Below are 72089 nucleotides of genomic sequence, written 5' to 3' on the forward strand. Positions count from 1 at the left end.
CCATTTACTGATGAGAACATTTAGGTCAGAAATATTAAATATCTCCTTAAGACTAAACAGTTAATAAATTTCAAAGTCAAGATTTTACTTTAGGAGTCTAATGAGTTAAAAATGGCAAAGCTTTTACTCCATTATCTTCATGTTTCCCAATCCACCATTACTGTACAGTGCTTTCAGGATTCAGAGTAAATTTTAGAGAGGCATAGCAATTCCTTTCCAGGTGTTTTATCCTGTCGTCACGCACAGTCATTATTCATCCATTCTTCGATTCAACAAATATTTATTGAGTACCTAATATATACGAGTCATTTCTTAAGATGCTAGAGATATAATGACGAGCAAGACAAACTCCCTCTTCACATTGAGCTTCCATTTGGGAGGGGGGAGACAGATATAAACACAGAAATAAAAAATAGAATATGGTATCAGGTAACTAAAGAAAAATGTCTCAGGATTAAGGGATAAAAGGTGATGGAGGTTAGGGGTCAAATTGGGCTTTATAATTAAGAAGGGGTGATGGAGGTACCTATAAATATCAATACAGGTCAAATATCAAGCTTCCTCAGTTATAGAGAACTAAGATAAAAAGGATGTTCCAAACTGTACACTCATCAGTGCTTACTGGCTTTAAAACAGGAATTAATTGGTATTACTATGAAATAATCATTGAGAAAGACAGGAAAAGAGTAAGATTTCAGAGCAATAATAATAATAATAATAATAACCATGTCTTCTAAGACTTGTATTGACCTGTCAGTATTCTGCCTCCAGTATCATCTTAGATCATATTTAAGTGTAGGAACTCTGGCCTTCAAAGTTCAGAGAGCCTCACTTTCTGACTTTACAGCTGTCTTTCCCATTGATCCTGTCCTACAATATGATTCCCTTTAAAAGATTTAAAGACACTTTCTTTCTACTTCTGTTACAAACAACAGACCCCCAAAAAGTCAGACACATTTATATTTTCCTTTTTTCTTTCCATAACATTCTAAATATTAACACAGTGAACCATACATGAATTAAACATTATTTTCATCATGACTGGGTTTAAAAGGGATCAGCCAGAAAAAGAAAAACACAACCTTGACACCGTAGAGGAAATGAGATTGAAGACAATTCTTATTTTAATGTTGTTTACCAAGAAGGCAATATAGCAAAGTGATCAAAAGTCAAGTGAGTTCTAGAGTCAAAATACCTGTGTTCAAATCCCTGATCTGCTGGTGACTTGCTGTAGGATTTGAGCAGATTACGAGACCTTTTGGATTTGGGAATTTCTCATGTGAAATGGCATCAAGATTGTACATGCCTTGTATGTTCATTTTATTTTTTCTAAATAGTTTTTTTAAGATTATTTATTTGAGAGAGAGCGCAAACACAGAAGCAGAGGGCAGAGACAAAGAGAGAGGGAGAAGCAGACTCCGAGCTGCTGAGCAGGGAGCCCAACATGGGACTTGATCCCAGGACCCTGGAATCATCATCTGAGCTAAAAGCAGACCCTTAACCAACTGAGCCATGCAGGTGCTCTTGTATGTTCATTTTAAAGAATAAGATACAAACGTACTATTGGTACAGCACTAAGAATTTAATAACACCCTACAGATAGATATTAGTTAACATTTTCACCATTAATGAACAGATAGGTTTAAAGACAAGATATCATTCCCATTTCATCTGGAAAACTCCTTTGTAAATTTTAAAACTCACCTTTAACATCACCTTTCCTATGTTTCTGTGATTCTTCAGGAAAATTTAGGTGCCCTTTTCTTGTGCCCATAATACTCTGTTCCTAATTCTATGTTAGAATTGTGAAGGAAAAAAAAAGATATGGAAGCAACCCAAGTGTCCATCAACTAATGAATGCACAAAGAAGTGACACACACACACACACACACACACACACACACACACACACACTGGAATATTAGCCATAAAAAAGAACAAAATCTTGCCATTTGCAGCAACATGGGTGGAGCTAGAGTGTATTATGCTAAGTGAAATAAGTCAGAGAAAGACACATACCATATGATTTCACTCATATGTAGAATTAAGGAAACAAAACAAACGAGCAAAGGGAAAAAGAGAAATCAAGGAACAGACTTAACTGTAGAGAGCAAACTGATGGTTGCCAGAGGGGAGGGGACAGGGGATGGGTGAAACAGGTGACGAGGATTAAGGAGTGCACTTGTGATGAGCACCAGGTGATGTAGGGAAGGCTGAATCACTATATTGTACACCTGAAACTAATATAACATAATGTTAACTAAGAATTTTTTTAATGAAAAAAATTTAAAAATTAAAAATAAATAAATAGTTCTTGGAAGGGAAAAAGGATCATAAAGAGGTACAAGTAACTCTCTCTCCAGTGACTAAGTCATTGGTCTTAAGGGAAGTTTCCTGAATGCATACCCTAAGATAAAGATTAAGGTGCAACTGATTTATTTAGGAAGTGCTCCTGACAGAAACTGGGAGGGACAATAGGGGGACCAGAACAGACAAAGCCAAACAAAGGTGTGATGTCAGGTGAAGGCCCCCTCTCAGGCCGATCCTGCAGGGAGCTGTGGAGCATATTTCATAACTCCAATTTAGTCGTTCTGTAAGGTGAGGAAGGTGGGCTTTCATACTACCAGTCAGTCAGTCACTGGCTCAGGGGGTGGCATGTGGCGTCAACACGCAGGAACTTCCAGCTCTCTACAGGCAGTGCTTTGAAGATCTCCTATGAAAGCCATTAAAAACAAAAGCACGCAGAAGATGGGCCATAGGGGCACACAAATCGAGGGCTGGGCGAGGAATCTGGGTGTAGCACCCATCGTGTCTGACCCACAGTCCTTAATGAACTCCTACAATTATTATTTTTTTTGTCATATCGTCAGGGTTGATAGTGTTTATGAGCTGAATGCCTATAAGGGAACAGTAGCCACCATTTACAAATAAGCCATTCCTTTGCAAAGAGGCACGGCCGTACAGCCCCAAGGCATGGTTTGCCAATTATTGACAGACACGAGACGCTGCCATCCAGGACTTCCACAGTGTCTCCGTGACGGGCTACTGGAACGCCTACTATTTTAGCGACTTTATTCCCCGCTCCCCTACACTGCCGTAGTGCTTCCTGGTTCCTGGCTCGGTACCAAAGGAGGTTGGCCTCCGAAGTCCCTTTCTGTAGTAAATAGCATTCTAACGTATGGCAGTAACCAGAGTGCCTTCTGGTCCGAGCTGGGAACAGTGTTGCCACACCCTGCACGAGCCTCTGATGGCCGACTTCGCTGCTGCCGCTGCTGCCAGGGCAGCTGCTCCAGCCCACACTTCTTGCCAGCCAGCGCCACGGCCTTAGGGTGGCGCGGAGTGACTCCTCCTGCCGCACTCCAGCAGCTTTCCAACCTCGATGCCTGATTTTATGGTACCCCCTGTCTCTTCTGATCTGTAGTAGCTGACACCGGGTTGTAAATCTGGCTTCTTTCGACCCTAGTAACCACATACACCTAGATGGCCACTTGCCTCACCTTTTATTGGAAGACCCGCTGCCCAGGACTTCTGCCTAAATCACAATATCCGTTCCGCTCAGGGAAGCGAAATTGCCTTTGTCCTTTCTCATGGACATTTTAAAAGCTCTGTCTCCTTTTCTGATGCTCCTGCCATTCTGCATGCAGTTGCGTCATCAATATCTCAGCGTAACAAAATCTGCCACCCATGCCTTCTGTTTCACAGTTGGAATCTGTCTTATAAATAGAATATTTCTATTGTTAGAAAACATCCCAGAATTGAAAAAATTGTGTTTGAAATTCATGATTTTCATATAAAATATATCCATTTTTAAAAGAGTTTTGGCATATACTACTACACGGGATCCAGTGACAATTTTTCCATTATACATCATTCTCTCTTATAAAATTAGAGACCTTCCCTAATAGTATATGGGAAGAAAAGAACTGTTCCATGATGGAAATTTGTTGCATAATTTAAAAAACACTTAAAGGAAAAACCAAGACTGTCTAGTCAGAAACAGGTTTCCATAGATAGATAAGTAGTAGGTAGGTAGGTAGATAATTTATAGCATCAGTTATAATAATCTCTTTCTACTTTGTTGGCCGTTTATTCTACAGTATTTATTGAGCCCTTACTACCGAAGTGGGCTCTGGGAATAAAAGATGATAAAGAAATCAGAACTGCCTTTAAGGCATCATAATCTAGTGGGGAAGAGAGACAGAAGAAATAATTCTAATACAATACTGAAGTTACCATAAACAAAGCCAGGGCGAGAAGTAAAACCACCAAACTTCTGCAGTGACTGACTTTGTCTTGAATTTGCATCATGCTCTGTTCAATTAGTAAACTAATCATGGATCTTGACTCAGCTCAGCCCACCCAGCCTGAGTCAGATTCTTTCTGCTTGTGACTGCCTTAGAATTCCTCACATAATCCTGTATTTCTTTACTTATCTATCTCCTTGACTCAAGTGTGAGCTTTTTGAATGTGTGATTTTGTCAAATTGTCTTTATATCCAAAGTGTCCATTTTAATTTTTGGCATATATGGTTGCTCCTCAGTACATGTTTGTTAACTGAATTAATCAATAAACTGAACAATGAACAGAGAGGGAAAAATTTCTTTGAGACCTTTATATATATATTTATATTTAAACTACTAAGGATCACATACTGTCCAGCTAAAATTCTGCAACTCTAAGTGCAGTTGAGAGAATCACCTCATGTCATGGGCCCCAGTTGTGTTTCCTTGTGCTAAGCTCCTGACTTCACAAATTTGGCAAACCTGTCTACACCCACTATGTTAAATTAAAGGTCTTCGGGGTCAGAAAATAGATATACCTTCCAAAGCATTTTGTAAGATGTACTGGAAAGAACAGAATATTTCCTACATCAAGAACTTGGGCTTTTAAACACTGGTTGGATCCAATTTTGGTAATGTTTGGTTTTTAAAAAATCATCTGGAAGGTTGTTATTTGCTGTCCCCGCAGTGCTGTTATATGATTGCTGCCTCAGCTCTTTGCAAGCAATTATGGCAAGTTTAGAATTCAAGTAGCAGAGCGTGCAGGGGTGCAATTCTCCTGGTTCTCTACGCAGTTTGAGTTCATGCCTTAGTATTGTTGGATACATTGTTACGTGATGCTCCTGGGCTTCCTAAAGAGTGTTTAGGATTAGGAGTGTTCTGCTGTCGACTGTTAAGTATTCAAATATTTTTCCCTTTTTTGAAATAGAGGCTAAAAATTCTGGCTGCATGTTAGAATTAACTCTAATAACCTAAGTATTCCCATCACAGAGGTTAGCTATACAGATAATCATCCTATCCCGCTAAGTTCCATAAACTATATTTGCCCCAAATGCCTCTTCACAAGGTTCTAAAAAAGTGTTAGTTTGGAAGACAGATGCTTTCCTGAAACTTTGCTTAATGACTCTAAAGGGGTCACTTAGGTTGAGAACAGCCAGAGAGATAACTCTTCTTTCCTTTTCCTCCAATATAGTCAGAATGTGGGTTCCCGAAGTGTGGAGGTTCACTACTCTCAGCTGGAGACCTACCTGCCTTGACTTCATTCTTAAGAAGCCACTCCTGCTACACTCATATGGTACGATATAGCACATGGAGTAGAAATTCAGCTAGCTTGTCCTCTCCTCATTCTCCTTTCACTTCTTAAAAATGTTCTAAAAATGTTTTGATGACTGTAATTGACATACAATGTTACATTCGTTTCAGGCGTACATCACAGCATTCAGCAAGTCTGTGCATTACTCAGTGCTCGCCGCCTCCTTCCGCTTCTGCTTCCTTCATCTCTTCTCTCCTCTGTAGTCTTGAGCACCTCCATTGGAGCCTGCCACTCTTTCTGTTACTAGGCCCTTGCTTGCTGTGAAGAAGCTTGTTTGACTTCTTCAATTCACTTCAAAATGTTCAAAAGTAACAGTGGCCTAACATTCCTAAGAAGTTAAATTTGGTCATTCCCCTGGTGAAAGTGACCTGCTGTGAGAGTATTCTAAGCTGCTAGGATATCTCATGTAGAAGAGAATTCAAAGTTAGTAAAGTGAATAACAATAACAATAAGAAAAGACCCAAAAGTTGTACTGAAACTAAGAGTTATTTAGGAACAGTTAGCATTCACACAGGGGTTTGAAATACAATTAACACCCGTCTTTCAAGTATCCACTAAACATATGTTGCTAGGTGTATTTTATAATCTGTAAGACAGCCTGCTGCTTTTTGCAAGAAGAAATATAATCCTGTAAATGGAGATGAATTGCTCACTGATAATATTCTCTATTGTCTTTTTGAGTAGAAACCTAACATGTAACATGTTTCACTAAAAGGGACCGAAGAGATAATTTAGTCATGTCCTTATTTTGTAAAGAAGGAAATCGTCTTCCAAAAGATGATAGTATCTTTTCATGGTGACACAGCTGAACTGGGAGAAGTGGAACTGGGACTCAGGACTCCTGATTCCTACTGTGCTCTTCCCCTCTAAGAGTCAAATCAGTAAATTTGCAGGCTATTTGCTAAATGAGGGTTTCCTACCCTGGGATCCTTGGAAGAGACTTGTAGATCTTCTTGTAATTTCAGATAACTTTCAGTGTGAATGTGGGTTTTCCTCTGGGGGAAATGTAACTTTCAAAAGACTCAGAATAGCCCATACACCCTCCACCCCAAAAAACGAGGTATAAAAACTTTTAAACTAAATAAATACTTGTTTTCTCTTAATACAAAAATCATGGATGAATGTTTCAGTGCTATATCCTCCTTTTTTCTCTCACCTCTCCACGTGTATTGTCTAGCGTTCGTTCTAGTTCAGCCATCCATGGAGAAGGCAAAGGACCATGGAGTGAAAAAAAAATTATTTCCTACACCTTGAGCCTACATAATAGATCTGTTAAGACATTTTCTTTTACATACTCTGCCCATATATGTCGTTTCTGTATGCTCACCACGTATCCCACTCACTGCCCCCCCCCAACTCCTCCCTGAACAGTCAGAAGTCTAACTTACAAATGTACTGTGTCAAAGTAAGGCAGTTCTCCTAGGCAACTAAAGACCTCTTGGAAAAAAATAGTAAAAGGTGGTTTTTTTTTTGTTTGTTTGCTGTTTTTATTCATCCACCTAAATTCCTTTATTATATGTTGTTCATTTTTGTAGCATGGTTGCCTTTTTTCCCCACAGTTTTATTTTCTCAGCTAACACTATTCTGTCTTCAGCAGGCTCTGACTTCTCTTTCTTCTCCCACCTGTTAATTCCAGATATCCCAAAATCTTAAGTTCTCGACCTTCTTCATATACATAATACATTATACACATTCTCTCAGGGGGTTCATCCATTCTGAAATTTTATTTAAAAAATTTTTTATTTATTTATTTTGAGAGAGAAAAAGAGAGGGGGAGAGAGTGAGCATGAACCGGCGGGGGGGGGGGTGGTAGAGGCAGACCAAGAGGGAGAAGCAGATTCCCCGCCGAGCAGGGAACCTGATGCGGGACTGTTCCCTAGGCCCTGGGTTCATGACCTGAGCCAAAGGCAGATGTTTAACCAACTGAGCCACCCAGGCGCCCCCATTCTGAAAATTTAAATGAGTTCTCTCCACCAAGGAATTCCAAATCTGCCTTTCTAGCCCCTTTCCTAATGTGTTATATGTCCAACTGGTCAGATTTAAGCCCCACTTATTGTAAACTCCTGCATTAAATACGGACCATCTCCATTTATCCTCAAGGGATTGAATCTCTTGTTTACAAATTGAATCTTCCTTCTATATTCCATGGGTCTAACAGTAGCACCAACTTTTCCAGTCTCCAAATTCAGACATTTGAACTGTTTTTTGACCTCCCGTTTTGTTTCATTGACAGCGCCCAAGAACCTTTTTTTCCCCACTCTATATCATTTATTTTCATTGGTTTATTTAATAAACAAATGATTTTTGAGAATCCACTAGGTGCCAGATGATTTTCTGAATGCTATGGGGGGGACCAAGATGAATGAGACTCTGTTTTAGCCCCCTAATAAGTTGCTGTCTAACAAGGAGTATGAAGAACATTTACAAATAGCCACAATGCTAGGCCTTAAGAGCATTGGCAGTGGCTACCCCTGGCTTCAGAATGCCTCAGTTAAACCTTTCCATTATTGATGCTGCCCAAATCCATACCCTGAGATAGGATTTATTTCAGATTCTTCCATCCTACACACCTTACTTTATTTTTATCTTTATTTTCTTACTTTTCCACTCATGGGCCTTCCAGCTACATGACTTACTTGATTTTTTTTCTCTCTTTGGGGCCTATTGTGTAGAAGGATCTGACTCCATAATCCTTCTGTTGATCCAGTGGAGTTTTGGGGGGAACCCTGCCCTTTGGCAATCAGCATCAACCAGAGGATAGCCTGGACATGCACTTTCCTTCTTGAAAAGCTGTGTTTAATTAACTGGAGCTCCTTTTCTCCAACCCTCTTTGCCTTTGAAAAGCTGAGCTCATTTACTGCTTCAACTTTGGCTGTGTTTCTCTCCCTGGGGGAGGTCTGTCTTTTCTACTTAGACTAAGTATGACCTTCTTTCTAGGCCTCGTAAGACACCTAAGTCAGTTCTGAGTATCCTTCTCTTCCTGCCTGGAACACTTTGGTATGCTACAAGCTGTGATAAAGTAATCCCTACGTCCCAATTAATGAAAGTGACATGACTGCAATGAACAAAAAACTGGGCCGAGTGTTTGGTAGCCCAGTGCAAGAAGGAAAACTGTCAAAACCTTAGCACCCATGCCCAGTGATTCCTTGCTCTAGCAACATCCATATCTACTTCAGGAATTGTCATTGAATGCTTGGCTTGCCTGAAATTCCTATACTACTATCATGAATGTTTTAGACAGCATCCCATCCTACGTGCTAACTGCTGTGTCACGCAATTGAGTGGAGAAAGGACAACAAATCACTCATGCCTAGTTTTTGAGCTTTTGCCAATTCCAGTTCTCCGGCAAAAGGCTGCCAAAGCCAAAACCTATCCTTAAAACCAGGCATATTTGTTTATATTAATCCATGAAAGCATCATTTTCACACACTTTTTTTTAAAACAAGAAATATATTTTATTCAGCTCCTCTAATGTGAGAAAACAGTTGAAATGTGTTTTGTTTATTTTAGGCTAAGATTTTACAGATCATGTATAAATATACAACAAAAGAGAGGTAATAGCCATTCTTGGTTGGATCTTTTTTTAACCTGGAGGGTTATCAAATTGACTAATGAAACATAAGTGATAAATATATTTATCTACCTTTGAAAGCACTCCTTCTGGTCTGTGTGTTACTGTCTGATTTGCGATTTTATATTTTATATTCTGGGAAATCTTGCCTTTCGTTTCTCTGTTTAGAAAACAGAAATTCAACATTCCTTCAAATATTCCTTCCTGTAACTGACAGTTGTGGGGGTGTGGTGCGGAGTGTAGGTCACTGAGGAGAATTATAAGGGTATAGTGACATCTACAGGTAGCATGTATATTGTTAAATAGGATGTAGTGACGATCAGTTGAGGAGCAATGGACTGTTCTAACAAGCCTCTCTGCCTTACATTCATTTAAATACACCTTGTCTCTGGTAATCAGCAGAAAAGATTAGAGGAATCATACTGGAACGGCTGATTTAAGAGATCTTGCTAAAATTAAAATCCCTGTAATAAAGGAACTTCGCTTTACCTAGTTTTTTATACCTACATTATCTTCATTTTTGAAATGGGAATAGCAGTTTGATTGGCAGTTCATTTGGAAAATCTGTGTAAGGAATACATATATACTTGATAAAAGTAGTCACTGAAAATTCATGGAAACCCCAGAGAAAGAATATGCCAATTAGAAATTCAAAAATTCATTTTGGCACTCAGTGATTAAAAGCCAAAATACAGCCATTCTATTCCAGTAGTAACCAGTAGTAGCTTAAGTTAGCATTATGTCAGAAGTTATTCCTACATTTTCTTTTTTTAGTTAATTAATTAATTAATTTTTATTATATTATGTTAGTCACCATACAGTACATCCCTAGTTTTCGATGTAAAGTTCCATGATTCATTACTTGCATATAACACCCAGTGCACCATGCAATACGTGCCCTCCTTACTACCCATCACCAGTCTATCCCATTCCCCCACCCCCCTCCCCTCTGAAGCCCTCAGTTTGTTTCCCAGAGTCCATAGTCTCTCATGGTTCATTCCTTCATTTTCTTAATGACAGGAGTGGAAAGAACAGTAACAGTGTGTTGGGGGTTGGGGTTGAATAATAAACAATAATGAAATCAGGCTCACGGGCATCAATTATTTTCCTATCTGGGTAAAACAACAAATCAGGGAAATGGAAGTAAATTTTAAGTTCCTGCTGGGGTGAGATTGTTTTAACTTTTATATTTCTTATGGTGGCTAGATATACGTAGTGAATGACCAACTAAGAAAAAATTATAAAGATGTACATTTGCTTTACAAGACCCGTTACTCTAATGTCTATTAATTTAGTAGAAAAGAATGAGAAGTTAAAGCATAATTGGGATTTACCAGATTTATCAGTATCCAGTTTGTGCAAAGTGCTACACAGACCTTCTTAAAAAGTAGAAAAACCCAACTGCTTAATTAGTTCTTACTACTCCTTCCTGTCTTCTTTTCCCTATATCTTCCTACTTCCAATATTAACATCAAAGGAGGGATACCGTAAAAAAGATATCTTTTCCCCAAAAATTTCAAGAATTTTTCCATTTCTGTGCTGTTGTTTTGTAATCTAGAATATCTTTTCTTTCTCTGATATATAAATCCTACCCAGCCCAAGTGTCCCATTCTCTAAGTCTTTCATGGGTGAGTAAAAAACAGTTATTTCTTCCTTTTTGAATTCTCAGAACACTCTCTTATGTCACCTATCATCTTTTACCTTGATATTAAAAATATTTATGTATCTATTTTAGCTCTCCTTCAATATCTGAGGACAGGGAGAATTCTGGACAACTTTATTTATGTGCCTTGTATACTTTGGGTGCTCACTAAATATTTGTTGAATTAATGAAGTAAAAGATTCATCCCATGGAAGTTGAATAACAATTCAAGAATTAGAGGAGAAGATAATATTTCCAAACATGAATTCACGAGGTCCTTAGTTTGTCTTTGTGCTAAGGAGTCCATTTTATTCCTAAAGACCTCCTCTTTTGACATAAATTAAAAACTTAAATACAGTTTAGGATTTCACCTGTGTGCTTATCTGAGAAGGATGAATAAGGCTAAACACACAGAGACTGGAGAAAGAAGGAAGCAGTAGAACAGTCCAAATTCCCTCCTTTTGACATGGGAAAAATGTATGAATTTCTATCGATCACTGCCAAGATTACCAGGCTAGAGCAATTTTGCTAATAGCCCAGTCAAGGAGGCTGGCTACTAGGTGAGGCGCCTCATCAACAAGAGGCTCTAGGATGTTCTGCTGCGTGGAGACCTGTCCTGTCCGGGAACAACATAGTAGAGAGGCTTCTTGGAGACCCGTGAAGAATTTACGTGTGTGTCCAATGAAAAGATCAGTAATTTGGGCACTGTCACAGAGATTGCATCTTCAGGCTGTCAACATTAAAGAAACAAGGATAACCTCAGAGAGGTTAAGCTTTAAAGAGATATAGAGGAAAGAGGTGTCTCAGAGCCAGACCTTGCCCACACCTTCCAGCTCAAATCCCACAGTCAGGACTTCTACTCAAACCTGATCCAAGGATAAGGGAAAAAGATGAGATTTAAAACAATTTTGAAATTGATACTTTAGCTTGAACTAAATTTTAGTAACTAAATGTGGCCACAAGGCTATGGAATCTTCATAAGATCATATTGCTGTACTGGAAAGGGAAATACAACAGTGTAGGAGAGAAGACAGTAATTGAAAACACTACAGCCACTTTAGATACCAAACTCAAACTTTTCCATTAACCAAGTTACATTATTCAACAAAGGACTGTTGTCTGCTAGGGCTGCCATAACAAAATACCAAAGATTGGGTCGCTTAAATAACAGAAATTTATTTTCTCACAGTTTTAGAGGCTGGAAAGTCCAAGATTGAGGTTCTAGTAGGGTTCAGATAATGCTGAGAATCTCAGGAATTCCTGAGTCCTCATATACTGAAAAGAAAGGGAAAGGGGGTGGGGGAAGAAGGGATCTCTGGTGTTTCTCCCTCTTTTATAAGGACACCAATTCTGTCAGATGAGAGCGCCACCTTATGACCTCGTTTGACCTTAATTACCCTCTTAGGGGATTTATCTCCAGTACAGTCTCATGGGGATTAGGGCTTCGACACATGAATTTTCGGGGGGCACATTTCAGTCCATAGTTAGGACCTCTTGACATGTGGCACAACTGTTTAGAGACATAATAAGGTGGAGAAAAGCAGGCTAAAAATGCTCCGTGCCAAGTTCAGAGCATTGCATAATAATTGTGGAATTATCAGACTGGGAGTTTAAAATAAATATGATTAACATGCTAAGGTCTCTGATGAGAAAGTGAACAACGTGCAAGAAAAGATAGGCAATGTAAGCAGAAGGATGGAAAGTCTAAGAAAGAGTCAAAAGAAAATTCTAGAAATCAAAAACACCAACAGAAATGAAAAATGTCCTTCATGGATTTATTTGTAGACTGTACCCAGCCAAGGAAAGAGCAATAAGCTTGAAGTTATATCAATAGAAACTTCCCAAACTGAAATACAAAGAGAAAAAAAGAATGAAAAAGACTGAATAGAATATTCAAGAATTGTAAGACAATTATAAAAGGTGTAACATATATGTAATATCAGTATCAGAAGTAGAGGAAAGAGGAACAGAAGAAATATGTGAAGTTTTAATGGCTGATAATTTTCCAAAATTAAACACAGAGACTAAACCACAGGTCCATGAAGCTCAGAGCAGAAACAGGATAAATACCAGAAAAATCAACATCTAGGCATATCCGAACTGTAGAAAACTCAAAATAAATAAATAAATAAATAAATAGAGAGAGAGAGGGAAAATTCTAAAGAAAGCCAGTGGAAAAAATGCTTATCTGTAGAAGATTGAGGATAAGAATTAAATTGAACTTCTCTTCAGAAACCATGCAAACAAAAAGAGAATGAAGTGAAATATTTAGAGTATTGAAAAAACAAACCACTAACCTAGAATTCCATATCTAGCAAAAATCCTTCAAAAGTGAAGGAGAAATAAGACTTTCTCAGACAAACAAAAATTGAGGAAATTTCTCACCAGTTGACCTGCTTGCAAGAAATGTTGAAAGTTTTTCAGAGAGAAGGAAAATGATGGGGGTCAGAAACTTGGAACTATACAAAGAAAGAAGGAATGTTAGCGAAGGAATAAATAAAAGTAAAATAAAGTCTTATTTTTCTTATTTTTGATTGATCTAACAGATAATTTGTTCAAGATAATACTAGCAACAGTGTTTTCAGTGAGTATAAGTGACGTGAATGACAGCTATGTAATAAGAGATGGAAGAAGGAATTGGGAATACTCTGTTAATAAGGCACATGCATTGCCTGTGAAGCCATATAATATTATTTGAATGTGGACTTGGATGAGTTATAAATGTATATGTCAAACTTGAGGGCAACTACTAAAAAGTTTCAAATTTTTTTTAGGTATAACAGATAACGTTAAGATAGGAGAGAAAATGCAATCATGTAAAATGTTCAGTTAAAACCAGAGAAGGAAGAAAAAGAGTGGAAGACAAAAATGGAAGCAAACAAAAAAGGGCTATGAATAGAAAACAGTTACAAATATAGTAGATATTAATTTCCAAATATATCAATAATCATTTTCAATGCGAATGGTCTAAATACACTAACTAAAAGAGACTTTAAGGGGCACCTGGATGGCTTACATGGTTGAGCATCTGCCTTTGGGTCAGGTCATGATCTCCAGGTCCTGGGATCCAGCCCCACGTCAGGCTCTCAGTTCAGCAGGGAGTCTGCTTCTTCCTCTCCCTCTGCCTCTCCCCCTGCTTGTTGTCTCTCTGTCTTTCTCTCAAGTGAATAAATAAAATCTTTAAAAATATATTTGATCAATAAATAGATAAAGGAGACTCTAAGAGTGAATAAAAACAAGGCCAAACTAGATGTTGTATACAAGAACCCCACGTTAAACATAAAAACAGATGAATTTAAAGGGATGGAGAAAGATATACCTGGCAGGCACTCATCAAAAGAAAGCAGGAGTAGCTATAGTAATTTGAGGCAAAGTAGCCTTCATAGCAAGGAAAGTTACCATTGATGAAGAGGTGCATTACGTAGTGATAAAAGGGTTGATTTTCCAATAAAACATAACAATCTTTAATGTGTATGTACTTAATAACAGAGCATCAAAGTACGTGAGGTAGAAACTGATAAAATGCAGGGGAAAATAGATAAATCCACTACTATAATCGAAGGCTTCAACCCCTATCAGTAGTTGACAGATCCAACAGGTGGAAAATCAGTAAGGACATAGTTGAACTAAATAGTACCATCAATCAACTGGATCTAATTGACATTTATAGAACATTTGGTCCAACAATGGTAGAATATACATTCTTCTCAAGTGCACATGAAACATTCACCAAGGTAGACCACATTCTGGGCCATAAAACACACTTTAACAAGTATGAAAGAATAGACACCATAAAAGTATGTTCTCAGACCACAGTGGAATTAAAATAGAAATCAATAATAGATAACTGGGAAATTGCAAAATATTTAGAGATCAAACAATACAATTCTAAACACATAAAGAACTCAAGAAAAAAATTTAAAGTATTTGACTAAATGAAAATGAAAATAAAGCTTGTCAAAATTAATGAAATGTGACAAGCCCAGTGTTAGAGGGAAATTTATAGCATTGAATGCATGTATTAGAAAAGGAGAATGATCTAAAATCAATAAAGTATCTTTCACCTTGGGAAAACTAGAAAAATAAGGGCAAATTAAATGTAAGCAGAAAACAATTATAAAAATAAGAGCAAAAATCATTGAAATTGAAAAAAGGAAATCAATAGCAAAAAGTCAATGAAAACAAAAGCTGGCACTTCGAAGATATCAAAACATCTAGTCAGGCTAACCAAGAAAAAACGATAAGACACAAATTAATCATTTCAGACATGAAAAAAGAGCCACAGATATTAAAAGGATAATAAAAGGCTATTTTGAGTAACTTCAAACCCACAAAGTTGATAACTTAGATGAAATGGGCCAATTCTTTGAAAGACGCATCTACTAAAACTCACACAGGGAGAAATAATCTGAACGGGTCTATAACTATTAAGGAAATTGAAACCAGTAACTCTTAACCTTCTAAAGCAGAAAGCACCAGGCCCAGATGGTTTCATTAGTGATTTTTACTAAGAATCTAAGGAACAAATGACACCAGTTCTCTATAGTCTGTTCCAAAAAGTAGAAGTAAAATAGATACCTACTAACTCATTCTCTGAGGCCAGCATTACTCTCGTACCCAAATAGGCAGACATTACAAGAAAGGAAAACTACCATCCAGTATATCTCAGGACCATAGATATGAAAATTCTCAGCAAAATATTTGCAAATCAAATCCAACAATGTATGCAAAGGATTATATACCACAACCAAATGTGATTTATTTCAGGTATGCAAGGGCAGTTCAAGCTATGAAAATCAATTAATGTAACCCATTATATCGACAGGCTAAAGAAGAAAATAATCACATGATCATATCAATAGATACAGAAAAATCATCTGACAAGATCCAACACTATTCATAATAAACTCTCAGTAAACTAGGAATAGAGGGGAAGTTTCGTCAACTTGATTAAGAACATCTACAAAAACACTACAACTAATATCCTTCTTAATGGTGGGAAACTAGATGCTTTCATGGGGAACAAGGCAAGGATATCCCTTCTCACCACTCCCTATCCAAATTTTACTGGAACACCTATCTATTGCAGTAAAGATAAGACGAGAAAAGGCAAGACAAGAAGACTGATACAGATTGGGAAGAAGGGAATAAAACCGTTGTGTTCATCTGAACAACCCAATGAAGATGTTGGCAAAAGATCTGAGCAGATACCTCAGCAAAGAAGATACAAATGACAAGTAAACACAGGAAAGATGTTCCACATATATGTCATTAAGGAATTGCAAATGAAAACAAGGAGATATCGCCACTATTAGATTGGCCAGCTATTAGTTTGGACAAAATCTGAAACACCAAACGCTGGTGAGGATGTGGAGCGACAGGAGCTCTCATTCACTGCTGGTGGTGATGCAAAATTGTATGACCACTTTGGAAGACAAGTTGCAAGTTTCTTATAAAACTAAACATAGTCTTACCATACAATGTAGCATTTGTGCTCTTTGGTGTTTATTCAGATGAGTTGAACACTTACGTCCACACCAAAACCTGAACAAGGATGTTTATAGCAGATTTATTTATAATTGTCAAAATCTAGAAGCAATCAATATGTCTTTCAATAGGTGAATGGATAAACAAATTGTGATATAATCATACAATGGAATATTATTCAGAGATAGCAAGACATGGGGTACCAAGCCATGAAAAGGCACAGAGGAAATTTAAATGCATAGTGCTACATCAAAGAAGTCAATCTGAATAAGGCTACATTCTCTCTGATTCCAACTATATGATATTTTGGAATAGGCAAAACTATGGAAACAGTAAAAAAAAAAAATCAGTGGTTGCCAGGGATTGAGGGAAAGGGGAGGGATGAATAGGTGGAGCATAGGGGATTTTTTAGAGCAGTGAAATTATGCTGTCCAATACTGTAATTGTGACTATATGACATTTTCCATTTGGCAAGCCCCATGAAACTGTATAACACAGAACATTTCCTTAATGTAAACTATGAACTTTACTTAAGAAGAATGTTATCTCCCATCCAAGTACTAACTAGGGCATTTGAAAGGGCATATGCACACCAATGTTTATAGGAACAATGTCCACAATAGCCAAAATATGGAAGGAGCCCAGATGTCCATCAACAGATGAACGGATAAAGCAGATGTGGTATATATATACAATGAAATATTACTCAGCCATCAAAAAATGAAATCTTGCCATTTACAATGGTGTGGATGGAACTAGAGGGTATTATGTTAAACGAAATAAGTCAGTCAGAGAAAGACATATACCATATGATCTCACTCATATGTGGAACAGATGAACATAGGGGAAGGGAGGTAAAAATAAGATAAGAGGGAAACAGAAAGGGAGACAAACCATAAGAGACCCTTAACTCTAGGAAACAAACTGAGGGTTGCTGGAAGGGAGATGGGTGGGGGGTGGGGTAACTGGGTGATGGACATTAAGGAGGGCACTTGATGGAATGAGTGCTGGGTGTTGTATGCAACTGATGAGTCACTAAATTCTACCTCTGAAACTAATAATACAATATATGTTATTTAAATTGAATTTAAATTTTAAGAAAAGTATCTGTATTCATCAGTTGTAATAAATGTGGCACATCAATGCAAGATGTCAGTAATAAAGTAAACTTTTGCAGGGATGGGATATATGGAAACTCTCTGTACTTTCTGTTCAACTTAAAATAAATCCATACATCCATACAGGATAGCTTCCATGTTGGGGGTGGAGGGGTGCACACCTGAAGTAGTCACTGGAGCTGCAAACGAGGGTCAGTGATTTGGTAGCTGACTCCTCTCCTTCGTTGTAACCAGCAAAGAGGATCCATCTTTGACTTGTGGCGTGTTCCAGAATATGCCAGGGTGTTTCCTATCTTTCTACCTTTGCTCTCCTTTTCTCTCAAAAGGGCCTTCTTATAGTGGTTTCCAAGATTAAGTGCCACCTTCTCACTGAAACTTCTCAGAACAGTCTAAGATACCTCCATGGTTCCATTCGTTCTTCCACTTAATTGCAATGAAGCATTTATTATGTTGTGTTGTTATTATTTGTACCTCTATTTCCCCAGTACTCTATGAACTTCTTGGTGACAGGACTTGGATTTTTTAAAAAAATATGTTCATGTATTTTAACATTGTGTTAACTTAATACATGTTTGGATGAAAGTTTGTATGAACAAGAACAACAAGAAAACCTAACTGCATGTGCTCTGTGTTATGGATAAACAAGAACCTTTTTAAGGGTGATATTCTGAATATTCACCAGTGTGGCGTAACTTTTCTGTAACTTAGTACTGTCGTCTATAAACTGAGGATTTATGTAATTGGATAGTTCATTGAAAAGATTAGAATAGTTAACATATATGAATTCTCCATATATTCAAAGCATTTCTTGAATGAATTTTTCTAATAAAAATGCGCTGTGCAGTCATTGCATTATGTTCACACCAAATAGCTTATTAGCTATACCATCGACTCCTGAAGAGCAGGGATCATTATGCTCGTGACACCAGTAGAGCTCTAATATAAATGGTCTGGCCCAATAGAAGGTGTCTAAAATATACTTATTAAAAGAATGGTGAGGGGCGCCTGGGTGGTTCAGTCAGTTGAGCGTCTGCCTTCGGCTCAGGTCATGATCCCAGGGTTCTGGGATCGAGCCCCACATGGGGCTCCCTGCTCAGTGGGGAGACTGCTTCTCCCTCTTCCTCTGCTCATGCTCTCTTGCTCTCTCACTCTCTCTCTCAAATAGATAAAATCTTTTTTAAAAAATGGTGAATAATTGGAGGAAGGGAGGGAAGGAGGGAGGAAAGAAGGAAGGAAGGCAAAAGGATTTGTATAGATCACCACTGTCCAGTAGAATTTTTTACATTGGCAGAAATGTGTTGTGTCTGTGGTGTCCAGTGTGGGAGCCACATATGACTGCTGAACACTTGAAATAGTGCATAGTGCAGCAAAAGAACTAGATTGTTCATTTTGTTTAATTTTGAGTCCTTTGGATTTAAATTTGAATAGCCAAGTGTGGCTGGTGGCGCCTGTATTTGAATAGCACAGGTAGATAGACTTTTTTTCAATTAAGAAAATTCAATGGTTTTTAAAAAATCTGTTGAGTAAGTCCTTATTGAGAGTCCACTACATTTAAAAAATAGAATCTGTGCTCCTCCTCTTGGAAATTCATTTGGCAGAGAAGAAAAATGCCTATTGAACAATTAATTAACAACTGAAATGTAACCTCTACTCGTGACCTATAGACACGACTTGAAACTGTAAGTAAGGCTGCTTTCAACTGCGAGTGTAGGGCAATAAAGAAAATTGTGACTATAGAAATGAAAAGAAGTTAACGAATATACGGAGAAGTGTTTAAAAGGCCTGGAAAAAGGAAAATTATATGTGACCTAAACTCTGTTTTTATTCTTACCTACCAAAAAAAATTGAAATATTAATGGTGCCTTAGCAAGGTTTCAAGAAACATCTTGAGCTGTTCTTACTTTATCCATCCTGACACAATCTGGACAGTTTGAGGCCTGTATTTGAATAAATGTCCACAGCCAGCTAAAAATATTCATTACCGAAAGAAAACTCAGCAGCTGAAAAACGATCACCAAACCTTTTCATAGAAGTTCCAGGGTATCAGTGGACTTCCGATTTGTATGTTTGAATTTAAATGGAAAGCACTTTTTTTTTTATCTTCTGAGAAAGCCTTATTTTCCAAGAGTTTAACACTTGTTAATGAAGTGCTAACAAGCCATGGGTGCGGGTAACACTGTGGTTCCAAATTCGGCTCCTCATCAGAATCACTTGAGGCTTCTTGTTTTAAAATCTAGATTACAAGGCTCCTCTTGATTCGGGGGTTTGGGGTGGGCCTGGAAATCTGTATTCTCCATAAAGTCCCCAGGGGGAATGGAACCCACTGCTTTTTAAGAATTCACAAGTTCTTTTGCCCATTGCTTTCCCTCAGCTAGTACCGTGAGGCTGGAAAGAACCCACCACTTCCCCAGAGCTGAGTCATGTTTACCAATTCTAGGGTTTTCATTTCCCATCTCATTCCCTCCTATCATACACAAAGCCACTTGTGTTCTCCAGACACGTGAATGGACTCGGAATTTCACAAGGATCTCCTCTGGTTTAAACAGAGCTCTTTTAAGTTCAGCCACATTTAGTTCTTAATTTACATTGTAATATCTTTTGTACCTTTTGTTGGTTGTTTGATATTGTTCTGGATTTCGAATACTTAGTGGTTTTTGTCATTAAAGAAAGATGGTCTTGATTACTCTTAGTGGGGAGTCCATTTTGTTCTCTGGGTAGCATAACTATGTCATCTTCGGTCAGGAACTGAAAGCTAGAGAAGTCCTAGTTCCACCCATTTGGACTTGGAAACACTTGATATAATTCAGAACCTAAGGCCCCATCTCTCTAGATCACAGACACTTTACGTAGACCTCTAGCTTTCAGTCCCAAATATCCCATCAAATCCAGCTCATTAAATAGGTATATAAGGTATGTAGGCCACTTGGTCATTGAATGTTTAGTGGAGTAACGTTTGGAGAAAAATGACATTCTCTATTAGGTGTTCTCCATCAATCACTGACAAAGGCTCAAGTTGAAATCCTAATGATGGATCTTTTTTTCCCTTTATTCTTGCTCTCTGAATATCCTATGCAATGTTTAAGCTATTTTCTCCGTAGGGTTCTTTTTTAAAAGAAAAATCATTGTCAACAGCTCAAGCAAAGCCCTGCAGTAATCAAAGCAGTATATAGTCACTGGATGAAGAAAAGTAAGAAAGAAGAATTTAAAGAGCAGTATTCTTTTCTTGGGGCTGAGTTTCTTTAGCCATCTGCAAACTGAAAAGAACTAACTAGGTGGTAGGAGTCTGCCATTGTTCACTAGGTGGTCTGTGTATGCCAAGCAGAGATTCTTTTTCCAGAGTCCTTCAAAATTGCCTAATAACAAATAAAAAAATAGTTTGACAACAGCAGATGTCCCTGAGTAGTGGAGATCATATTATTGCTGTTGTTGTTTTCCCTGTGCTTTTCCTATTTTCCTACCTCTCTATAATGATTTTAAAGATTAAACATTAAAATTTTTGAGTAGGCTTTTATAATACAATGTACAAACCAGTTAGAAGAAACATAAGAATGATTCTCTAAAACAAGACTGGCACGTTGAAAATCTGATAACTTGCTTGAATATTAAGATGATTTTATTTTGTCCTGGCTTTCTTGCTCTACAATGAAAGAATGGTATGTGGTAGCACGTGATTATAAAACTTGAAGTTGTCTTTCAATATCGATGGCTGCTCAAAGGATGTTTTCAACGGAAAAGATTTTTCGTAAAGTCACAAAGCTCTCCTCCAATTCCCTGATGAAGAATTTTATATTTTAACATCATACACCTACCCAAATATCATAGAGGGAAATAGTGAAATACTAAAATCCCATTGAAGAGGCGTTGCTAAAGTATATGCTGAAGGCACCGGTTTCAGAAATGCTTATATTTCACATCTTTATTAATTAGCTAGTACGTGACTAAATATATTAATGACATTCATGAGTTTTGTTCTGCTGGAAGATGAAGGCACTAATGAATACTAAAATTACCCGGGAGAAGCCATAAATACGGCTCTAAATATGTTACTCATATGCTGTTTTTTTTAAATGCCAGTTTTCTTGAGCCACTACCTCGTGTCTCTTTTACTTGAAAATGCTTTGAAATACAGTGTTTCAGAAAGTAACTCGATCAAATCAGTGCACTTCTAAATTACCTGTGTATATTAAGTCCAAATCACAAGATAAAGGCTGGGTTTGTGTTCCAGTTTTGCCCAGGAAATTGCTTTGGTTTTAAAATTTATTTGAACTGTGAAGAGGAAAGTGGATGTGTGTTTTCAACAGCAGCCATCTAGACTTCTGCGGGCGTCTCCGGGCCATTGCACTGAGCCTCCGTCTCCATTCCGTGCCTTTGTTTTTCCCAGATGTGTCTATGTCTGTCCTCTGCAGGAACACGGCTTGCTCTGGTTTCTGAACGGATCATTATCAGAGTGGCAGAAAGAATATCAATAACCTCAGTCCCAATCTCCAGAAGGGCCCAGAATTAGGTCTTTTGAAAGATGCAGGATCCTGTACCACTTGGATGAATTTTAGGCACTTGCATAGCTTCCACATTACCACACTCCTATTCCACTCACACTGTGTAAAGCCATTTCATAAGATGGGATTTTCGCCTATGCTTTCCAGACATTCCCATTCACCACTGAGGCTGAACATGTACCCTGTACTTATACCTTTTTTGATTAAGTTCTTTACAGTTGTCTGGCTCTAGCCTGTTTCCCTCCTTGGAGGTTTGGGGGCTGAGAAAATATGCGCCCACTCATCTTGTAGTAACCCTAATACAGTATCACTCCCTGGGAAATTCAGGGGTGACCTATATTTAACACAACCCTTAGAATGTCTCTCAGTGATCAGGCGTCTCAAGCAAGTTGTGAATGTGGTTGAGTCCTGTCAACTCTGAGTTGAAATTTTGGAAAAATAGCTGAAGAGCTAATATTTTGTGTCACTTACTAAAAGAGATGTCCTTGCACTTTAGATATCATCTTTATAGGCACTAAGCAGATATTTTGAAAATCTCCCTGGCCTATGTTCTTGTCTCATCCAAGGACCACTGTACTTTGACTGAAAACATTCAGGAAAACAAGCCGAGAGTCTCCAAGGAACATCATAGGTGACATCCCCAAAATATTCTGTGTTGAAATCTTGAGATTCAGTGTGAAAAAAATGGCAAGAGGACATGCTTTCCATGGTCAAATATGTTAAGAAAACTCATTATGCTTTATTATCCCCCTTGGAGTCTCTCAGTACATACTGGTATATTGAGGGTTCTGGGAAGTCTTGTGGTGAAAACAAAACCAGAAACTGAAACCTATTCAACTTTGTTTAAGACAGCTTACTCTAAAATGATCTAACTTTTTTTAAATAACACCTACTATTACCTCACAGGCCCTGTTTTTGGAAATGCTGTTGTAACCACCACTGCAGCACTGACTGATTTGGGAGGTATATTTGATTCCCTGTAACAAAGTCTTTGTAAGACTGGCAGGTGCAATCTGCTGTTCCCCCTTCATTGCTGTCACTCCCTCCCAGGAGGTCCCTTGCAGGCCCTCACACTTGCTTTTCTCTGAGTGCAATGATTTTGCAGAGTACCTCCCATGTGAACTGAGAATAATATAACTCCAGAAGAGAGGGACCTCAGAACCCTGCCCCACCCCTGCTGTGAGATCTGGGAGGTTCGGGCAGAATTTCAAGTGGAAGCGCTTTACTTTCCCCTCAAGTAGGTTTGCCAAGCATCCTGTATATAAAAGCAAACAAACAAAACAGGTCCTGTATTTCTTTGTCTTGTTTTATTTTCTCCTCAGGAGACTCAAGGAGGCGAGGTTCTTGGTCTGAAGGAGGTGATCCCAGTTTGGCAGAGGGAGGAATTGCATACTCTGCTAGGAGTCAAGGTAAGGAATCAGAATGAGGGGTGAGGAAACTACCCCAGGAGAGAGAGGTCCTGCTGTCAACTCTAGGAGAACCCACACAAGGATGGTCATATGAGATGTCCCCTGACTTGCTCATAAGGGTCTCAGAGAGGTGAAGGCCTTGATGTGAAGGGAGACGGCCTCAGTTAAGTAGAGTGAGTGTGGGAGAAGCTGCCAAGAGTCATGGTGAGGGCCCCGAGTGAGGCCTGGAATGGCAGACTGCCCTTAAAGTTACTTTGGGATGGTGGGGAAACCAGAGAGAAATCACCCGGGGCTGAGATGGAACATGTCCTGTGCTCTTGTCCCGGTGCAGGTGAATGCACTGTGCAAATTAGATGTTTTAATCACATTGTCTCCAGAGAGTTTCTGAGAAATAAAGGTGATTCTCCCTTGAGGTGAGATGTTAAGAAGCCACTAGGTACTCTTTGTACCTGGCTGGGGTGGTCAGAGGCCACTCCATCTAAAGGGCATTCAAGTTAAGTTACCGTGTGTAGTTTGGCAAATTCTAGGCGAATTCCAGGTTTTTCAGTGCAGATTAAATTAATGAAAACAAGGGTGGTTTGGATGGAAAGGCCCTTGTGAGGGCAGGAAGTTGATCCTTGACAGAAATTTTAGGAGCTTTGTGTTGCATCTAACTGGGGAACTGTACCTTATAATCGTATTGAATGATGTATCATGTAATGGGGAAATACTACTTAGTTTTCCTTGCTAATCAGCATTTTGGCTAATTGGATTTTCTTTGTTGTAAAATGCTACATAGTTGCTCACAGCTGCTGGATTAAAAAAAAAATCTCTGCAGGGTGGGTGTTATCATCGTGGTTCAAATTAATCATACTAATAAATGCCATGTTGAATTGTCAACAGGCCAGGTATTATACCAGGCACTTAACACATATTAACTACAGTGCACCATCCTGTAAGACAGAGCTTATCACACCCACTTCACAGATGCAGAGCCTGATGCTCACAGTTTAATAATGTGTCTGAATTCACACAGCTGTTAAGGGACAAGGTTGGGACTAGACGCTAGTCTGGACTGGTTTAGAGCTCACACTGTTACAGTTCCCCTAGCCTGAGGCCCACTTTATGTCTTTTAATTCAATTTCCCCCTTTTTTCTTAAAAATGTATCTCAGGCAAGCAGAAGAAGGATTGTATGCCCCTACTCCTGGGTTGGAATACATTCCTAGAGCAGTATGAATTCCAAAATAAATGAGAGGCGTGAAGAAAGAAACCTGGTGGCAGTATGATCGTCTACACATGACAGATAACCTTGAAAGATGAGGGACTCACAAAGTCATCCTGGACAGGCCTTCCTCATACAGTATAAATCTATCACAATAAAATTTACATGAGACTAAGTCTGGCTGATGAAGAGAAGGAAAATATCAGCACATTTCCCCCCAACAGCCCATCACCTTCCTGGGACTCCTGCCTTGGGCTTTAGCTTCCCCATCTCACATCACTCCTAGGAAACGGGCTGAGGTTTGCAGAGGGGAAACTGCTCAGCTCTTGGCGAGGATGTGGCATTTCCCAGAAAGCCTTTAATCCAAGAGACAGCAGCCAAGATAAAAAGCCTAATGTTAGAGGCCTTGGGTGACAAATATTCCAGAATATAGGGGATCGCACATAGGCTTCTACCTGCTTTCATACTTAGAGCTCAGACTGACCTCAGACAGAGCTGTCAGGCTAAGCATGCCCTCCCTCACTTATTCTTGAGGCCTCTCGAGGAGTTCAGAGTTTCAGCCAAAGAAGGACAATCTCAGGTCAGTAGAAGGAGGAGTCCCAGCCTCTGTGAGACACGAAGGACCCTAAATGAGGAATGATGGAAGGACCCTGCCAGAACAGTGGGGTTCCACAGAGCCTGGCTTGGGTCCTCTACTGTAGGAGAACAGACATACTATTCTGGATGTGGCTCATTCTGAGTTCCAATTCGGTCCCAGGAGGTGTGTACTTTGATTTGATGGGGGCAGCCTCAGGTCAGCAGACAGTGGAGTCCCAAGACTGGTCAGATGTCAGGGTGAGAAATCCGAATAAGAATGAGGGAATCCCTCACCCCAGAGCAGAGGACCCACACAAATCTCCCCCCACCAATGCCGTTGGCCTGGGATGCCCAGGACAGAGTTGTGAGGTGGAAGAACCCCCCTCAGTCTCCCTGGAGTGTCCCACATGTGCAGAGAGAGAAAACCCAGGCCTTAACAGGAGTCATGATAAGAACCCTGACTGATAGGGATCACCCTACCAGCACAGGGAGTCAAACAGAGCCCCATCCTATTCTGAGCCCTGGGAGGCCTCGGAAGAGCTATCACTGATTCCACCTGTGCGATCTCAGGGAGGAAAAGCCCTTGATCTGAAGGGGGCAGCCCCAGTTCTGCCAAGGGTGGAGTCTGGCCTTAATTGACGATGAGGACCCTGAGTGCTGATGAGCCTACAACTCCCTTAAAAAAAAAAAAAAAGGCCTTCCAGGGGGCATCTGGGTAGCGCAATCCTTTAAGCCTAGGACTCTTGATTTTAGCTCAGGTCATGATCTCGGGGTTGTGAGATGTGGCTCTGCCCTGGGAACAGAGCCTGCTTAAGATGCTCTCTCTCCCTCTCCCCCTTCTTACCCACCTCCCTTTCTTATAAAAAAAAAAATGCCTCCCAGAGCCCTGTTTCTGCCTTCAGGCTTGTGCGGCCCAGAAGGAGTAGCTCCGAGCGGCATGGCCAGAAATTCCCCTCTAGGGACTCAGGAGGCTGGGGGCCCCTGGGGGCTGGCAGGCCTGGGCCGGCAGAAGGAGGAGCCGCAAGCGCTGGGATCCCACAGAGCCCCGCCCCTGCTTTCAGCCCTCGGAAACTCCGGTGCCCCCGCCCCCCGGATGCGGGTCACCCGACTTCCGTTCTGGGCGGGACCTCGACCACTGGGTACAGCTTTTGTTCAGAGGCCGCCGGTTTCCCGGGACCGGGAGCGGTCTAAAGTCAAGGTGAGGACCCTGAGTGGGAATTGAAGAGACTACTCCCCGCCACACCGCGCCATAACGAAGTTGGCCCGAACCTGCCCCTTTGGTCTGGCTCTGGGAGGTCCTAGAGGACTGGCGGAACAAATTTGGCCTAGAAAGTCTCACGGGGAAGGCCTTGGTCTACGGGAGTAGGCCCGATTCTGTGGGTGGAGGAGCTAGGCCCGAACTGGATTCATGATGAGGGCCCCGCGTATTATGAGCAAGCCTTTACCCAACAGAGGGGGGCCACACTGGCAACCCCCCCCCCCGCCCGTACTCTGCTCTAGGAGGCTCCAGGAAAGGTAGACAGATGTTGCGAGAGCTGCTTTTCCCTCTAGCAACTAAGGGAATTGAGGGCTCTACCTGACAACTCCCAAACTCAGCAAAGGAGTCCCTGGGCACAGCTGGCAGGCTGAGGTGCCCCCTCATTTTCTCTGGAGGTGATGTCAGGAAGGGGAGGGCCTTGATCTAATGGAGCAAGCTCCCTTCAGCAAAATGGACCCAGCCCCTAACAGGAGTGGAGGTTATGATGCCCAGTGAGGATGGAGGACACCTGCCATAAAGAAGGGGGCCACATAAAGCCCTATCCCTGTTTTCATGCCTGGGAAACTTGGGCATGGTGACATGATGCCATATACTCACTTCTTCCCAGGACATCTCAGGCAGGTGAGGGACCAGGTCAAAGTGGGCAGCCTCAACCCAGCAGAGGGAAGATTTGAGATTATGCCAGGTGTCATAGTGAAAACCTTGAGAACTGTGGACATGCCCTATCAGTGGGGCCCCAAAGAGTCCTGCCTATTATCAGCCCTGGGAGACCTCACAGAGAGATGTCAGGCAAAAGTGTTCATCAGTTCCCACTCCACATTAGCAGGACAGTGAAGGTCTTGGTCTGAGGGGAGCAGTTCTAGGTCAGCAGAGGAAGAAATCTTATACCCTATTGTGAGTCAGATTTAGACCTTGAGTTGGAATCCTGTGAGGGACAACCTACCATAGGATATCAACCTGCCTGCAATAGCTTTTACTCTTGAGGGGACCATGTTTGGTCAGATAAGGTTGTCTTCATATTTTCCTATTGGGACTCAGGGAGGTTCACTCTTACTATGAGGACATGGGCATCAGTTCAAGAAAAAGTGGAGCTTCTCTACCAGAAGCTGAATTGAGGAACCTGAGTGAGGAATCAGGGGGTCATCCAATCCTGAATAGAGGAGACATCAAACATCCATCTTAACCCTTTGATTTCAGCCCAAGAAATAACAGGGAAGGGCTGTCAGGTTGAGCATCTCCCTCACTTCTTTATATCAGGTCTAAAGGCAGTGATATTCTTAGTCTGAAGGTGCAGCCACCAGTCAATAAACGGAAGTTGTGCCGAGCCTTTCAAGAAGCCAAGATGAGGACGTTAAAGGAAGGCTGGGGATCCCAGTGAACTTGGAACAGAGAGGACCTTACTGAGCTCTCAGCACAGGGTATTCCCTAGCAGGGAGGTAGAGCGAGGCACCCTTTCAGTTCCTTCTCCTGGGTCCCAGGGAGCTTTGGGGTGTCACTTTCAAAGTAACAGAGGGGAAGGTGCCCCAGCTTTGCCAAGAATTGACATGATAATACTAAAGATAAACCAAGAGGCCCCAACATGACAGAACACAGGGGGCCTCATGGCAAACACATGCTCTCACCTGAGTAAACCCAAGGCAGGGCTAGCAGCATGCAAATAAGACACACTCTAAGGGTTCCGTGGTTCCTCTCTGGGATTCTTAGGGGACAGGCTGACCAAGGGAACAGGAGCCATTGTGAGGTCCTAGAACAGTACCCTCAAGGACCCTGCAGAGGTGGCCTTTGATAAAGCCAAAGTGGAATCCACCTGTTGAAGGTGATAAAACCATCTTACTCTCCCTCCTGCAGGGGCCCAAGTCGCCTTTTCACTGGCTCACACCCTTACCTGCCATCCCTGATCACAGCCATTATGCCTCGCGGTCATAAGAGTAAGCTCCGTGCTCGTGAGAAACGCCGCCATAACAGAGGCGAGACCCAAGGTCTTACGAGTGCTCAGGCCACCACGGCAGAGGAGGAAGAGACCACTCCTGCTTCCTCTCCTGTTTTGGGGGATGCTCCCTCAAGCTCCCCTGTTCCTGGCACTTCCCAGGAGCCTCAGGAAGCCTTGGCCACCACCAGTGCCGCCGCAGCTGTTTCGCGCCCGAGATCTAATGTAGGTGCCAAGGGCCAAGTTGAGAAAAGTAAAAATTCCTCTCGGGCCTCAACTTCCCCTGAGAGTGCTCGCAAAGATCTTCTAACCAGGAAGGTGGGGATGTTGGTGCAGTTCCTGCTGTATAAGTATAAATTGAGGGCACCCATAAGGAGGGCAGACATGCTGAAGCTCGTCAACAAAAGGTACAGGGAGGACTTCCCTGAGATCCTCAGGAGAGCCTCTGAGCACATGGAGCTGGTCTATGGCCTAGAATTGAAGGAAGTCAAGCCAGGCAGTTGCTCCTATATCCTCATCAGCAGCCTGGACCTCAGCAGTGATGGCAGTGTGAGCAGTGGCCACGACTTGCCTAAGAATGGGCTTCTCATGCCTCTGCTGGGTGTGATCTTCTTGCGTGGCAACTGCGCCTCTGAGGAGGATATCTGGAAATTCCTGAATATCTTGGGCATCTATGATGGAAGGAGGCATTTAGTCTTCGGGGAGCCCAGGAAGCTCATCACCCACGATTTTGTGCAGGAAAAGTACCTGGAGTACCGCCAGGTGGCCAACAGTGATCCTCCACGCTACGAGTTCCTGTGGGGCCCGAGAGCCCGTGCTGAGATCAGCAAGATGCGAGTCCTGGAGTTTTTGGCCAAGATTCATGATACCGTCCCCAGTGCCTTCCCGTGCCATTATGAAGAGGCTCTGCGAGATGAGGAAGAGCGAGCCCGAGCCCGAGCCGCAGCTGGGGCTGCCTCTACTACCAAGGCCGGTGCGCGTTCCCGGGCCAAGTCCAGCCGCTCCGCTCCTCCTCCCTAGAGAGGGCAGAGGCAGATTCTTTGCTTTGTAGTTGGAAAGGCCTGTTAACTAGTGTTCCTGATATGCACAAATAATTTGGGTTTTTTTCTTACATTTTTCAAGCAGTGTTTCTTTCAACAGAAAGTTTATTTAGATTTAGAGTATAAGTTTATGAATAACATGGATCACACATTTATTTATTGCTGTTTATCAGGTTTAGGAGTAAGAGTTTTTTTTGTTTTTTTGAAATACAGATTGGAAATTCTTAAGTCACTTTTGTGATCCAGAACAAGCTAACATGGCTTTAGGATAGGCATATCCTTGGAAATGTGATAGAGTTCCACACTAAAATAGTTGGGATCCACCAAAATAGATGGATAGATGGATAAATAGATAGAGTAAAAATTATTTAATTCTTGGTGTGTCTTTTTGTAAATTTAAAAGACGTATACCTCAATTTGTTTATGTTTGTCAAGAATGTTTGAGAATATAAATCATAGTGAATCAAACCTCTTTATTCATGTCTCTTATTTTCCACACACTGAGCATCTGTTCCTGGGAAGTCTTCATGCTTTAACTGAGGATGTTTAGTCAGAGAAGACCCAGCCACTACCCATGCAGTTATAGATTCTAGGAGCAGCTGTCCTTATGGAAGACCGAGTACTTCATAAAGAACGAGTGAAAAGCATGGTAAAGAGGGGGCGGAGAGAACATATTACTTAGTTTTCATTCCTAAGCAGAATTTTGGCTGATTGGGAGGTTTTTCTTGGCCAGAGCACTGCATATTCTCTGACATGTCTTAGTTGTAAAAAACAAAACAAAACTCAGCTGCATAGAGGTAATGTCTGAGGTCAAGATAATCATAGTAATAACTGCCATTCCCTGATGTCGCAGTACAAGATAGACCCAGCAACAGATGCTTTCTGTACATTACATACACTCCACCGGTCCTACAAGATAGGGCTTATCAAACTTACTTCATAGAGAAGAGCCTGAGGCTCATAGAGTTAGAGTTCGGCAATGTGCCAAAATTCGCAGGCCTAGTAAGTGACAAGGCTGGGACTCGACTCCTGGTCTAAGTTATTATAGAGCCCACACTGTTTTACTCCTCCCACCCTGAGACACACCTTGTGTTTCCTATTTCAGTTTTTTCTCAGTACTGCAAAATTTGTTTTAGGTGTTAAAAAAGAATGGCTTTGTGTCCAAACTGCTGGATTGGAATATCCAGCCAGAGCAAAAAGAATACCAAAATAATCGAGAGGTGTAAATAAAGAAATGACAGGATTAGGTGACAGTAGGACCATCTACAGCTGCAATGTTAAAGAACCTCAAAAGATCAGGGGCTCTCAAAATCAGCCCAATCTGTTACCTGTAGAAAGTAAATCGTGCAGAATAGAAGTTATGTGAGACTCTTCACCTGGCTGATGAACAGAAGGGATCGATCAGTGTATTTTGTCCCGAGACAGCCCACCGCATGGCCCGGGGTTCCTGCCTTCTGCTACGGCTTCCCCGTTTCACCTCACTCCCAGGACAGAGATGCATTCTCTGCAAGGTTTGCAAAGCAGAATCTGCTCCAGAGTTGCAGAGCTGTGGAATTTCCCAGGAAGCCTTTTGTCGTAGAGATAGAAACCAAGACGAGGGCCCCATGGAGGAGGATTGGGGAGACCCACACCGCAGACTATAGGGGATGCCAGGGACTTCAGTCCCACCTGTTCTTAAGCACAGACAGTCTCAGACACCGTTGTCAGGCTGAGCATACCCTCACTTATTCTTAAGGCTTCTCACTGGCATAAGAGCCTTCACCTATGGGCAGAGTTCTCAGGTCACTAGAGAAAGGAGTGAGTTATCAGTCTCTCAGAAATCATGAAGATAGACCTGAATGAGGACGATGAAAGGACCCAGCCAGAACAGTAGGATCCCATAAAAATCCTGTCCCAGTTGTCAGCTCTGTGAGTTCAGAAGAGTCTTGGCTGCTTGTGACCAACACTGACTTTGAACTCAGGTCCTGGGAAGGTGTGGGCTTTGTCCAAAGGCTGTATCTTCAGATCAGCAGAGAGGGTAGAGTCCCAGGAAGGGTACAGGGTTCAAATGAAGACACCGTGTGTGGATATGGGAATCACCCAACCCACAGCTGACAGGGCTACACCTAACGCCTTCCCTACTATTAGCCTGGGAGGCACAGGCAAGAGTTGGCAGGCTCAAGTGCCCCCTGACTTCTGCCTGGAGGCTCTCATGGAAATGAAGGCCTTGGTTTACATGCTGGCTGTTTAGAAGTGGAATCCCAGCCATGACAATGTCAAGGTAAGAGTCCTGTATGAGGGGGCACTTGGGTGGCTCAGTCAGTTAAGCATCTGACTCTTGGTTTTGGCTCAGGTCATGATCTCATGGGTCGTGGGACTGAGCCCTGTGTCAGGCTTCAATGCTCAGCAGGGAGTCAGCTTGAAGATTCTTTCCCTCTGCCCCTCTTCCCACTCACACACACACACCCTAAGTAAATAAATATTTTAAAGAAAGAATCCTGTATGAGGAATGAGGCAACCAACTACTCCATACCAGATATATTATGATATGCCAGAGCAATAATAGTACTAAAATAAATGTGAGCTACGAATAAAGAGAAAAAAGAGAGAATATTTGCAGGCTATAGGATTGTCTACATATGTGATTTCAGATAACCTTAAAAGATCAGGGACTCAAAAAAATTATCTTACTCAGCCACTTCCTTATAAAAAGTAAATGTATTAGAACAGAGGTTACATGAGACCTAAAGCCTGTCCGGGAAAGAGAAGGAATAGACCAACATATTTTATTTCTCTCACAGCCCACTTACCTGGGCTCCCTGATTTGTGCTGTTGTGGATTTCCCATCTCATATCACTCCTACGACAAGGACCCCTTCTCTGCAAGCTTCAGAGTAGGGAAACCACTCAAGAATTTTCAGGTATGTGGCATTTCCCAAGAAGCCTTTAACGGAAGTGACAAGAGCCTTTAGGAGGATACCCATGAACCAGAACTGGGGAAAGGAAAAAGCAACATCCCAGAATATTGGGTGTTACGGAGAGAGTAGCCCCTGCCTTCTCTCAAAGCTAAAAGGTTCCAGGCAGAGCTGTCAGGCTGAGAATCTCCTCACTTTTTCATCACAGTTGTCAGGGTCTTGAGAGCTTTGGTCTAAGGAAGGCAATCTCAGGTCAGAAGAGGGAGTTGTCAGATATAAATGTGAGTTCCCTTAAAAAGAGTGAAGGAAGCACCCACTCAGAATGCTGGTGGTCTAGAGAGTCCAGTTCCCGCTGTCAGCCCTTGGAGGGCCTGAATTCCATCACGTGATGAAGTATAAAGAGGCTTTGAGACCCGAGCCAGAGTCACAGCCAGTCCTGGCATTGCCGCCATGGCCAGGGTATGTGCCAGGGCCGAGACCAGTAGCAACTCCCACATCTAGTGAAGTCAGGGGTGGGGGATTTTTCATCTTGTAAAAAGAGTGGTCAGCATTCTAAGTAGTTAAGCACCTAGGTGGGGCTGAAAGGAACACATTGTATGTCTTTTTGTTCTTGCTTTACTTGAGTTAAGTAGGAGATTTATCGGTTTTTATTTTGGGGTTTCTTTTTGGTACTTTAAAAAATACTGTTCCTTGAAATCGAAGGTTTATATGACTTCAGTATCTGTGTTTATGAATAATGTGTATCACAGATGTATTGCTATTGATCAGTATAAGTATAAATGTTCTGGCATCTTGTACAACAAATTAAAAATCCTTGCATCTCTTTCTTTCTCTCTTTCTGTTTTGAGAAAGAGAGAGTGCCCATGAGCTGGGGTTGGGGGGTAGGGCGAAAGGGAGAGAGAATCCTTAAGCAGGCTCCACACCAAGTGCAGGGCCCAAGGCAGGGCTCAATCTCAGGACTCTGAGATCTGGACCTGAGCTGAAATCAAAGGTCAGATGCTTAACTGACTGAGCCACCCAGGTGCCCCACCTTGCATCCCTTTTTGTGGTCTAGAGCAAAATAAAATGTCATATGAATAAGGATTTTCTTGCAAATGTGAATGAACCCTGTAGTAGAATTGTTGGTATGAAGAAATAAAGAAAAGGTTTTGGTATCAGCGAGATGGTCGAATAAGAATTTCCATCCCTTATTTGCCCACAGAACCACAGAGTTAACTGTGAGTAACAAATACGTTTATGAAAGGTCCAGAATCCAGTTAAGAAAATGTGATACTACATGTGAGCATAAAACTGAGATCAACTATACTTGAAATGGGTAGGAACAGTAATTAGACATCACTGGCATCAGCCCTTCCCGCAAGTTGGCACAGCTGATCCCCGAGAGAGAATGTGACTTCTCTCTATGTGGGGGAAGAGATTGAGGTGATGCCATGTACCCAAAATACTGTTAGAACTAACAGTGTATTCAGTTGCAGGATACAAAATCAAAACACAGAAATCAGTTGTGTCTCTATATATTAACAACAAACTATTTGAAAAAGAAATTAAGGGGCGCCTGGGTGGCTCAGTCATTAAGCATCTGCCTTTGGCTCAGGGCGTGATCTCAGAGTCCTGGGATTGAGCCCCGCATTGGGCTCCCTGCTCCACTGGGAGCCTGCTTATTCCTCTCCCACTCCTCCTGCTTGTGTTCCCTCTCTCGCTGGCTGTCTCTCTGTCAAATAAATAAATAAAATCTTTAAAAAAATTAAGAAAATCCATTTAAAATAGTGTCAAAAAATAAAATAGGAATAAATTTAACCAAGGAGGTAAAAGATCTATACACTGAAAACAATAAGACATTGATGGAAGAAATTGAAAAATACATAAATAAAATGAAAGATATCCCGTGTTCATTGATGGAAAGAATATTTTTTTAAAAAATTCATGCTACTCAGAGTGATCTACAGATTAAGTGCAATAGCTATCATAATTCCGATGGAATTTTTCACAGAAGTAGAAAAAAAAACCCTGAATTTCATATGAGATCATAAGAGGCCCTGAATACCAAAGTAACATTGAGAAAAAGGAACAAAGATGGAGGCCTCATACTTCTTGAGTTTGAACTCTATTACAAAACTATATTAATGAAAACAGTGTTGGGGTGCTGGGTGGCTCAGTCAGTTAAGCATCTGACTCTTGATTGTGGCTCAGGTCATGATCTCAGAATCGTGAGATCAAGCCCCTCATTGGGCTCCACCCTGGGCATGGAGCCTGCTTAAGATGCTTTCTCTACCTCTTCCTCTGTCTGTACCCCACCCCCTGCTCACACACACACACACACACACACACACACACTCTCTCTCTCTCTCTCTCTCTCTCTCTCTCTAAACAAAACAAAAACAAAAACAAAACAGTGTTATGCTAGTATAAAGTCAGACACATAGACCAATGGAACAGAATAAAGCCCAGAAATAAACCCATGCATAAATGGTCAAGTAATCAATAACAAGGCCACCAAGAATACACAATGGTTGAAAGAATAGTCTCTTCAATTAAATGCTATTGGGAAACTGAATATCTGCATGCAAAAGAATTCAATTGAAAGCTACTTATGTCATGCTCAAAGATTAATGAAAAATGGATTAAAGACTTAAAAATGAGACTCGAAACCATAAAATTCCTAAGAAAAAAAACAGGGAAAAATCTCTTTGACATTGGTCTTGGCAGAGGTTTTTTGAATATGACAACAGAAACACAGGCAAGAAAAACAAAAACAAACAAGTGGGACTACATCAAACCAAAAGGCATCTGTACAGCTGTGGAAACAATCAACAAAAAGGCAATCTGTGGAGTGAGAGGAAATATTAGCCAACCATATATCTAAGGGACTAATATTGAAATTATGTAAGGAACTACTATAACTCAATAGCAAACAAACTATTAAAAAAGATATCAGCTCAAATGATATCACCTCAAACAGGTAGGATGGCTATTATCAAAAAGACAAATAACAAGTGTTGGTGAGAATGTGGAGAAAAGGGAACCTTATGCACCATTGGTGGGAATGTAAATTGGTACAGCCATTATGAAGAAACAGTTTGGATGTTCCTTAGAAAATTAAAATTAGGGGCGCCTGGGTGGCAGAGCGGTTAAGCGTCTGCCTTCGGCTCAGGGCGTGATCCCGGCGTTCTGGGATCGAGCCCCACGTCAGGCTCTTCCGCTATGAGCCTGCTTCTTCCTCTCCCACTCCCCCTGCTTGTGTTCCCTCTCTCGCTAGCTGTCTCTATCTCTGTCAAATAAATAAAATAAAATCTTTAAAAAAAAAATTAAAATTAGTCGGGGCGCCTGGGTAGTGCAGTTGTTAAGCGTCTGCCTTCTGCTCAGGGCGTGATCCTGGTGTTCTGGGTTTGAGTCCCACATCGGGCTCCTCTGCTGGGAGCCTGCTTCTTCCTCTCCCACTCCCCTGCTGTGTTCCCTCTCTCGCTGGCTGTCTCTCTGTCATATAAATAAATAAAATAAAATCTTAAAAAAAAGAAAAAAAAGAAAATTAAAATTAGACCTACCACGTGATTCAGCGATCCCACTTCTGAGTATATACCCAAAGGAAATAAAATCAGTATCTTAAAGAGTTATCAGCACTCCTGTGTTCATTACACCATTACTCACAATAGCCAAGATATGGAAACAACCCAAATCTCCATCAGTAGATAAATGGATAAATAAAATGTGGTATATACATACAGTGGAATATTATTTGGCTTTAAAAATAAAGGAAGTCCACTTACATAGGACAACATGGATGAATCTGGGGGACATTATTTTAAATGAAATAAGCCAGTCATATAAGTATAAATACCACATGGTTCCATTTATATAAAGTATACAAAATAGTTAAACACATAGAAACACAGAGTAGAATGGTGGCGGCCAGGGGTTGGGGGTCAGGGAGAAATGAGAAGTTGTTGCTGGACAGGTATAGTTTCAGTTCTGAAAGATGAATAGGTTCTAGAGATCTATGTAAAACATTGTGCCTAACTGATGAATCACTAAACTCTACCTCTGAAACTAACAGTACACTATATGTTAATTAATTCATTTTAAATGAAATAAAAAAAAATTTAAAGAAAAATCAGTGTGCTTAGCAAAAAAAAAACATTGTGCCTATATTTAACAGTATGTTATTGTGCACTTAAAATTTTGTTAAGAGTGTAGTTCTCACATTAAGTGTTCTTAGCATAACAACAATTAAAAAGTTTATTGTCTTGCTCTCTCCCCAAGTAGAGAATAAGCTGTTTAAGTGCAAGTATTTGGGCAGGACAACTCTGTGACACTCTCGATGGGAATGTAAATTGGTGCAACCACTATGGAGCAGTATGGGGGTTCCTCCAAAAATTAAAAATAGAGCTATCATATGATCCAGCAATTCTATTTCTCGGTCTATATCGAAAGGAATTGAAATTAGGATCTTGAAGAGATACCTGCACCCCGTGTTCATTGCAGCACTGTTCACAATAGCCACGACATGGATGCAACCTAAATGTTCATTGTTGGATGACTGTATAAAGAAAATATGCCATATATACACAATGGAGTATTATTCAACCTTAAAAAGAAGGAAACCTTGCTATTTGCAACAACAGAGATGAACCTGGAAGACATTATGCTAAGTGAAATAAGCCAGACACAAAAGGAAAAATACATGTTATATAAGGAATCTAAAATAGTCAAACTGCTATGGTGGCTGCCAGGTGCTGAGAGGCGGGGTATTGGAGAGGTATTGGGCAAGGGATACAGATTTTCATTTCTATAAGGTGAGTAAGTCCTAGAAATGTACTGCATAGCATCTGTAGATAACAATGTCATACTGGATATTTAAGCATTTGCTGAGAGGGTAGGTATTAAGTTAATTGTTATTGTACTCCTGAAAAATAATAAAGAGGGCAGGAGAAAACTTTTGGAGGTAATGGGTATGTTTATGGCATTGATTGTGGTGATGGTTCGTAGGTGTATACTTATCTCCAAGCTCATCGAGGTGTATACATTAAATGTGTACCACTTTGGGTATGTCAATCATACCGCAACAAAGTAGTTTTTAAAGAAGCAGATATTTTGTCTTATTTGGGGTTGTAGCCTAGCACAGTGCCTACTATACGGTAGGCACTTCATAAATATTTAATCATTAAGAGAAAAAAAAAGAAAGTATAAGTAAGAAAAAGATTGTCAATTCTTGGTTTGCCTAATTCTTCCTAGTGTTTCTTCCCATAAAAGAAGAAGTTATATATCTGGACTTGCTTAGATTATTCAGGTGTATAAGAGAAATGAAATGTTGGTGAGTTAGACCTCATGCTCACTCTCATTTATTTCCAATCCTTAAGTGGGAATGAGCTCTCTGGAAGGCTTCCTGCTAGCACTGGGAATGGCTTAAAAAACAAACAACAACAACTTCAAAACGCAAAAACAAGTTCTAGCCCCCTGCTCGTTGAATTTTAGAGTCGGGATGCTGCTATCATATAAAAAGAGATGGTGATATATTCTCTGTAACCTAAAAAACAAGTAAAAAGGGGGAAGGGGTTTGAAGAGGGGAGGAGACTTGAACTGAAAGCAGTCAAGTACCGAAGTCCTGGGGCAAGGCAGCGTGGAGCTTTAGGAAGCTGTACGCCCTTCAGCAAGGGGCAATTTCAAGTGAGATTGCATGGTGGGCTAGATGAGGCTATGGGAGTGGTGAGCAGGGGCCAGACCGTCAGATGGAGGGCCTCAGAGATGAAAAACTAAGCCTGCAATGGAAGCTTGTCCTTTGGGATTGTGGCTAAACCAGAGAAAATCTCCACATGGTGGAGGAGTGGTAGGAGTCTGTGCTCTTGCCCAGCGCATCTGAACACAGTGCACAGACTAGATGTTCTATGTACATAGTCACCAGGGAGTTTCTGAGCAATAAGGGTTATACTTCTTTGAGGTAGGGTGTCCAGAATCCATTGGACTGGGACTCTTTTCCCTGGTTTGGGGGAGCCATAGACCACTCTATCGAAAGAGCACTCAGTCACTTTATCTTGCATGTAATTTGGCAAAGTCTAGATTTTTGCTAATGGTTAAATGAACGAAAATAATGGTGATTTAGATGGAAGGGCAGCTGAAAGTTAGGGAAAATATTGGTCATTGACAAAAATTCTGAGAACTTTAAGTTGTATCCAACTGGGAAATTCTCTCCCATAAACACACTGTATATTATATCCTCTAATGAGGACATACTACATAATCGGCATCGCTAAACAGCATTGGTTGATGGTGATTTGTCTTGGAGTTTGGTAATATGCTGAAGTTTACAGGGCTAGTAAGTGACAGGGCTGGGACTAGACTCCTGGTCTGCCTTCCTCTGGAACACGACGATCATTCCACTCTTCTCTGCCTAAAACAAACCTTGTGTTCCTTAATACTCCAAAATGTACCTTGGGGGCGGGGTGGGGGGAGGATAAGGATTCTGTGTGCAGAGAACTGGATTGGAATACATAGCCGAAGCAGTAAAGAATAGCACACTAAATCAAAGGCATGAACAAAGAGGAGAAACAGATACTCTTCAGTGACAATATGATGATCTGTATATGCAGTGTCAGATACCCTCAAGATTGGGGAATCACAAAACCATCCTGGACAACTCCTTCCTCTTAGGAAGTAAATCATCTAAAACAGAAATCACTCAAGGGGCTCACTCTGACTACTGAAAAAAAAGGATAGATCAGCATCATTTTTCTTCGACAGCCCACCTCTCTCTTGGGTCCCCTGTCATATGTTGCAGTTTTCCTATCTCACATCAAGTCAGGGACAGGAACCTGCAAGGTTTGCATTAGGGACACTGCTTCAGTTTGCGTGGATGTGGAGTTTCCCAGGAATTCTTTAATCTGAGAGATAGGACCCCCATGGATGAAGACTGGAGAGAGAACCACCCCAAATAATAGGGGGTCATTCGGAGACCTGCCAAACCTGCTCTCAGGCCTAGAATGCCCAGGCAGGGAAATCAGAGTGGGCATCCCCTCTTCTACTCCTCAGAGTTCTCAGCAAGGTCTAAGTCTTAGCCAAAGGAGACTGGTCACACTTCAGTAGAGGGAGGATCCTGGGTTGGGTAGGTATCAAGCTGAGGTCCCTGGGTGATGAATGTGGGGACCATCAACTCCACAACAGTGGTTTTCCAGAGAGACTGGACTTTGTTGTCCACCTCTCAGGACCCAAACATCCCTGGCCTAATGTGACTCACTCTTCCACCTGGGAGGTCTCAGGAAGGAGTGGCCCTTGATCTCAGCAGAGTAACCTCATGTCAGGGAGGATGGAGTCACATGACCAGCCAGGAGCAAGGTCAGGTGCCTGAGTGAGTAAAGAGGACATTGCTAGACCCATAAATGACGGGACTTTACAAACCCCTGACCCCATTCTTAACCGTGGGAGGCTTCAGGCAGAGCTATAAGCCTGAGAAGCCTTTTCATTTCTGCCTGGTGAGTCTCAGGGAGGGAAGGGCCTTGTCTAACAGGATGGGCCCCATTTCTGCCAAGGGGCAAGTCTTGGCTATAACCAGAGTCAAGGTGAGGACCCTCAGTGCTAATGATAGAATCTCTTCGTAAAAGAGGGAGGCTCACAGAGTCCTGTCCCTCTTTTCAAGCCTTTGGGGCCCCAGGCAAAGGTAGTCGGAAGCAGTGCACCGTGACTCCTCACTAGGGACTCGGGAAGGTGAGGGCTTGCCTTGCGGACTGGCTGACTTGGTTCAGTAGGGGGAGGAGTCCCAAGTTCGTGGGATCTCAGTCTTCTGAATTTGGTACCCCCTAGGTCCTCACTCAGGGTCCTCATCTTGGTATCTATCAAAGCCTGATAGGTAAGGAGCCTGTGTGAGGACCTAGAGACCACCAAATTCAGAACACTGTGATCCCACAGAGCTTCGTCCTTGCTGTCAGCTCATAACCCCCTGGCAGCCATGGCCAGATATGATTCACCTGAACTTCCGCTTTGGCGACTGGGACTTTGACCACTGGGCGTAGCATTTGTTTCGCCGAGGGTGGGTTCCCAGGACTTCTCTGAAGTCAAGGTGAGGACCTGAATGTGAAGTGAAGGGACCACTCCCCCTCCTAAAACAAAGGTGGCCCCACAAAGTACTGCCCCTGGGGTCGGCAGTGGATGGTGCTGGCACGGCTGTTAGGCTGAGTTCTGCCTGGGAAGTCTTAGGGAGGAAGGACTTGGTCTAAAAGAGTAGCCCTGATTCTGCAGATGAAGGAAACATAGGCCCTAAGTAGAGCCGGAGGAGGGTCCTTAGTGCTAAAGAGGGGATCTTTTCCCAGTAGAGATGGCAACAGAAAGCGGTACCCTGACATTTGGTTCTGGGAGGCTCCAGGCGGGGACAGTTTTATTTGGCAGGCCCTGACAACCGCCACCCCCCCACCGCCAACTCCCCAGGAGCTCCTGGAAGTGAAGGCTGTGTTTGGAGCTTGATGAACTGAATTTAGTGGAGGGAGGAGTCCCAGCCTCTGATAGATACCAAAACGAAGACCCTGAGTGAGGACCTAGGGACCACTGACTCCAGAACAGTGGGGTCTCACAGAACCCTGCCCCTGCTTTCAGCCCTTAGAGATGCTGGGCAGTTGTGGCCGGATATGACTCATCCTTACTTCCGATTCAGTTTCCAGGAAGTAAGGACATTTGTCTGTGGGTGAGGCCTCTGGCCCCCCGAGAGTGAATTCTCAGGACTAGTCTGGAGGCAAGGTTAGGACCTTGCGTGGGGACTGAACGGACCATCCAGATCCATAAAAGACGGGGCCTCACTAAGTCTCACTACCGCTGTTGGCCCTGGGAGGCCCCAGGAGAGGGAGACTTTCTGCCTGGAAAGTCTCAGGTAGGAAGGGCCTTGGTCTAAGGGAATAGCCTGGGTCCTACAGATGGAGGAGACCTAGGCCCTGTCTGCAGTGATGGTGAGGTCCCTGAGTGCTAATGAGGGACCTCTCCCCGGTTAGGGAAAGCAGCATCCCTGTACTTACTTCTGGAGGCTCTAGGTGGGAGTAGTCCTATGTGGAGGACCCTGATTTTCCCCTCTAGGGACTCGGAATTGAGGGATTTGCTCTGAGGCAGGAGGCCTAACTCCTACCAGTGTATTGGAGACAGGAGTCCTAAGTCCTACCTGTAGTTAAGGTCAGAGACCTGAGTGAGGAGAGCATCAACTCTAAAGGAACACCAGCTCTAAAAAGTGTGTCTCATAAATCCTGACCCTTCTCTCAGCCTTGGGAAAACCCTGAATATTTTTTAGACTGAGGCACCCTCCTCATTTCTGTCTGGAGAGTCCCAGAGAGGTGAGGCTGTTGGATTAACTGAGTGGCCTCAATTCTGCAGAGAGAGGAGACCCAGGGCTTCATAGGAGTCAGAGTGAGGACCCTGAATGAAGGGTGATGGTACTCACCCCGAAAAAGAGACAACAGAGAGCTCCCCCTTGTCTGCAGCACTAAGGAGCCCAGGCACTGAAGTCAGGGGTGTGTGAACCCTACTTTGTTTTTGATGGCATCAAATTGGTGAGAGCCTTTGTATGAAGGGAGAGACATCAGATCAGCAGAGGAAGGTGCCCCAGGCCCTACCCAGAGCCAAGGTGAGGACACTAAATGAGGACTGAGAACCCCAGTGACTCTAGAAGAGAGAGTCCCACAGAACTGTCAGCAGTTGGTGGCAGTAGTGGGCCAAGGCAGCAGTAATGGGCCACAGTGCCCCCTTTAGTTCCTCTTCAGGGGTCCCAAGAAGATGAGGACCTGAGTTTGAGATGTAAATTTAGAGCAGCACAGAGGAGGGAGCCCAGGCCTTGCCAAAAGTTGATATGATAGTCCTGAATGTGAACTGAAAGAATCCGCATACTCCAGAGTAGAGAGGATTCCACAAGGACTAAACCTGCCACCGCTGCTCTCAGCCCCAGTAAGCATCACGCAGGGCTGGCAGGCTGCAACCTGAGGCTCACTTTAATTATTTCCACAGGATTCTCAGAGTACAGGTTGATCATAACAGGAGCCCGGTGGTTTCCTAGAGCTGTGCCCTCAAGGAAATCTGCAGAGGCAGCCTTGGTTAAAGCCAAGGTGATCTCTCCCTGTGGAAGGTGCTCCCTCTCATCCTCTCTTCTCTCATGCCCAGATCACCTGCTGTCCTACCCACACTCCTACCTGCTATCCCTGATCACAGTCATCATGGCTTGGGGACAGAAGAGTAAGCTCCACACCTGTGAGAAACGCCACCAAGCCCGAGGTGGGATCCAGCATCGGAGGAGTGCTCAGGCCACTGCAGCCAAGGAGAAAGCATTCCGCTCTTTGGCCCCACCTCCCTTTGGTGTTCTGACTCACAGGAAGCCTGCTTCTAGGTCATGTAGAGCCCTAGCCACCAAGTCTGCAGGTGTTTCTTGCACAAGATCATACCAAGGCGCCAACTGCAAAATTGAGAAAAAGCCAAGTTCCTCCCAAGCCCCACTCACCATTGTGCAGTCTCAAGGAGACCCTGTAACCAAAACAACGGGTATTTTGGTGCAGTTCCTGATACACATGTACAAAAGGAAAAAGCCCATCACGAAAGCCAATATGCTGAAGATTGTCAATAAGAAGTATAAAAATCGCTTCCTTAAGATCCTCAGAAGAGCCTCTTTCAGCTTGGAAGTGGTTTTTGGTGTTGACTTGAAGGAAGTCAATTCCACCAAACATTCCTATATCCTTGTCAGCAAGATGGACCTCCCCAACAATGGGACTGTAAGCCATGGCAGAGGATTTCCCAAGACCGGTCTCCTGATGAATCTCCTGGGTGTGATCTCCATGAAGGGCAACTGTGCCACCGAAGAGAACATCGGGAGTTCCTGAATAAGATGAGAGTCTATGCGGGGAAGAGGCACTTCATATTTGGGGAACCCAAGAAGCTCATCACCCAAGATTTGGTGAAGCTTAAGTACCTGGAGTACCGCCAGGTGGCCAACAGTGATCCAGCACGCTATGAGTTCCTGTGGGGCCCGAGAGCCCACGCAGAGACCAGCAAGATGAAAGTGCTAGAGTTTGGGGCCAAGATTAATCATACAGTCCCCAGTGCCTTCCACTCTTGGTATGACGAGGCTCTGCGAGATGAGGAAGAGCGAGTCAAAGCCACGGTTACACTCCGAGCTGAGACGGATGCCATGGCCAGTGAATGTTCCAAGGAGTGTCCAGCAGCACCTCCCACACCCAATGAAGTTGAGGCGGATTCTTCACATTGTGGCTGAAGAGAGCAGTCCATGTTCCGAGCAGTGGAGGGCGGGGTGTAACTGAGGGAACACAGTGTATGATACCTTCGTGCTCCTGCTCTGTATGGGTAATTTGGACATATATCAGCATTTTTATTTTTTTGCTCTTTTTCAAATGTTGTTACATCGAAATGAAGGCTTACCTAGCATTATAGTCTAAATTTATGAGTTACATTGGTCTCACTTATTGTTTATCAGGTTTAAGAGTTAAGAGTGTTGCTGTTTAAAAAAACAAATTGGGAAAATTTCCATCTTATTTAGTAATCTGGTACAACATAACATGGCATTGGTGTATGCATTTCCTTAAAAACATGAAAAAATAAAGCAGCAAAATATACATAGAATCGATACAGAGGTAACAAATAAGATGGTCAGTATTTGGCTTCCTAATCGCTTTTGCTCTGTGTTTTATAAAATTCTGAATAACAGTACATGCTTGTCTAATTGAAGAATGTAGAATTGAACCTTACTGAATTAGATCCCATGCTCACAGGCTCATTTATTCCCCAAACATTGCCTGAGCATCTGCTCTTAGAAGGCTTCATGCTAGCCCTGGGAAAGCTGAGGAAAAGACCGAGACATCGACCATAAAATTATAGAGTCGAGAAGCATCTATCATATAAGGAAGAATGGCGATATACAGACCAAAAGGACACATGGAAAGAGGAGATAAAACAGGGGAGAGGTGGTTCCAGATGAGAGCAGTTAAGTGTCAGTGCCCTGAAGCAAGGCAGCATTGGGCCTTCTGGGACGGCATGTCCCTCAGTGGGAGGTAATTCTAAGCTGGCTGCATGGGGCTGGGGGAGGGGTGCTCCAGGAGGCTGTGATCATAGGGAGCAGGAGCCAGACCCTCACGTGGTGGGCTTCAGAGTTGAAAGACTAAGTCCAGAGTGGCAAACCGCCCTTACCAGTTACTTTGGGATGGTGGAGAAACCAGAGAGCAGTCACCCGGGGCAGAGATGGAACGTGTCCTGTGCTCTTGTTCTGGTGCAGGTGAACACAGTGCGCAAATTCGAGGTTTTATTTACATCATCTCCAGAGAGCTTCTGAGAAATAAGGGTATACTCTCTTGGAGTGGCTGCCCAGAATCCCCTGGACTGGCGCCCTTGGCCCTGGGGTGGGGGAGCCCGAGCCCACTCCACTAAAACATCATTCAAATTCGGTTATCTCGTATGTCATTTTGCAAACTCCAGGCAAGGTCTAGATTTTTGTTGGTGGTTGAATGAATGAAAGTCACAGTGGTTTAGAGAGAAGGGCAGCTGAGAGGAACATAAGTTTTGGGGCCTTGAAATATGTTTTAGGAGCTTTGTGTTGCATCCACTAAGGAAGTCCACCTTATGCCGACATTGGATGACATCCTTGAATGGGGAAATACTAACTTAGTGTTCCTTGCTAAGCACCATTTTGTCTGATGGAGTTTTCTTTGTTCTGGAGTACTGAATAGTTCCTGACATCCCCTGGATTAAAAATTAAATCTCATTGTAGTGAGTTGAAACTCTGGGGACCAATTAATCAGAGTAAGAACTGGCATCCTTTGAAGCTCAGTAGAGGCCAGGCAATGTGCCACGTGCTTTTACATGCATTATGGACATTCTACCAGTCCCCAGGACAGAGCCCATCGAACCCATTTCACAGATGAAAAGACAGCCTCACAGAGTTTGGTGTTGTGCCCAATTTCACATAGCTGCTAAGTGATAGGTTTGGAACCAGACCCCTGGCCTGAATCAGTCTGAAGCCCACACTCTTCTGCTCTACCAGCCTGAGGCCAACCTCATGTTCCTTAATTCCCCTTTCTTCTCACTACTACAAAAATTGTCTCAGGTACTAAAAAGGACTCTGGGCCCAAGACACTGGATTAGAATACATAACCAGAGCGATTACCATATCAAAAATAATTGAGAAGTGTGAAGAAAGGAACGAAAGAGATAATATTCAGTGATATATCCGAAGTCAGATAACCTCAAAAGAGCAGGGACTCACAAAATCATTTTGGATAGGCCCTTCCATAAAGAAAGTTAACATCTACTCAAACAGAAGTTACAGAAAGAGCTAAATCTGGTTGCTAAAGAGAAGAAATGGATTATTTTTTTTCCTTTGACGGCACATGTGTTCCGGGTCTCTGCCTTGTGTTACAGCTCTCCTATCTCACATCACTCCTGGGACTGGGACCCAGTCTCTGAAGGGTTTGCACTCGGGAAAATGGTCAAGAGTTTGCAGGGACGTGGCCTTTCCCAGGAAGCCTTCGATCAAGAAACAGGAGCCATAATGAAGATCCCTCTATAGTAGGACTGGGAAGAGCAACACGCCAGGCAAATTTCTCAGTCTGAGCATCCCCTCACTTATTCTTCGGGGTTCTCGAGGACAGGGGAGTCTTAGGAGGCAGCCTCAGTCACTGGAGGGAGGACTCACAGTCTCTGACATACAAAGGCGAGGACTCTGAATGAGGCATGAAGACAGCAGCCACCCAGAACTGTGTGGCCCATAGACTCCTGACCCTCTGTCAGCCCTCAGAGTCCCCAGACAGCCTTGGAAGGATGTGACTGAAGCTGAATTCCACTTAACAAGTCAAAAAGGTGAAAGATCCTGGTCTGAGGTTGATTGACTCAGGTCAGTAGAGGTAGGATTTCTAAGGTGTGCCAGGAGGAAGGTGAGTACTCAGGGACCAGCTAACCCACACCAGTGGAGCCTCACAGAATCCTTCACACTGCTATGAGAGATCCAGGCATAAATGTGAGACAGGGCTGGCCTCATATCCTCCTCAGGGGTAACAGAAAAGTGGGGAGGTCCCAGGTCAGCAGAGAGAGGAGTCTTGGGCCTTCACATGAGTCAGATTTAGGGTACTGAGTTAGAACCCTGAATGGGATCACCATCATAGGGCCTCAGGCTGCCTGTCACAGCTGTCACTTGTGGGAGACCTTGGCAGGTGTGGCCAAATAAGGCCACCCTCATCCCTTCCTTTTCAATCTCAGGGAGGTATAAGCCTTTTTCTGGGGAAATGTCCTCAGACCAAGAAAGAGAGGAACCTCAGGCCCTGCCAGGAGTCAAATCAAGGAAACCGAGTGAAGACCAAGGGCACAACCTGTCCCTGAATAGACGGGAAAACAGTCTGGCCCTGCTCTTGCACTCAAGACTGAAAGCCCCAGTGGCAGGGTATGAGGCTGAGTGCCCCCAGCATCACTTGTTTTAAAAAAACTGACTCCATTCTTTGGTGCAATTTTAGGTTCACAGCAAAACTGAGCAGAAAGTACAGAGAGTTCCCATCCACCCTCTTCCCTGTCACACACACACAGCCTCCCCGCTTTTGGCACCTTTTGGCAGAGTGGTCCGTGTGCTATGGTCTCTCAACTTACATCCACACGTCATAAAGCTCATACTTAACATTAGGTTGATTCTTGGTGTTGCTACATTCTGTTGGGTTTGAAAAACCTTTGATGACTTGTATCCACTGTCAAAGTATGCAAAGTAATTTCACTGCCCAAAAATCCTCTATGCTTTGCCTGTTCATCCCACTCTTCCCCCCAACGCCTGGCAACCACCCATCTTTTTACTTTTCCTGTAGTTTTGCCTTTTCCTGAATATCAGAGAGTTGGACTCATGCAGTAGGTAGCCTTTTCAGATAGGCTTATTTCACTTAGTAATATGCATCTAGGGTTCCTCCATGCCTTTCCATGGCTTGATTAGCTCATTTCTTTTTAGCACTGAGCAATACAGGCATACCTCAGACATACTGTGGGTTTGGTTTCAGACCACAGCAATAAAGTGAATATCACAGTAAAGTGAGTCAGAGGAATTCTTTTTTTTTTTTTTTTTGGTTTCCAGTACACATTAAAGTTCTGTTTATACCCTACTATAGTCTATTAAGTGTGTTATAGTATTATGACTAAAAAGCAATGTACATACCTTAATTTTTTAAGAGAGGAAGAGAATGGGGAGGGGCAAAGGGAGAGAGAGAATCTCAGGCAGGCTCCATGCCCAGTGCAGAGTCTGACATGGGGCTCGATCTCACAACCCTGAGATCAGATCAAGAGTTGGACACTTAAATGTCTGAGCCCCATACATACCTTAATTAAAAAATACTTTATTGCTAGAAAATGCTAGTCATCCTCTGAGCTTTGAGTGAATCATAATCTCTTTGCTGGTGGAGGGTCTTACCTCGATGTTGATGGCTGCCCACTGATAAGGGTCATGTTGCTGAAGGTTGGGGTGGTTGTGGCAATTCCTTAAAATAAGAGAACACTGCAGTTTGCCGCATTGATTGGCTTTTCCTCACACAAATGATTTCTTTATGGCACGTGACGCTGTTTGATAGTTTTTACCCACAGTAGAATTTCTTTCAAGTTGGAATCAATCCTGTCAAACTCTGCTGCTGCTTAATCAACTAGGTTTATGTAATATTCTAAATCCTTGGTTGTCATTTCAACTACCTTTAAAGCATTTTCACCAAGAGTACTTTTTCCTCAAGAAACTACTTTTTTTTTTTTTGCTTACCTGTTAGAAAAAACTCCTGATCCCTTCAAGTTTGATCGAGAGATTACAACGATGCAGTCCCATCTTCAGGCTCCACTCGTAAGTCTAGTTCTCTTGCTCTCTCCGCCATATCTGCCATTACTTCCTCTCCTGAAGGCCTGAGTCCCTCAAAGTCACCAACAAGGGTTGGCATCAACTTTTTTCAAGCTCGTATTCATACTGATATTTTGATCTATTCCCATGAATCATGAACGTTCTTCATGGCATTTAGAATGGTGAATCCTTTCAAGAAGGTTTTCAATCGACTTTGCCTAGATCCATCCAAGAAATCACTAACTCTAGCAGCTATAGCCTTACCAAATATATTTCTTAAGCCATAAGAATTGAAAGTCAAAAGGACTCCTTGATTTATGGGCTGCTGAGTGGATGTTGTGTTAGCAGGCATGAAAACAACACTCACCTCACTGTCCATCTGCATCAGAGCTCTTGGGCGAGCAGGCGCATTGTCAGCGAGTGGTCATATTTTGAGAGGAATTTTTTCCTCTGAGCAGGTATCAAGAGTGGGTTTAAAACATTCAGAAGGGGCGCCTGGGTGGCTCAGTCATTAAGCGTCTGCCTTCGGCTCAGGGTGTGATCCTGGCCTTCTCGGACCGAGCCCCACCTCAGGCTCCTCTGCTGGGAGCCTGCTTCTTCCTCTCCCACTCCCCCTGCTTGTGTTCCCTCTCTCGCTGGCTGTCTCTCTCTTCGTCAAATAAATTAAATAAAATCTTTAAAAAAATAATAAAATAAAATATTCAGAAAACCATGTTGTAAACAGATGTCCTGTCCTACAAGCTTTGTTGCTCCTTCTATAGAGCCAGGCAGAGTAGATTTAGCATCATTCTTCAGGGCCCTGGATTTGGGGGATGGGAAATGAGCACTGGCTTCAACCTCCAGCCACCAGCTGCCTTAGGCCCTCACAAGAGAGCCAGCCTGCTCTTTGGAGCTTTGAAGCCAGGCATTGACTTCTCTTATCTAGCTACGAAAGCCCTAGATGGCATCTTCTTCCAAAAGAAGGCTGTTTTATCTACTCTGAAAATGTAGTTTAGTGCGGCCCCCTCATTAATGATCCTAGCTGGATCTTCCGGATACCTTGCGGCAGCTTCTCCATCAGCACTTGCTGCCTCACTGTGCACAATGATGTGGAAACCTTTTCCCTTAAACCTCACGAAACAGCCTCCGCTGGCTTCAAACTTTTCTTACGTGGCTTCCTCGCCTCTCTCAGCCTTCATAGAATTGAGAGTCAGGGTCTTGCTCTGGATTAGACCTCAGCTTAAGGGAATGTTGTAACTGGTTTCATTTCTATCCAGACCACTAATACTTTCTCCGTATCAGCAAGAAGGCTGTTTTGCTTTCTTATCATCTGTGTGTTCACTGGAGGAGCACTTTCAATTTCCTTCAAGAACTCTTCCTTTGCATTCACAACTTGGATAACTGTTTGGTGCAAGAGGCCTAGCTTTTGGCCTTCCCGGCTTTGGACATGCCTTTCTCAGTAAGCTCAATCATTTCTAGCTTTTGATTTAAACTGAGAGATGTAGGACCCTTCCTATCACTTGAACGCTTAGAGGCCACTGCAGGGTTATTAAGTGGCCTCATTTCAACATTTTTGTGTCTCAGGGAATACGGAGGCCTAAGAAGGGGGAAAGAGCTGGGGAACAGCTGGTCAGTGGAGCAGTCAGAACACACACAGCATTATCAGCTAAGCTCACCATCTTATATGGGTGCAATTTGTGATGCCCCAAAGCAATTACAATAGTAACATCACAGATCACTGGTCACAGATCACCATAAGCAATACAATAATAGTGCAAAAGTTTGAAATATTGTAAGAATTACCAAAATGTGACACAGAGACACAAAGTGGGCGCATGGTTTTGGAAAAATGGCACCAAGAGACTTTCTTGGCGCCGGGCTGCCACGAACCTTCAATTTGTAATAAATGCAGTACGTGCGAAGTGCAGTAAAGCGAAGCACAGTAAAACAAGGTTGGGATGTCATGGTTTATTTATCCATGTACCTGCTGAAGGACATCTTGGTTGCTTTCAAGTTCATCTATGAATAAAGCTGCTAGAAACATCCATGTGAAGGTTTTTTGAGGATATAAGTTTTCAACTCATTCGGGTAAATACCAAGAAGCATCATCACCAGCTCATATAGTATATTTAGTCAGGCTTTTTTTTTAATCCACTTTATTGAGGTACGATTGGCGACCAAAAGCTGTACAGTCGATGTACATAAATTGATGAGTTTGTAGATAAGTATGCACCCATGAAACTGTCACCACAGTTTATGTTATGAAAATATCCATCACCTCCAAAAGTTTCCTCCTGCCTTATTTATTTACGTGTTATAAGAACATTCCCTATAAGATCTATCTTTTTAGCAAAATTTTAAGTATACAATACAGTGTTGTTAACTATAGGCTCTATGCTGTGCAGTAGACCTCTAGGATTTGTCTTGTATAACTGAAACTTTGTAAACTTTAATTAATACCCCTCCACTTCCCCCTCCTCCTAGCCCCTGGCAACCACCATTCCACTCTCTGCTGCTGTGAGTCTATTTTAGATTCCTCATATAAGTGGTATCATGATTCGCCCTTCTCTGTCAGCTCTATTCCACTTAGCATAATGTCCTCTATACTGTTGCAACTGGCAAGGTTTCCTCCTTGTTAAGGGTGAATGATATTCCGTTGTATGTATGTTTCACCCTTTCTTTATCCATCTGTCCATCAGTAGACATTTAGGCTGCTTAGCTATATGTCTTAGCTGTTGTGAATAACACTGCAATGGACACATGAGAGTGCAGATATATCTTCAAAATCCCGATTTCAATTCCTTTGGATATATACCCAGAAGTAGGTTTGCTGAATCATATGGTAGTTCTATTTTTAATTTTTTGAGGAACCTCCATACTGTTTTCCAAGTGGCTATATCAATTTACATTCCCGCCAATGGTATAGAATATGTTTAGTGTAATAAGAAATTTCCAAACTGTGTTTGCAAAGTGACTGTACCATTTTGCATCCCCACCAGCAATGAATGAGAGTTCCTATTTCTCTGTATCCTCACCAGTATTTGCTGTTGTCAGTGCTTTGGATTTTGGCCATTCTAAAAGGCATGCAGTGGCATTTCATTTTTATTTTAATTTGCAACTTTCTCGTGATGTATGATGCCTAGCATCTTTTCATATGCTTATTTGCCATCTATATATCCTCCTTGATGAGGTGTCTGTTCATATATTTTGCCCATTTTTTGATTGGGTTGTTGGTTTTCTTCTTGTTGACTTTTAAGTGTTCTTTGTTTATTTTGGCCAATGGCCTTCATCAGATATGTCCTTTGCAAACATTTCTCCCAGTCTGTGGCTGATCTTCTTATTCTCTTGGTGATTTTTTTGGAGGAAAGAAGCTTTAATTCTAATGAAGTCTAGCTTATCAAGTATTTCTTTCATCACTTTTTATATCAGATCTAGAGGAGGTGAGATCCTTAGTCTGAGGGTCCAGTCACCAGTCAGCAGAAGGTGTGGGGGGCGGCAGTCCACAACCCTGTGTGGTGTCCAAATGAGGACCCTGAATGGATACTTAAGACCTAGCATGCCTAATAGAGAGAGGTCCCCACAGAGCTACAAGCACTGAGTGTCTCCTGGTAAGGGTGGTGGGCTAAGGTCCCAGGGAGCTTTACGGTATCGATTTCAGTGTAGCAGAGAGATAGGGTTAGAAGCCTTGCCAAAAGTTATTATAATTTTGAAGGTAAACATAGAGGACCCCTTGCCACCTTAGAACACATATGGCCCCACTGCCAGCCATGCTGTCACACTAGTCAGTAAAGGACAGAGCTGGCAAGCTGTAGCCTATGACTCACTCTGTCTCCAGTAGCTTCTCAGAGCAGGCTGACTAGAACAGGAGCCTTGTAGGTTCCTAGAGAATGTCCTCAAGAAAACCTGCAGAGGTTAAAGCAAAGGTGGAATGTCCCTGCTATAGGTTCACACACCATCTCATTGTCCCTCCCCCAGGTGACCTCATCATCCACTGTCCGGTCTGCTGTTCATGACCATGGAGTCATCATTCCTCAGTCTCAGAAGAGTAAGTTCAACAACACAAGAAATGCCACTAGGCCTGGGGTAAGACCCAAGATCTCGAGGGGGCTTAGGCCACTGCAGCAAAGAGTCCCCCCTCTCCTCCTCTGTTTCAGGGATGCTCCCTCAGATTGCCTTATTGTTGGCATTGCTAGGAGCGTCAGAGATCCCCACCCACGATCATTACTTCTGCAGCTGTTTCATGCATCTGGTCTGAACAAGGTGTCAGGAGCCAAGATGAGAAAGTGCAAGTTGCTCTGAAGCCCCAACCTCTGCTGAGAGCTCACTGAAACATTCCCTAACCAGGATGGTGAGCGTGTCAGCACACTTCCTGCTGAAGAAGCATGCAGTGAGGGCACCATTATGCAGGCAGCACTGCTGACGGTTGGTCGTCAACAAAAGGTGCAGGGAGCACTTCCCTGAGATCCTCAGTAGAGCCTCTGAGCACATGGAGCTGGCCTTTGGCCTAGAATCAAAGGAAGTCAAGCCTGCTGGTCACTCCTATACCCTCATCAGTGGCCTAGGCTTCACCAGTGGTGGCAGTGTGAGCAGTGGCTGGGGCTTTCCTAAGAATGGGCTTCTCATGCCTCTCCTGGGTGTGATCTTGAATGGCAACCGCATCTCTGAGGAGGACATCTGGGAATTCCTAAACGTGTTTGGGAATCTGTGTTGAGATGAGGCATTTAATCTTTGGAGAACCCAGGAATTTCATCACGGAAGACTTGGAACAGGAAAGGTACCTGCAGTACCGCCAGGTGGCCAACAGTGATCCTCCACGCTACGAGTTCCTGTGGGGCCCGAGAGCCCACGCCGAGACCAGCAAGATGAGAGTCCTAGAGCTTTTGCTAAGGTCATGGCCTTCCCGTGCCATTATGAAGAGGCTCTGCGAGATGAGGAAGAGCGAGCCCGAGCCCGAGCCGCAGCTGGGGCTGCCTCTACTACCGAGGCTGGTGCGCGTTCCCGGGCCAAGTCCAGCAGCTCCTTTCTTCCCCAGAGAGGGCTGAGGCACATTCTCTGCTTTGTGGTTAACAAAGGCAGTTAATCGGGTAACTAGTGGAGGGCCCAGGTGGGGTTCAAAGGAACACAATGTGTAACATACTTGTATTTCTGTATAATGTATAAATTAGAGGTGTATGTTTTTCTTCCTATTTTAAATGCCTTTCCTTTTTTTATGGATTTATCCCATTACCATTTTATTTATTTTGGATAAAATATGAAATGCTTTTATTTTTTTAAGTTAAAAAAAATTTTTTTATTATATTATGTTAGTCACCGTACAGTACATCATTAGTTTTTGATGTTGTGTTCCGTGATTCATTGTTTGCGTATAACACCCAGTGCTCCATGCAATACGTGCCTTCCTTAATACCCATCACTGGGCTAGCCCATCCCCCTCCCTCCCTCCCCTCTAAAACCCTCAGTTTGTTTCCCTGAGTCCATAGTCTCTCATGGTTCATCTCCCCCTCTGATTCCTCCCCCTTCATTTTTCCCTTCCTTCTCCTAATGTCCTCCATGCTATTCTTTATGTTCCAGAAAAAAGTGAAACTGTATGATAATTGCCTTTCTCTGCTTGACTTATTTCACTTAGCATAATCTCCTCCAGTCCCGTCCATGTTGCTGCAAATGTTGGATAATCATCCTTTCTGATGGCTGAGTAATATTCCATTGTATATAAGGACCATATCTTCCTCCCTTTCAATTAAAGGTTTACTTAGCTTCAGAATCCAAGTTGATGAATGACATGGGTCATACATTTCTTGGAGTTTATCAAGTTGAAAAATAAGAATTTTAGTACTTTGTAAAACAAATTGAACCCTTGAATCATTTCTTGTCATTCAGAACTAGGTAATGTTTAATTTAATATTCTTTAATTGCCCAAATATTAATTTAGGACCTGCTTTTGGAAGGCTCCTGGCTAGTACTGGGGATGATAAGAAAAATAGGCCCACCCCCTGCTTATGAAACTGTGGAGTCTAACAGCAGCTCTCATATAAAGTAGGTGGTGATACTTAGGGAGACACTCCCTAAGATGGAAAGGACTAGTAAAAACATGGGGTAAAAAGGAGGGAGGGGGCCTCCAGATGAGGAATTCTAGTGTAAAATGCCCCAAGGTAAGGCAGCTTGAGCCTTTGGGCAGCTGAAAGCCCTGGAATGGAAAGCAATTTTTTAAAAAATTTATTTGTTACAGAGAGAGAGTGCACAAGCAGGGGGAGCTGCAGGCAGAGGGAAAAGTAGGCTCCCTGCTGAGCAAGGAGCCTAATGCGAGGCTCAATCCCAGGATGCTGGGATCATGACCTGAGCCAAAGGCAGATGCTTAACCGACTGAGCCACCCAGGTGCCCATGATGGGAAGTAATTTTAAGTTAGCTGTATGGTGGGCTAAAAGTGGCTGTGGAAGCCAGGTGGTGGGTCTCTGATTGAGAGATTTAAGTCTGGAATGGAAAACTACCTTTAACGGTTACTTTGGGATTGTGAGTAAATCAGAGAGGATCTCCACCCATGGCACGGATGGAACATGTCCCATGCTTCTGTCCCCAGTGCAGGTGAACACAGAGCACAAACTAGGTGTTTTATGCAAACCATCTCCAGGGAGTTTCTGAGACATAAGGACGGTACTCTTTTGACGTTGGAAACTCAGAAGCCTCTGGGCAGGTAGTCTTTCCTGTAAGCTGGGGAGTCAGAACCCATTTTATTAAAAGAGCATTCAAATTCAGTGTTACTGTTTTTTTGTTGTTGTTGTTTTATTTATTTGGCTTGTAATTTTGCAAACTCTAAGGGAGGTATAGATTTTAGGTGATGGTGAAATTAATGAAGATGGGGGTGCTTTGGGTAAAAGGGCAGCTGAGTGGAAAGAACTAGTCTTTGAATCCAATTCTAGAGGATTTGAGCTGCATTCATCTAGAAAAAACCCTCCCATGCTCGAAATATGATTTATTAGGGGGAAATTTACATTAGTGTCTCTGTAAGCAGCACTTTGGACTGATTTGGTGTTCCATGTCCTAGAGTGGCATATATTATCTGATATCTCCTAGATTAAAACAACTATTCCATCCAGATGAGTGGTATCCTCTGGGGTCAAAATAATCATAACCATAGTAATTACAGGCATTGTGTAAAGTCTTAGTGCATTCCAGGCATCTTTCCAGGTGCTTTATGTACATTAACCATGGTCTACCAGGCCCTGCGAGACAGGATTTAACAAACCCACTTCATAGATGCAGAGCCTGAGGCCCACAGAACTTGCTAATGCACCCAGTTCACAGAGCTAATAAGTGATAGAGCTAGGCCTAGACCCTTGGTCTGAATCTGTCCAGAGCTCACACTTTTCCACTCCTCCCAGCCTGAAGCTGACCATGGATCACTTAATTCACTTTCTTCTACCACTTCAAAATGTATCTCAAGCGATAAGAAGAAGGATTCTGTGACCAAAACACTGGATTGGAATACATAGCAAGCGCAATAAAAATACCAAAATAAATAAGAGATATGAATAAAGGAGAGAAAGTGACAATATGGTCATCTACATGTGCAAAATCAGATATCCTCCAAAGATCAGGGGTTCAAAAAATGATCTGGCTCCATCCTTCTCTATAAAAAGTAAATCTTTTAGAGCTAACCTAAGTGTGACTGGTGAAGAGGAGGAATATATCAGCTATTTTTTTTTTCCTCAGACACCACAACACCTGTCCTGGGCTCCCTGATGTATGCTGCGCTTTCCTAATCTTACATCACTCTTGGCACATGGACTTATTTTCTGCAAGATTTGCAGTAGAGAAACTGGCCGAATGTTTGCAGGTAGCAGGTACATGTTGTTTCCCAGGAAGTCTTTAATCAAAAGACAGGCCAAGATGAGGATCCCCATGCATGAGTACTGAGAAGACAACTATCCCAACGTATTGGGGTCATCCAAAGACCTAAGGATGGTGACCTTAGCTCAGTAGAAAGAGTCCCAGGCTCTGAAAGATATGGTGAGGACCATGAATGAGAAATGATGGAAGACCCAGCCAGAACAGCGAGGTTTTATAGCATCTCATCCCTGCTGTCTGTTCTTAGAGGCACCCAAGGACCATAATCAGACAAGGATCACCCTCACTTCCAACTTGGAATTCTCAGGAAAGGAGGACCTACATGTAAGATGAGCACAGAGTGAAGTTACAGGATTGGTTATTTGTCAAGGTGAGGACCCAAATGTGGACTAAGAGCAGCACCCATAGCATAAAAGGAGGCCCCACAACATCCGCTGTGCTGTCATCCCTGGGAAGCCCTGGGCAGAGATGTCAGGCTGATTTCAGCCTGGAAAGTCTCAGGAAGGTGAGGGCCTCTGTTTAATGGAAGCTGCCTCAGTTTTCCATAAGGAGGGACCTGGGCCCTAACAAGAATTCATGAAGACCATGAGTGTTATAAGTGGACCCCCCCCCAAAACAGAGCGGGCTAAATAGAATCCTGTACCATTCTGAGCCCTGAGGGACACAGAAGAGCTCTGAGGAGTCCCCCTCATTCTGCCTGGTGAGTCTCAGGGCAGGAATGGCCGTAGGTAACAGGATGGGTCCCAGCTCTGCAGAGGGAGAAGTTTTGGCCATAGCTAAAATCAAGGTGTGGACCCTCAATGCAAGTGAATCTCTCCTGAAAGGGGGAGGCTCACAGAGTCCCCCTCCTCTTATCAGGCTTGTGGCCCAGGAAGGAGTAGACCCCAGCGGGATGGCCAGAAATTCCCCTGGGGGCTGGCAGGCCCGGGCTGGCAGATGGAGGAGCTGCAAGCGCTGGGGTCCCACAGAGCCCCGCCCTTGCTTTCAGTCCTCGAAAACCCCGGTGTCCCCGCCCCCGGATGCAGCTCACCCGACTTCCGTTCTGGGCGGGGCCTCGACCACTGGGCGCTGCCGTTTGTCGATTTGTCGGGAGGCGGCTGGTTTCCCGGGACTGGACTAAAGTCAAGGTGAGGACCCTGAGTGGGAACTGAAGAGACTAATCCCCCCCACCCCCCCGCCAAAACGAAGTTGGCCGGAACCTGCCCCTTCCGTCCGGCTCTGGGAGTTCCCCGCGGACTGGCCGGCCGAGCAATGCCATCGTGCTCGTGGCCACGTGGGCTGCCTCAGGGAGGCGAGGGCCTTGTCTAAAGGGCGCCGCTCCACTTCCACTTCCGCTGGTGGCCCTCGAATGCCCTGGAGTGATTCGGGCTGAGATAACCCCTCATTTTTGCCTAGGGGGTGATTCAAGTAGAGAAAGGCCTTTATCTAAAGGAGGCAGCCCCATGGGCGGAGGGAGGAGTTTTGGCCTTAAAGCAGTGTAGGTAGGACCGTCAGTGCTCATAAGGGCCCCTCTCCTCAAAATAGGGAGCTGCACAGAACGGCACCCGGCTCTCTTATCTGGGAGTCCCCAGGTGAGGTACCCAGATGTGCAGCACGGTGACTTTTCTTCTAGCTACTCTGGGAGGTGAGGCCTTTGCTTTAAGGCTTGTAGACTCAGGTAGATGGAGGAATCTCAAATCCTACCTGGAGTCAAGGTCAAAGTCCTGAATGAGGTCTCAGGGAGCCACTGCTTCCAGAACAGTGGGGTTGAAGGTCTGGCCCCTGCTGTTAGCAGGCATATGCCCCAGTCAGCTCAGTCTGGCTGTCAACTCGGGTCCCAGAAATATGAGGATCTTTGTCTAAGGGTCATGGCCTCAGATCAGCAGAGGGCAGAGCCCCAGGAAGAATTTGGAGTTAAGCTGAAGATCCTAAGTAAGGAAATGGAGACCGCTCTATACCCAATTGAATGAGTAGCCTAGGGCACCTGGGTGGCTCAGTCTGCTTTCTACTCAGGATATGATCTCAGGGTCCTGGAATCAAGTTCCTAATCAGGCTCCCTGCTCAGCAGGGAGTCCGCTTCTCCCTGTCTCTCTGCCCCCCCCCTCGTGTTCTCACTCACTCTGCTCTCTCTCTCTCTCAAATAAATAAATAAATAATCTTTAAAGAAAAGAAAAGAAAGAGTGGCGCATGATGCCACCCCTGCTGTTAGTCCTGGGAGTGCTAGGATCTCTGACTTCCTCCATTAAGTTCTCAGGAGACTGGCTGACCAAGAGCAAGAGCGCTGTTGGGTCCTAGAGCAGTGCCCTCATGGAAACCTGCAAAGGTGGCTTCTTAAAAGCCAAGGTGGTCTCTCCCTGCTGAGGTGCTCACACTTTCATCTTCCCTGCTCCAGGTGCCAGCATCTCCTGCCTTCCTGCCCACTCTTGTGCCTGCTGTCCCTGACCCAGTCATGCCTCGGGGCCAGAAGAGTAAGCTCCGTGCCCGTGAGAAACGCCGCCAGGCTCAAGGTGAGCCCCAGGGCCTTGTGGGTACTCAGTCCACTGCAGCAAAGGTCGAAGAGTCCCCCGACTCTCCTGTTTCTGGGGATACTCCCCCGAGTTTCCGTGCTGCTGGCACTTCCCAGGAGCCTCAGGGATCCCCAGCCACTAGCTCTCCTGCTGCAGGTGTTTCACGCCGGAAATCTAATGTAGGTGCCAAGGGCCAAGTTGAGAAAAATAAAAATTCCTCTCGGGCCTCAACTTCCTCTGAGAGTGCTCGCCAAGATCTTCTAACCAGGAAGGTGGGCATGTTGATGCAGTTCCTGCTAGAAAAGCATACCATGAGGGCACCCATTAGGAGGGCAGACATGCTGAAGCTCGTCAACAAAAGGTACAGGGAGCACTTCCCTGAGATCCTCAGGAGAGCCTCTGAGCACATGGAGCTGGTCTTTGGCCTAGAATTGAAGGAAGTCAAGCCAGGCAGTTGCTCCTATATCCTCATCAGCAGCCTGGACCTCAGCAGTGATGGCAGTGTGAGCAGTGGCCGACTTCCCTAAGAATGGGCTTCTCATGCCTCTCCTGGGTGTGATCTTCTTGACTGGCAACCGCGCCTCTGAGGAGGATATCTGGGAATTCCTGAATATCTTGGGCATCTATGATGGAAGGAGGCATTTAGTCTTCGGGGATCCCAGGAAGCTCATCACCCAAGATTTGGTGCAGGAAAAGTACCTGGAGTACCGCCAAGGTGGCCAACAGTGATCCTCCACGCTACGAGTTCCTGTGGGGCCCGAGAGCCCGTGCTGAGATCAGCAAGATGCGAGTCCTGGAGTTTTTGGCCAAAGTTCATGATACCATCCCCAGTGCCTTCCCATTCCATTATGAAGAGGCTCTGCGAGATGAGGAAGAGCGAGCCCGAGCCCGAGCCGCAGCTGGGGCTGCCTCTACTACCGAGGCCGGTGCGCGTTCCCGGGCCAAGTCCAGCCGCTCCGCTCCTCCTCCCTAGAGAGGGCAGAGGCAGATTCTTTGCTTTGTAGTTGATGAGGGCTGCCAACTTTTAAGTAGAGGCTAAGGTGGGGTTGGAGAGGCCATAACATATCTTTGTTTTCCTTTTGTACACTGGTAGCTTACAAATGTAGTTCCTTTCAATAGAATGTTTATTTAGATTCGGGATCCATGTTTATAAATGACATGGATCACACATTGCCGTTTATCGGATTTAAGAATAAGAGTTTTGGTGTTGTGTAATAAAGCTTGATAATCCTTATATCTTCTTTGAGTTCCAGAACAAGATAATATGGCTTTGGAATGGGGGTTTTCTTAAGAGTAAGAGTTTTGGTGTTGTGTAATAAAACTTGAAAATCCTTGCATCTTCTTTGGGTTCCAGAACAAGATAATATGGCTTGGAATGGGGATTTTTCTTGGAAATAGGAAAGAACTAGCAAAAATATAGCTGTGGTTTAAAAATAGAAACAAAGTAAAATGTAGTTAAATCTTGGTTTGTTCTCTTCATTTTTGTTTTTCTCTTTGTAAAATTCAAGGATATATACCTGGATGTCCTTAACTTATTCAAGAATGCAGATAAAATTAAATAGTAATAAATTACATTCCTTGCTCTGTGCCCCATTTATTCTTATCATTAATTGAGCATCTGGTCTTTGGAAGGTTGTATGTTAGTAGTGATGATGCTAAGAACAAGGAAGACCCTGAACGTAGGTTTTTAGAGTTTAAGAGCAGTTATTACATAAGGACGATGGTGTGATGAGCTCTAACATGTAAGACAAGTTTGAAAAAAAGCAATGAGAAAGAGGGGGGCAAGTGAGAGCAGTGACGTATAAATTCTCTGAAGCAGGACGTTTAGGGGTCTTCTCTGTGGCATAGGTGCCATTCAAGAAGCCAGCACTGCAGTCTCTGACATCTCCTGGACAAAAAAAAAAAAAAAAATTCCCAGAAGCGAGGATAGTTTCTTCTGGTGTGAAAAAAAAGCATAATAATAACTACGATTTATTAAAAACCCACTATTTGCCGGTCACTGTGCCAGGTGCTTTGTATACATTACATATGTTCCAACAGTCCTACAGGACAGGACTTCTCCAACCCACTTGGCAGATGAAGAACTTGAAATATTCTCAAGTTCGCATAGCTGGTAAAGTGACAGAACCAGGGGTAGAGTCTGGTCTGATTCCTCTGGAGCCCACACTGTTCCGCTCCTCCTGGCCTGAGGCCAACCTTGAGTCTCTTAATTACTTTCTCTTGTCACTATTCCATGATGGCTCTCAGGCAATGAAAGAAGGACCCTGTGGCCGACGTACTAAAAGCAGGTCTGAAGAAGGAAGGTGCAAATGAAAATCAAGCACAATTTGGGGATTGTTCATGGGGTTCATTTTCTTAGGGTCCTCCTGCCCCTCACCCCAGGGTCCCTTGAGAGCTGGCTGTGCTCTTTTCTCAGCACTTGTGTCCAGTCTCCAGTCCCAGCACTTCCCTGCATGACAGCTCCCTCCCCTGGGACTTCCCCACTGGGCATTTTTGTCCAAACTGGGACCTGACCTGCTGGCCAGCTCTCCTCTGTGTGCTCCTCTGGAGGCTGCACCTGCTCCTGGTGGAACAGACAGCCCATATCCCCTACTCTCTCCTGACTTAGAGCTTTGCAGCTCCCATCCCTCCCCCGGCCCCCCCTCTGACCACAACTGATTCTGACAGTGGGGGGTTTTTTGTTTTTGTTTGTTTGTTTAAAGATTATTTATTTATTTGTTTGACAGAGAGAGAGACAGCCAGCAAGAGAGGGAACACAGGCAGGGGGAGTGGGAGAGGAAGAAGCAGTCTCCCTGCAGAAGAGCCTGACGTGGGGCTCGATCCCAGAACTCTGGAATCACACCCTGAGCTGAAGGCAGATGCTCAATGACTGAGCCACCCAGGCGCCCTCTGACAGTGAGGTTTAGACACCTCCTCTTCTCCCCTGGCTGCTTCCACCTCACTCTCAATGTGTGTGTGTGTGTGTGTGTGTGTGTGTATTTTGCCAAATTAGCTAGTAGGTAAACTGATTTGGCATGGAATCTACAGGACCTTTGTTTATAACTCTGAGGCTGGACCAGGCCTTTCTTTGGAAACGACCTGATATTTGCAGTAGGAATTTACTGTAGTATCCTACTTGAATGTGGCCACTGAATCCACACACTGATGAGTGAACTTAACTAAGTGGTCAAGGACCAAAGCCTCCCTCCTAAGTGGTAGATGAGGAAGGACCGAGGAAATCACTGTGCAAGCAAATATCTACTGAGGCTGAATTTCTAAAAGCCCATCTTGGAGTCCTTAGACATGCAGACTTTCAATAAAAAGGAAAAAGAATTCTCCATTCTTCCAGTGAATCTTGTCTGTATCTGCCCCAGGGAAATGCTGTGTTTACAGTGTGATTAATGGCACCTGTTCAGGTATTCCGGCGAGCTCAGTCAGGTGATGGGTAGCCATAATTTTGACTGTGCGCCAAAAGGTAGGAGAAAATTCTCAGCCTACTGAGATTATACAGGTTATTGCAAATGGCCATGCAGAAAGGTGCTGTTGAGGGACAAGGGGTGAGCTTTCTCTGCTAAGATTTGCAGGGTCCTTTTGAAAATTAGATATAGTCTTATATTCGAAAACTCTGTTTCATTGTATGCAGTAGAAAAATATTGATGAATTTCAGGGTAAATTTAGCCTTCTCAGAAACTCCTCCAAGAAGGAAACAGGTTGTTGTTAGAACTAATTACTACAGTTGCTCTTGATTGAGCACCTACAACGTAGGAGTGATTCCCTCCCCAGTCCACTTATAGTTGGGAAGGGTCGTATGACTAACCCCTACCACTGATATATGAGTAGAAGCATGTTTTTCACCTCCAGTCCAAGGCACGTGACAGCCAGTATGCCACTTCCATGCTCTCCCATTCAGCGGCAAACATGGGGAGCCCATGTTGAGATGTGGAACCACATGATGGAGACAGCCTGGATCTCTGGGTCACCTGACAGCATGAGTCTGCCAAACCCCATAAGCTTTTATGTATGTAAGAAAGTTATTGTGTTAAGCCATTCAGATTTCAGGTTTTCTCTGTTGCACCAGGTAGTAGTAATTTTATCTGAGTAATACACAACTGCTTTTTCTGTTGTTAGGCTCATTTAAACATTTGTCATTAGACAAAGCTAATAGTAGTGTATATAGTCTTATTATACAAAGTTCTAACACCGGTCAATTACAGTCTCCCCCCCCCATTATAACATTCTTCCAAATTTCAACCCCGTTTTCTTTTTTTAAATTTATAATAATTTTTATTATATTATGTTAGTCACCATACGGTACATCCCTAGTTTTTGATGTAAAGTTCCATGATTCATTACTTGCGTATAACACCCAGTGCACTGTGCAGTATGTGCCCTCCTTAATACCCATCACCGGCCTATCCCAATCCTCTACCCCCTCCCCTCTGAAGCCCTCAGTTTGTTTCCCAGAGTCCATAGTCTCTCATGGTTTGTTCCCTCTTTTGTTTACCCCCCCTTTCTTCTACCGATTCCTACTTCTTATGTTCCATAAATGAGTGAAACTATGTTAATTGTCTTTCTCTGCTTGACTTATTTCGCTTAGCATTATCTCCTACAGTCCCGTCCATGTTGCAGCAAATGTTGAGAAATTGTTCTTTTTGATGGCTAATATTCCATTGTATATATGGATCACAACTTCTTAATCCAGTCATCTGTTGAAGGGCATCTCAGCTCCTTCCACAATTTAGCTATTGTGGACAATGCTGCTATGAACACTGGGGTGCATAGGGCCCTTCTCTTCACTATGTCTGTATCTTTGGGGTAAGTACCCAGTAGTGCAATTGCTGGATCATAGGGTAGCTCAATTTTTAACTTTGTAAGGGACCTCCACACTGTTTTCCAAAGTGGCTGTACCAACTTGCATTCCCAACAACAGTGTAAGGGGGATCCCCTTTCTCCACATCCTCTCCAACATTTGTTGTTTCCTGCCTTGTCAATGTTCAAAATCATTAGCCATCAGGGAAATTCAAATCAACCCATTTTCAAAAGTAACCACAATGAACTGGTGTGTGTCATTTTAAAGCTGATTTGAGGCTTTTTCATACACAGATGTACTATAAAAATATAGAGTTTTTTGGCATATATAGGCAACAATGTGTATATTGTTCTGTAAATGATCTTATAACTTAATGAAGTAAATACAGGATCTTCCCATGACAGCTCATATAAGGCCTGCCTCACTTTCTAAAACTGCTCTATCACCATTAGAAAAACTCCCAGCCTCCCTCTCTCTGGTTCTGGCAACCGACAGCAGGAAGCAGAACCATGTTAGGCAGCCTGTAGATCCGTGGGGACAAGTGGCTGCTCTGTTAAGATGCTGAGTTTTGCGGCGGTTCGTTAGGCACAAGAAGTTTACTAATAGGTGTGTGAAGGATTAGCAGTGGTTACAAGCCATTCATATTTGAATTTTTAATCTTTTTTTCTACAGGTAGCACATATTGTCCTTAAAAATATTTTAAAGGTTTAGAAAAACTTTAAAAGGCATGAGAAATTCCAATTATAGATGTTAGGGAAACATTTAAAATGGGAAAAATATTTATAAAACAAGAGTTAAATGACATAATAATTCCACCTATAAAATACCAAAAAAATTGCATTACTCATAGACTGTTCTCTCTCAAGATGGCAGATTAACAAAAAGAAAATTTATATCAAAGTCCTGCTAGTTCATGGCTTTCTACATAGTTCATGGAGCAATTTATCTCACACCATCCAGAAAGGCATTATGCAGTACACAGGAGCATGGGGTTCTAGAGCTAGACAGTTGGTGTTTGAATCCCAGCTGTACCATTTACTAGCTGTGTGATCTTGGATAAATTACTTGACCACTCTGAGCCTCTCTTCTCATCTGTAAAATTGGGATGGCAATAGCACCTCACTATTTCAAGGATTATTTTGAGGATTAAATGTAAGGCATTCAGAACAGAGTCCACAAATTCATGAGCATTATGTATATATTAACTATTATTTTATTATCAAAACATTTTGCTGAGTTTTCATTTTTTATGTTGAGTTAATTAACCTTTAATACAGTGAGAATATGAACCCTATAGATAACCTTAACACTTAAAAACCAAAATGTAGAAATACAATCTCTGAGAATTATCTCACATCTATAGTCCCTAAAACACAGGAGTATTCTCATTAATGTCACTAAAAACAGTTAAATACTGTTTAAGTACTGGCTGTGGTTATCAGGTACTTCATTCCCCATCTGTATAGGATAAATGAGGTGCAGGGCACCTGGGTGGCTCAGTCAGTTAAGCATCTGCCTTTGGCTCAGGTCATGATCCCAGGGTCATGCAATTGAGCCCCGCATCGGGCTCCCTGCTCGGCAGGAAGTCTGCTTCTCCCTTTCCCTCTGCCCCTCCCCGCCCCCCCCCACTCATTCTCTCTCTCTCTCTCTCTCTCTCTCAAATAAATAAAACCTTTTTTTAAAAAAGGGTAAAGGAGGTGCTTCAAAAGAGAGACATTTTATTTTCTGTCATTAGTAAATAGCTAAGAAGACCTGAGGAACTTGGCTTTTACCACATCTTCGACTAAGTAAGACTTAAGGAGAGTTTAGTATCCAAGGATACCTCTGAATTTGTTTTTTATAAATCTGAGAAGGTTCTGGTTATCTCTTTTGAGAGTAATATGGAAGAAGGACTGGAGCACATTGGAAATGCTACATATTCAGAGCCTCGTTTTCATGCATATTTTGTATTTAAGTGATTTTTAAACTGAATTTTTCCAAGCTGGAATATTTTATAATTATTACCCTCATAAGATGTTTCATTTTTATTTATACAAATATTTGGAATCTATGACTAAATGTGTGCATTTGGGTCAGTTGGACTTCCATTATTATGCATCCATGCACTTTTGGAATTTGGCATTCTCCTTTTTCAAATAAAATGCATATATATCTGGCACAGCTTCTTACTTGACTCTACTATTGTGCCTTATGTAAAATTACATTTAATTTGCTTCTCCTTGATTAGAATCAATAATGTCAGTCGTATTTATGTCCTGAAATAATATGTATTTCTTGTCTAGCCACATTGTAGGTTAAATAGACTGTAGGATCCAGCCTGGGAAACTAATCATCCTTTGTTATTTCTTTCCAGTCAGGAAAGGGCAGCCAGAATTCTAAACGATCAACTTTAGAACTAAATATATAGGATAAAAGTTGTTTAGAAATTGAGATCTCTTGCATTAAGGGGAAAATATTAATAGTGCTCTTCTTGCAAAACAAATGGAGAACTCAGGCAAAGACAATCAGTATTTGTATCATCTCAAGATTTCGAGTCAAACTATGAGTATAATATACTGTAATGTGTATATGTGTTGTGATGTCAATTTCCAGTTCAAGTTAACTCTACTGGCTTTATTAATCTGACAAACACATTTGCTAGCTAAACCCCAAAGACATTGCAGGATCTTGTCAGACTGTTGTAACTGAAACCCCCTAAAGTGTTTGGACTTATTGGCTTAATTCCACATCTGGAAATCTAGGAAAGTTCTCTTTTCTGGAACTTTGGAACAGTGTGGATGATACTCTTGTGACTCGTCTCTGCTTAATGTGCTACTGCTTTGGCTTTTGTATTAGTCATGATAGGCTAGGGTCAAATTACTCCCGAAATCTCAGTGTGATACAGTAGAGGCGTATTTCTTGAGGATGCTACATGTTCAGTGGATATGGGTGACGGAAGCGTATTAGAGCTTGTTCTGGGACTTGCCTACTCACTGAGGCAGGGGAGAGTGGCCAGAAAGTCTCTAAAGGGCTTTTCTCTGATTCAGGCAAGCCTATTACTTCCTTTCCTGTTCCATTGGCTAAAACTAGTCACATGTCCTTGATTAGCTTCAGGGGGTCTGAAACATGGAGCTTTCCATGTGCCTACGTAGAAATATGGAATTGGATTTGGTGAGCATAGCACTCTCGTAGAGCTTACAAGACACTACCCTGTCCTGTTCTTCTTCTACGTGTCAGGCTTTTTTCCCTCCATCTCCTCAATGGACTTCTTCTCCACATCACCCCTTATACATTGGTGTTCCTCAAGTTACCATTTCCAGTCCACAATTTCTTCCCACAACTATCCCCAGGTAATTTCATTTGCTCTAGCAATTCTAACTACCAGCTATGTGATGCTAACTTCCGTATCTATTATCCCACACTCTGACCTACCCACAAAGCCTTAACCACAGATCTAACTATGATTGGTTCATAGCTATCTCAAATTCAGTGTGGCAAAATATAAACTCATTATTTTCTCCGAAAACTCCTCCTCCTGTATTTTTTGTCCCAGGCAGTGGCAGCACCAGATTTCCAAGTCTAGATTCCTCCCTATCATTCCTATCCTTTAATTTTATGTGCCAACTTGGCTAGACTATGGTGTCCAGTTGTGTGGTCAAACATCAATCTAGATGTCACTGTGAAGGTATTTTTTAGATATGACTAATATTTAAATCCACAAGCTTTGAGTGAAGCAGATTACCATCTATAGTGTGGGTGGACCTCATCCAATCACTTGAGGGCCCCAAGTGCAAAGACTGTGTCTTCCCAAATGAATCCAGCTTCGAGAGTACAACACAGAAACACTTTCTGAGTTTCCAGTCTGCCTGCCCTGCTCTACAGATTTCAGACTCAAGACTGTAACATCTGAGTTTCTAGCCTACTAGTTTGCCCTATGGATTTCTGACTGGCCAGGAACAGAAATACATACATTCTACTGGCTTGCCCTACTATATATATATCCCTCCTGTTGGTTCTGTTCCTTCAAGAACCCTGAGTAATACACCACCATACACACTACAGGCACTTCAAGCCCAATATGTCCAAAAGATCATATGGGCTCTTCCTGAAACCAGGGGTCTTCAGGTCTCATTTCAGTAGATGTTCCTAGTATTTACCCCGTTGCTAATGTCAGAAACCTAAGCATTGTTTCTCTTCCTCATCACCCTCCCAAACTATAACCAAGAATCAAGCCCCGTTGATTCTACCATTAAATATTAGCTACAACCTTCCAAATTCTCTTCAGTTTCATTCAACTTCCGCACCCTCATCTACCTTTGATTTCTTCATTTGTCTTCTAACTACTAATCTCCCTGCATCTGCTTTCCTGCATCCTTTCCAGTTCTTTTTTCCTTAAGCTTTACGGCCTGCATTACAACACCACTTTTATGATGCAATTTTGAGCTTCATTTGCATGAATTTTCATGGTGGTTTGGATGGTCCTTGAGATATTTTCCAATTATCCCATTCTTATTTTGTGCCCTAGCGCTCTGTATTGTTGAGGATACTATAGGAATCTTCAGAATGCCAGAAATCTACTTAGAGAATCCTGAAATCCAGGAGTAGATTGAAGGTCTGAAGGATTTGGTTAGAAAAGGAAAGAAAGCATCAGCGTCGTTTCTTGATCTTACACAGCCAGGTGGCAGTGTTGCTTCTTGGAAGATAGTCATCGGCGGTTTGTAGCTTTGGAACTGGGTTTGGGGCTTGACCCTGGGCATTTATTTTATTCTGGTGGAGCTAATCTACCTCCAACTTATTTCTCCTCAGTCATGTCACTGGAGCAGCCGCACAAGCTTGATTTCTTACTTTTTTCAAGTACTTTTTATTTTTTAACACAACTCTGATTCCCTGGATGGAAAATGTTTGCCTGAGAGAAAGATGAGATGAGGAAGAATTCAAATCCAATTCCTGGTGTCCTTCCTACAGAAAGACTCATTATCAGGGAAGCAATTGTAGGACCATTGCAACAGACTTATGAAAACTGATTTGAAACTTACAGCAAAAAACCATACAGCCCTTCAGTCCAATCCATGTGGCTGTAGGGTAATTAGTGAAATCCAGATTAATCAGAAACTTGCTAGGCAGCAGGGTGATTTGACTAACGCCTGGAAAGGTGCAAAATAACTGGGTAATGAAGTGGATCTGACTATAATGTGCAAGATTGCTCCTGGGATTGTACAGAAATCCATTATTCAGACAGATGCTGTATCTTGTGGACAAGAGATCTTCAAAACTGGAAATACTGTATCTTTCCCATCTGACTCTGCTTCATGCCCCCCTGGACCAAGCATTGAAGGGCAACTTTAGAGAGGGAAATATTTTAATAAATTCTTTTCAGGTCTAATCTGATATGTCATCCAAGGTGGAGGATGTGTTCTGTGTTACTCTATGGCTTTGTCACACATCATCGTATCTGACTCTCATAAAAAAGAAACCCTGTCTGAAGGAGGAATAACAGTTAGCACTCTCATTTTTTCATTGGCAATGAACTTGAGGTTGCAAGATGTGAAATGCTAGATTTGAATGTGGTTACCAAAAGCACATAAACACAAGTTTTCTTTCATTAGTGATGCCTCTGGGAGTTGCCAGGCACCCGTAGCCAGGCTGCAGCTGAAAAATCCTCTGTGACTTTTCTCAGACAGAGTGGAAAACTAGATGCACACATTATTGGACAAATCATCAGCTTCACAGGTGACAGCACATTTCTGTCCAGGTGAAGTTCTCGAGATAAGTAAGTGCAAACAGCATCCACTGCTTATTAAAACTGAGAAGCTTCACCTAACAAGAAAAGTTAGCCCTAGGCATGAGGAAAATAGGTGTTTGCCTGTGTGGCAAGATTCAGGAAGCATCTGAATGGCTTCTTGCCCTACCCTGATACAATTAAAATAGATCTCTAGCCCCACTCTTGCCATTCTCCCAGGTGGGAGAGTGGACATGGTGCCAGAGGTAGATGGCACTGCCCTTAGAGCACAGTATGGGTATGCCAGACCACATGACCGTGTGGGACATTTGGCAAAAGGAGAGGCAAACGGACAGAAAGCAAATTTCTAGGGTTTGAGACTGAAACCTACACAGAGTCTAGGTCAATTTCCCTGTGAGGAATTAGCAAGTAGAAAACAATCAACAACAACAATAATAAAACTGGTTCCTTAGGAATTGCAAGGCTCTATGGTGGATAATAGGAAGGACAGAAATAAAGAAAACATTGCCCTAACCTCAGAGAGTTTCCAGTTTACCTTGAGAAATAACATGTGTGCATATAAAACCACACCCAACTGTCCAAGGCAGTACACCACACTTGTGAAATGACTGACGTCAGAGTGAAGGGCTTGAGTCCGGTGATAAAAGAGAAGGTTTTCTTCTTTTGTTTCCTTTATGTTTATCTTGTAAGATTTGGGGGCATGGGGGAATTTTTCTGTGGTTAGAATTTAATATTTCAGAAGGGGATAGATGAAAGGTGACAGGTGTTATTTATTTCTTAAAATCAAAACAAAGATAAAAAATAATCTGACTCCCCTCTCATTTCTCCATTCTTAGCTATAAACCACATCATTCAATCAGCAAGAATTAATTGATGCCAGTCATGGGTGAGATGCCCTATATTTGTGTAGCATTTAAGAAATGACAAAAACAGAGGTGCTTAGGTGGCTCAGTTGGTTGGGCGTCTGACTCTTGGTTTCAGCTCAGGTCATGATCTCAGAGTCTTGAGATGGAGCCCCACGTCAGGCTCCACACTCAGCAAGGAGTCTACTTATCCCTCTCCCTCCCTCCTTCTCTGCCCCTCCCCCCTCTAAAAATATATATTTTTAATCTTTAAAAAAAGAAATGACAAAAACACATGCATGTTTATATTTTCCATGCATCCTCATAATTTCTCTGTGCAGATAAGTGGGGCAGAGATCACTCTGGCACTTTATGGTTGAGAGCCCTGAACATACTGTCAAAGTCAAAGACCCACTCAACCACAATGCTGTTCAGTGGATGGTTCTGCCATCAAAGGCCCTTGCACCAGTAGGGGTGGAAACAAAGGTCATACACATGGCAAAAACTTAAGTCATACACATGGCTATAGGGAGGGAGTAAAATTAAGTCACTTAGGTATGAATCAGAAGATTCTAATTTGTGCCCCGATGCTGATTACAAGTGAATCTAGAAAAGTTACTTGACTTCTTGGGACCCTATTTTTTCATCCATAACACTAGGCAACAGCTTGCTTCAAAGCGTTGCTCAGAGGTTCACATCAAATGTATGCAGATAGGCTTTAGAAAGAATAAAGTTCTATATAAATACATGACATTAAAAGGGAAGAAAGAATGAAAGGATGAAGAGAAATGTTAGATTAAACGATAATAGCGACAATAAATATGCATTAATTGCTTACTATTTCCAAGAGCTGTGATCAGTAATATGTATATATCACTTTCTATATTTTATGCTTTTCTATGTAAATATATAAATGCATATGCTTTTACATAACATTATGATATATAATATAGAAATTTATACAATTATAGTTAATCTCCACAAGAACTTTTCAAGTAGTAGTAGTATTCCATTTTACAGTTGGAGAAAACTGAGGTTTAAAGAGGTTTAATCAGGGGCGCCTGCATGGCTTGGTTGGTTGGGCGTCCAACTCTTGATTTCAGCTTGGATCATGCATGATCTCAGGGTTGTGAGTTCAAGCCCCATGTTGGGCTCCATGATGGGCATGGAGCCTGCTTAAGATTCTCTCCCTCTGCTGCTCCCCACTTCCTCTCTAAAAAAATAAATAAAATAAAAATAAAGAGGTTTAATCAGTTGTCCAAATTTACGTACTAGTAAATAGTAGGGCCTGTATTCAAACTAAGACATTTTAACTTGCAAGTCTCTATGCTTTCTTATGCTTCCCTTTAACACATACTATAATTATTAGATCCTATTTAATTCTATTTTTAATTTTCTGAGGAACCTCTGTACTGTTTTCCACAGTGGCCACATCAGCTTGCATTCCCATCAACAGTACACGAGACTTCCTTTCTCTCCACATCTTCACCATCACTTGTTTCTTGTTTTGGTTTTAGCCATTCTGACAGATGTGAGGTGGTAACTCATTGTAGTTTTGATTTGTATTTCCCTGATGGTGAGTAATGTTGAGCATCTTTTCATGTGTCTGTTGGCCATTTGTATGTCTTCTTGGAAAAATGTCTCTTCAGGTCCTGTGCCCATTTTTTATTGAATTATTTGTTTTTTTGGGTGTTAGCTTCTGTTAAGTTATTTATATATTTTGGATATTAACCCCCTATCTGATATATCATTTGCAGAGATCTTCTCCCATTCAGTAGCTTGTCTTTTTGTTTTGTTGATGGTTTCCTTCACCGTGCAAAAGCTTTTTAGTTTGGTGTAGTCTCAATAGTTTAATTTTGCTTTTGCTCCCCTTGCCTAAGCAGACATATCTAGAAAAATGTTTCTACAGCTAATGTCAAAGAAATTACCACCTATTTTTTATTCTAGGACTTTTATGGCTTCAGGTCTCACATTTAGGTCTATAATCCATTTTGAGTTTATTTTTGTGTGTGCTTTGAGAGAGTGGACCAATTTCATTCTTTTGCATGTAGCTCTCCAGTCTTCCCAACACCATTTATGAAAGAGACTGCCTTTTCCCCATTGTATATTCTTGTCTCATTTGTCATAGATGAACTAACTGTATTAGTATAGGTTTATTTCTAGGCTCTGTATTCTCTTTCATTGATTTATGCATCTGTTTTTGTGTCATTACCATATTGTTTTGATTACTATAGCTTTGTAGTTTATCTTGAAATCTGCAGTTGTGATATCTCCAACTTCATTTTGCTTTTCTTTCTCACAATTACTTTGGCTATTCAGTACACCTGAAACTAATGTAACACTGCATGTTAATTGTACTTCAACTGTGTGTGTGTGTGTGTGTGTGTGTGTGTGTGTGTGTAGTCATTATCATAGCAGTTT

General features: G+C 42.7%; 3 protein-coding genes and 1 pseudogene across 3 annotated transcripts; all 4 read left to right on the forward strand.

Annotated features, from left to right (window-relative positions):
• The first annotated feature begins 28250 nt into the window (after positions 1–28250).
• Positions 28251–29298, forward strand: LOC100481409 (melanoma-associated antigen B4). Its single transcript, XM_019797283.2, has one exon. It carries the CDS (start codon positions 28261–28263, stop codon positions 29296–29298), a length of 1038 nt encoding a protein of 345 aa, XP_019652842.2. The 5' UTR covers positions 28251–28260.
• A 13082-nt stretch (positions 29299–42380) lies between these two features.
• LOC109489282 (melanoma-associated antigen B3) lies at positions 42381–43429 on the forward strand. Its single transcript, XM_019797282.1, is given in 2 exon segments — positions 42381–43023; positions 43026–43429. Coding segments are annotated over 2 exon segments (1047 nt in total).
• A 4560-nt stretch (positions 43430–47989) lies between these two features.
• LOC117797486 lies at positions 47990–53069 on the forward strand (annotated as a pseudogene).
• A 3839-nt stretch (positions 53070–56908) lies between these two features.
• Positions 56909–59291, forward strand: LOC100480666 (melanoma-associated antigen B1). Its single transcript, XM_034649918.1, is given in 4 exon segments — positions 56909–56959; positions 58204–58832; positions 58834–59029; positions 59031–59291. Coding segments are annotated over 3 exon segments (1029 nt in total). The 5' UTR covers positions 56909–56959; positions 58204–58260.
• The last annotated feature ends 12798 nt before the right edge of the window (positions 59292–72089 follow it).

This window comes from Ailuropoda melanoleuca, chromosome X, assembly GCF_002007445.2.
Source record: "Ailuropoda melanoleuca isolate Jingjing chromosome X, ASM200744v2, whole genome shotgun sequence".
Taxonomy (NCBI): Eukaryota; Metazoa; Chordata; class Mammalia; order Carnivora; family Ursidae; genus Ailuropoda; species Ailuropoda melanoleuca.

Bases quoted from the DNA above. Each gene is read 5' to 3' on its own strand.
- LOC100481409 (XM_019797283.2), top strand. From the start codon at position 28,261: ATGCCTCGCGGTCATAAGAGTAAGCTCCGTGCTCGTGAGAAACGCCGC.